Source organism: Hyperoodon ampullatus (assembly GCF_949752795.1).
Source record: "Hyperoodon ampullatus genome assembly, chromosome: 5".
NCBI lineage: Eukaryota > Metazoa > Chordata > Mammalia > Artiodactyla > Ziphiidae > Hyperoodon > Hyperoodon ampullatus.
The window spans coordinates 106,039,954-106,112,042 of record NC_136918.1 but is presented as its reverse complement, the minus strand read 5'-3'; the positions used below and the strand labels follow the sequence as shown (position 1 = coordinate 106,112,042).

Here is a 72,089-nt window from a genome sequence, read left to right as displayed (position 1 = left end):
GTCTTCTTTATGAGAACTATAATTGTGTCTTCCCAGTTCCCCATCTGTGTGAAATAGAACTATTTCTTTGTCTCAGGGAAAGTATTGAAATTATTTTACCACTTTTTCCTTATATCTTCAAAGAATACCTTATTTAATTCCAGAAGCTAAAGGTATTTTTATTGTTTTGCTGAAAGATATCCACCTAAAGTATCAAAGCAGGCATGTAATCAAAAACATTTTAAAAAGAACTGATAAACATTTTACCTTCTTTGTTTTATATATGAACACTCACTAAAGGCCATTTGGAGAGTGATTATGTATATGACAATTGTGTTGGTAGTGGCAGTTTTATTTGTTTTGCATAGAAACTGCATTTCAGTAAGGAGCAGGACATCAATAAGAACATGAAGGAAGCACTCTAGACTTCCTAGCTTTCCAAAAGTCTTAAATACACTAGAAAATGGATAAATTACTTTCTCTAGGAAGAATTCTGAAGTAGTATTCTCTTTATATAAATAATGGAAGGGTTTCAGTGAATTGAGGAAGTTATTGATGAGGCATTTATTACATTTCTTCCTTTAAAGTCTAACCAGTACCTCACAGTCCTGGCTACTTTCTCTACTTGTAGCTCCTAAGACATTTCTGAAATCATCTCCCCTTTCATAATTTACTTTCTCTGCAGAATGACTACTTTCTACCTTCGCTATTCCTTCATAGAGCCTGTTTGTCAAGTGCAAACATGAGAGACATTTCTAGGGAAGAATCAATAGGATCTAATGACTTATTTGATATTGAGGACAAGGGAGATGATGGCATTTTGATAAGGAGAATCTGAAGACTTTGATTACCAGCAGAAATGGAGGTAAGATATTTATTTATCCTTACAAGTGAGAATCATTAGCTATACTATCCCTTTACTGAAATGTTTGCTGCCAGCTTGAGTTCTGGGACATTTACCAAGGTTTATGCTACTTTCCCCCAACAATCAAGAAACTGAGAAATCAGAACTTTCTTAACCATCCATTCCAAGTTTTCATCTATTTTAGAGTGCTTCTTGTCTCTATTTGCCAAAACAGTGTAGATTTTTTCTCTCTCTGTGCTGTCTTACCTGAAAGTAGTTCTTTTCTTCCAGATCTTGACTATACATTTGAAACTGGAAACTTGAAAACTTTTCACTGGAAAATATATTTCCCTTTGAAATGTGCTTATGCCTAAAGTGTTAGAGGAAGTGGCATTTCTTGTCCCTGACTCTAATGAGCCTTATCTACTATGATGCCAGACATTGTATTAGTATCAAGGATTACAAGGCAACTGAGGAAACTTCCCCGATTCAAAAGCTTAAAATTCAAGCATGTAAAAAATAAATAAATGCCATACAATATGGCCAGTGTATTGTAAAAGGAAAGGGAGAAGAAGTCCAGGGGAATTAACACATTCTACCTAGGGAACGAGGCCTCACAAATAGCTTCATAAAGGGGATGTCTCTACTCACTTTTAAACAAGGAATAAGAGTTTGCCTTTCATGCAGAGAGAGCAGATGAGTATAGACACAGATGCAGTAAACAGACTGCTGTGTTCAGAGAATGCATAAAACCTTATGCATAAAACCACAGTGAAGACAAGCATTCCACAAAAGATAAAAACAGATAGACCAGCAGGTCAGTTTACAGAAGACCTGTGACATCTCTGGGACATAGTGATTGTCTGTCCTACACTCTATCTCCATTACATGGCCGCTATGTGAGTAAGATCACTCCACTCCAAGTTCAGGGGTGGACCATGATTGGTTTCAACCATCAAGATACTCCCACTCCCCTTGCCACAGTGGTTGGTTCAGTAAGAGACACTAACCAAGGCCTAAATGAATCAACGCACTGCAATTCCTTATCCAAAAGTATTTGTTCAAAGAAGACCCAATTAGCATGAAGCTACAGGCCTTTTTTAAATGGTTGTGAGAATTGATTGGAGGTGCCCTTCTGAGGAAGGAAGATCCTTATCCCATTTGCAACTGAACAAAGAGAATGAAGCTAATGAAGGGGTAGGGCGAGTTAAAAGAAAAGCAGGAAAATATGCATAAGGCTCACCCTGTATTTTAATGGAATGATCCAGTTAATTTACTTTACCATTGGGGCTTCCCTGGTGGCACAGTGGTTGAAAGTCTGCCTGCCGATGCAGGGGACACGGGTTCGTGCCCCGGTCCGGGAAGATCACACATGCCGTGGAGTGGCTGGGCCCGTGAGCCATGGCCGCTGAGCCTGCACGTCCAGAGCCTGTGCTCCACAACGGGAGAGGCCACAACAGTGAGAGGGACGCATACTGAAAAAAAAAAAAAAAAAAAAAAAAAAAATTTACTTTACCATTTAGACATAGTGTTAAATTTTCTTGTTTTTTAAATAGCAGCATTATTATTTTTTTATTGAAGTTGATATAGTTGATGTATAATACTATATATTACAGGTATATTATATAGAGATTCACAATTTTTAAAGATTATACTCCGTTTACAGTTATTATAAAATATTGACTATATTTCCCGTGTTGTACAATAATCCTTGTAGCTTATGTTTTTAATTTTTAATTTTTTTAATTAAAATTTTTTTATGTAGCTTATTTTATACCTAATAGTTTGTACCTCTTAATCCCCTACCCCTACACTGCCCCTCCCCCCTCCCTTCTCCCCACGGGTAACTACTAGTTTGTTCTCTATATCTGTGAGTCTGCTTCTTTTTTGTTATACTCACTAGTTTGTTGTATTTTTTAGATTCCACATATAAGTGATATAGTTTTTGTTCTTCTCTGTCTGATTTATTTCACTTAGCATAATGCCTCCCAAGTCCATCCATGTTATTGCTAATGGTAAAATTTCTTTCTTTTTAGAGCTGAGTAGTATTCCATTGGATATATATACATATACCACTTCTTTATCCATTCATCTGTTGATGGACACTTAGGTTGTTCCATATCTTGGCAGTTGTAAATTATGCTGCTATGAACATTGGGTTGCATGTATCTTTTTTAATTAGTGTTTTTGGTTTTTCTCAAATATATACCCAGGAGTGGAATTGCTGAGTCATATGGTAATTCTGTTTTTTGTTTTTTGAGAAACTTCCATACTGTTTTCCACAGTGGCTGCACCAATTTACATTCCCACCAACAGTGCCCAAGGGTTCCCTTTTCTCCACATCTTCGCCAACATTTGTTGTTTGTGTTCTTTTTGATGATAGCAATTCTGACAGGTGTCAAGTGTTATCTCATTATGGTTTTGATTTGCATTTCCCTGATGATTAGTGATGTTGAGCATCTTTTCATAGTGTTAAATTTTCTGATACAGCATCCTAAAGGAGTCATTGAACTATTTTAGTTAGAGATATAACATTACCAGTTTTATGCTTTAGAAAGTCCATTCAAGATACAGGTGTAGCAAGAATTCAAGAAGCACATGATTGAGGTCAGGGGACTCTTTAAAATCTACTTTGGTAGCCATGTGAGAAGCTATGATGGATTCAAGAGTCAGATATCAGACATAATAAGAAGATAGAACCCATAAGACTTAGTGATTTTTGGCCTGGGGAGAGGGGTCAGGAAAGAAGATGATTATTCACAGTGATTACTAGGTTTCTGGGTTGTGGATACACCAACTGTTATTATACAGGAAATTCTGGAGGTGGAATAATTCTTCAAGAAGATCTGAACATGTTGATTGGAGCAAATGTAGGAAATATAAACGGATGTGTCAAGTAATCCTTGGATATTCTCAAAGTAACTTTTTTGATAACAATATAAATTTGAGAACCACAACAGCTATAGGGGAATACATTTAGTGAGAAGAAGAAATATTAAAAGATAAAATTCAGAAAGAAGACTAATATTTAATATGTGATCCAATAAGGGAAGTACAGGAAATGCCCAGGAAAGTAATATGAGAATGGAGACAATGGTGTATCAGAAACCAAGGAGGACAAGAATGACCTGAAGAAAATGAGGAAGATGTTGAAAATATCACAGGAAGTAAGAAAAGATATCACTCTTTCATTCACAGGCATTTATCACCACTCTGACTTTGTGCCAGGTGAGGTTGTGCAGGTTGCGACAGGCAATGCAGGAGGCAGAAAGAGTGCATATCTCATGGAGCTTGCAATCTACATGGGCCGTTTCCCACTGTAGACAAGGCAGTTTCAGTGCAGCACTCAGAATAAAACCCAAATTACAAGTGTGGAGAAAGGAGTGGAATGAAAGGAAGTAAAGTCCTCAACTGTAGGCAGAAGTGTTCACTTCATGGTAGTGAAACTGGGAATAGTTGTAGAGTGGCCCATGACAAGCCATCTTTTATTTTTAAGATGCAGATGAGCATGTTTAGACTGTGAGAGAAAGAACATAGAAAGAAACATTTGAATATATAGATAAGAAAGGGAACAATAAATGTTGCTCGAAAGGTCCTAGAAGAGGTGGGGTAAGTTTGAATCAAGAGCACAAATGGATACGTGAGCCTTGAATAAGATAGAAGATGTGAAAGCAGGAAGGTGGTTGGCCATCCTTCCCCCCACCGCTCCCCTGATGGATTGAGGGACTCTGCTCCGTGATCTTGCAGAGCCATCCACCTACATCTATTTTCCTGGTGTGATTATTTTTAAGTGTTTTTCTCCCCCATAAACTATGAGTTCCGTACAACCAGCAGTGGTGTATATCATCTGTTTGTTCAGTGAGGACAGCAGTACCTAGAACATATCACATGCTTAACAAGTGTGTGTTAATAACAGAATGCTACCAGAGTAGAACTGAGCATTCCCGACTTAAAGGACTATATTCTAAAGGTAAAGGAACTTCCAAATAACTTCAATTAGCTCTCACTTTATTTCCATGAGTCCTCAGGCATCAGTAACATAAAACACTTCAAAGTTATAGTGGGGTTTTCTTTCCAGCTGTGATTGGATTTTCTTACCATGATAGCTATAAATAATATCTACAGACATCTCCATATGCCTTCAACCTACACCCATGACAATTGTCATATACTTTCACTGAATAAAGGCCCTCCAAATGATAACAGCTTATTTGCAGGTAAGTCTTTCAAAAATGTGGAAAATGCTCATGTTATGAGACCTCATAATTAACACTACTACTTAATGTTGTATACTACTAGTACCTCTAAAGCATAAATAAATATAGACATCTCATAGAGTTCTTTGTATTGCTAATAAAATCAAAACTTGTTTTTAGTTAAGCAAGCATTCCCTAATAACTCACATACCCAATATTCTCTATGAAGAAATGGGATTGAAAACACAAATTGGAACTTTCCTTTTATATGACAGCACATAATAGCAATCACTATGCTTGGCCTGTCTCTTTCTTCCCAAAATGTCTCTAATCTTATAAACAAAGTATCATAGTTCATGATTCAGTAAACAAGAATAAAATGGCTTTCTTTTGAAAATCCTATTTCAAAGAATCCTTCAATACCTTCAAAGTTCAAGTAAACTTTCTTTATCCCTAGTTGATAAACTTGTTTTTAGTTCTGGAGGAAGGGCTAGTTGGAAATAAAATGTTAATGTGTAGCCATCATCATTGATCTCTACAGAAGAGATTATACCTTCTATTAAGAATAAATTCTTGACATTTTGTACCATATTTCAAACCCAATTATAACCAAAAATTAATGTGATAATGATTTCCAAGCTCTTACCAATGACCCACTTAATTCGCATGAATGTTAGGAGTACAAAATTTGTTCTGTAAGTGTTGGCTTTAATTTATGTTACTCTGTTACATCCCTATTGATTCTTTTGTATATGTGCATCTACTAGGAATTTGTTCCACTGTAAGTGACAGATAACCCAATTTATAATGACTTACACTAATAGGGATTTATTTTTCTCACATAATGAGAAGTTTGAAGGTAGGAGGTGGCTATAGTCAGTTCAGTTGCTCAATAACATCGTCAAGGAATAGCTCTTTCTATCTTTCTGCTGCACCATCTTTAGTGTGTTAATTTGTTTCTCATGAAAACCAAATTATGCTCACAATATGTCTGCTGTAGGTCCAGATACCTGTCTTTTTTCAATGCAGAAAAAAATGAGAACAAATGATGCTGGCCACCATTGTTCTGTATTTCAAGAAAGGAAAAGCCTTCGCAGAAACCCTTCCATATACTATCATTTCGGTCTCACTGGCCACTCTTAGGTGCAAGAGAGATCAGAAAAGCAGAGGACAGGATTCTAGAGATTGGATTAAAACAAACAGTATGCATGGCCCAGGACTGTGCTACTTGTTGCTCCTAACAAAATAAGAGAACAATAATAGCAAAAAAGGGAGGAGATAGATTTTGGTAGACAACTAACAATGTCTGCCAGTGTACATAATAAAATCTCTCTTATCTAGATTGTTCACAGAATACAATTTTACTTTTTCTAGTTTAAAAAAAGGTATTAATAACTCTATTATAAACTCCTCAAGAGCAGCGACTATGATTTTTCATTACCGTGTTACAGCAGATACAATAACTGACATATAGCAGATATCCAATAAACATTTGTGGGTAGATGTATAAATAAATAAATGCATGAGTGAATACATAGGTCAATTACTGATTTTCAAAAACTTGAATGCCATAACATCATTCAGTACTAAAATTATATTGAATAACAGATGTTTTATGATATATCGTATAGTTGTGATCCTCTCATGTTTTTAACTTATTTTCTTTTTTAATTTTATTATTTTTTCCAGCTTTATTGAGTTGACATAAAACATTGTGTAAGCTTAAGGTATGCAACATGTTGATCTGATACACTTATATATGGCAAAATGTTTACCATTATAGTGTTAGCTCACACCTCCATAATGTCACATAACTACCATTTCTTTTTTGTGGGTAGAATATTTAAAGATCTACTCTCCTGGGCTTTCCTGGTGGCGCAGTGGTTGAGAGTCTGCCTGCCGATGCAGGGGACATGGGTTCGTGCCCCGGTCCGGGAAGATCCCACATGCCGCGGAGCGACTGGGCCCGTGAGCCATGGCCACTGAGCCTGCACGTCCAGAGCCTGTGCTCCAAAATGGGAGAGGCCACAACAGTGAGAGGCCCGCGTTCTGAAGAAAAAAAAAAAAAAAGGCAAAGGATACAAATGGATACTTATCCAAAAATATACAAATGGCCAATAAGCACATGAAAATATGCTCAGCACCATTAGTTACTAGGAAAATGCAAATCAAAACCCCAGTGAGGTCCCATGTCACACCCAACAGAATGGCTATAATCAAAAAAAAACAGATAATCACAAGGGTTGACAAGGATATGGAGAAATTGGAACCATTGTATTGAATGTAAATGCTGCAGACACTTAGAAGAACAATCTGCCAGTTCCTGAAAAAGTTAAATACAGAATTACCATATGACCAGCAATTCTACTCCTAGGTACAGAGAAATGAAGTAAACACATGACTATGCAAAAACGTATATATTAGTGCATGGCATCATTATTCATAAAAGTCAAAAACTGGAAACAACCCAAATGTCCTTCACTTGATGAATAGATAAAATGTGGTATATTTAATTCTACAGTCAAAAGGAATGAAGTATTGATATATGCTGTAACCTGGATGAACCTTGAAAACATGCTAAGTGAAAGAAGCCAGTCACAAAAGACGACATATGTTCCATTTACATTAAATGTCTAGAAGAGGCAAATCTATAGAGCTAGAAAGTAGATTAGTGTTTACCTAGGACAAGGGGATGGGGTGGCGGGAAATGAGAGTGAGTGCTAATGGGCATGGGGTTTCTTTGGGGGATGATAAAATATGTTCTAAGATTATGATGGCTGTTGCACAACTCTAAATGTACTAAAAACTGAATATTGTAAACTTTAAATGGGTGAATTTTATGGGATATGAATTGTATCTCAAGAAAGCTGTTAAACAAAAAAGTCTATAACTAGGGTATAAGATTGTTAGTGAAAGAGCAAAGAAGCAGGGAAAGGGTAGAAAGGAGAGAAGAAGCCTAGAGACAGGGCTGAATAACAAGGTACAGGCTAGAATTAGAGTTGGTAGGTTTATCCTAGAGATTGTATAAAAACACAAACTCAAACTTTAAAATACATACTATACAGGACCACACAACTACTATTAATAATACATTTGATTTTAAAATTAAAATCAATATACACAAGTGTTTTTTATTAATGGTGTTTTGGGAGGAAAAGCATACTTTGGAATTGGTCATAACATGAATTCAATCCAATATATGCCACTTACTAGCTGGTTAACCCTATGAAAGTTATTTAGCTTCCCTAAGCTCTGAGGCTTTCTCTATTTGTGAAATAGGGACACTGATATATTTCTCTTAGTCTCACAGTCCATGTGAGGTGTTTGTGCCTGACATGGTGTTGGACTCAAAACATGGTAGCTGTTAGTAGAAGTAAGAGTAAAAATCATTATCATTCAGTGATGATTACTACCAATTTGCCATATTCTACTGAAAGTTTTGCCAACAGGATAATCCAAATTTTGTTACTTAATAAAGTTTTGTCTCTAGATTCTACAACAGGTAACTAAAAAAATCTTTTTATTTCATTCATATCAAACAGCTATAGAATAGTAAATATTTTTCATTATATAGAAGAAAACATAAAGAAAAACGATAAGCATAAATAGCTGACCTGAAGCCCAACAGTATGTTATTACATAATAACATAACCCTCTCACTGTGGTATCACCACTTAGAAAAGAAAATTAAAGTAAAAGGTAAACAGAGCTACATGGATAGAAAATAGAAGACTAATAGAAATTGGAGTCTCAAAAAGAAGGGAAAGAGCAATAAAAGTATACATATGCAACTGAGGGCAAATAATTCTTTATTATTACTATTATTATTATTCTATCAACTTAAATGGACAGTTTCAGTTTTGACAACAACGTAGAAAAGGAAAAACGACATATAAATTTTGTATGTTGTAATATCATATTGTAACATAGCGTAGTATATAATAATATATAATAATTAGGGCCAAGCATTCATCTATTTTACAGAGATCCTCCTTTAACTTTGAAAGATTAGGTAAACATGTATTTGTGCATTTGTCCATAACACCCCTGCTAAAATGGTAGTTTAAAAATACAATGGCATTAAGCCACAAGGAATGAAACCACAGGAGAGCAGACATGAGATTTCCATATTTTACTAGGAGATGGGAAAACTGAAAGCAGATAGGTGAGTGGTAGCTGGCCCCACTACACCCAAGAGAGGCTCAGCACTGGCACAAGGCATCTTAAGTGCTGAGTGTAGCACAGTGCTGAAAACAGGTTATGGGTTAGAAGTCTTGTGTGTATAATGGAAAACTATGGCTAGGTCCTGTGACTATGCATTGTAGCCAGGCAGTAATTTCTCTATCCTCACCCCATGAAAAAGACTGGAGATTTATTCTCTAGGAAAATTGCACCAGAGATTTTCTGCACAGAAAACACCAGGCACAGAGGCACAGCATAGAAAGATTAAGTGAAATTTTGCATAATAAAGAGTGGAATCCTCTGTTACCTTATCCTGTACTACTCCCAGAATGCCTCCCGAAAAGAGACTGGAAGATTCTTCTCTGTACTAATTGAACAGTCCCAGATAATAGATTCATTCCAAGGAATCTGCAGTTCACTGACCCATCAATTTTAAGGCAGCCCACTCTTAGGTAGGTACAACTTGTCACACAGAGCTTCTGTACTCCACTTTTAAATGTTAATGAACATCCAAAGAACACCAGACATTTGAAGATACCTCCAACATGAAAAGCAGAGAGTAACAGTGAGGGAAGAGAAAGGAGGTGTATTTTATACAGCATCATCAGATGACACTGTAAAAGACATGGAATAATTTAATAAATACCTTTTTTTTTTTTAAAGATGATGTTGGGGGTAGGAGTTTATTAATTAATTAATTTTTTTTTTTTTCTGTGTGGGGTCTTCGTTTCTGTGCGAGGGCTTTCTCTAGTTGTGGCAAGTGGGGGCCACTCTTCTTCGCGGTGCGTGGGCCTCTCACTGTCGCGGCCTCTGTTGTTACGGAGCACAGGCTCCAGACGCGCAGGCTCAGTAGTTGTGGCTCACAGGCCTAGTTGCTCCGCGGCAGGTGGGATCCTCCCAGACCAGGGCTCGAACCTGTGTCCCCTGCATTAGCAGGCAGATTCTCAACCACTGCGCCACCAGGGAAGCCCAATAAATACCATTTTTGAAAGACAGAAGTTAATAAGTTTTATTTAATATAGAAGTTAAAGATATGCACCTAATATATTTTTCATGCATATGTTTAAAAAATTACTGAGTATCTTCCAATTTCTAGGCATGAAGCAAATTACCAAGGGTAAGAAAAGATGAATAAAACAGTTTCTTCTTGAAGTAGCTCAAAGAGAAGAGAAATACACAGACATGAAAGTAATTACAACAAAATGTGATAAATGATAAAAGAATAGGATGAACACAGTGTGAGGTATCATATAGGAACAATAATTAAATGTTTGGGAGAGTATGCTTCTGGAAGTATCATTAGGTTATACTTTAAAACAAACCCACCAATCCTATTACATGTGTAAATATGTGCTTATGTAATATAAGGAAAAATTTATAATTAAAAAATGTTGAGAAACTCTTTTCTCTTTGAAAACTGAAAACTTTATGGGTGAACCATATTTCAAAGAAACTGTCAACTTCATCCAATGTGCTCAGTAGGACTCCACTTACAATAGTGAGCCTACTCAAATTAATCAAGCACTGCACTGTGCTCTCTATTTTCAACTCTGGACTCTGACTATGATGGCACTTTAAATGGTTACAGAATTGGCATGGAGCTTGGAACAAATTGTATTAAAATCCTGTGGGAGGGACTTCCCTGGTGGTGCAGTGGTTAAGCATCCGCCTGCCAATGCAGGGGACATGGGTTCAAGCCCTGGTCCAGGAAGATCCCACATGCTGCGGAGGAACTAAGCCCGTGCGCCACCACTACTGAGCCTGCACTCTAGAGCCAGTGAGCCACAACTACTGAGCCTGCATGCCACAACTGCTGAAGCCCGCGCACCTAGACCCCCTGCTCCGCAACAAGAGAAGCCACCACAATGAGAAGCCCGCGCACTGCAAGGAAGAGTAGCACCCCCTCGCCGCAACTAGGGAAAGCCCCCGCGCAGTAACAAAGACCCAACACAGCCAAAACTAAATAAATAAATTTATTTTAAAAAAATTCCTGTGGGAATTGCACTTAATTAAGCAATAATAATTTATCTAAAGCTTTACTAAGCTGTTAGTCTCATTTCACATTCATAAGAAGAAACATATGTATAAAGATATAATAAACATATCATTTTATAAATAATCACAATTTGTTCTCCATCGAGGACACATATTAATCAATCTTTTAAATATTAATGTTTTGGGATAATTTTGTTCCATTATAACACTTGGAGTCTACTATTTTATCCTAGTAACTTTCCATTAACTACAGCCTGTTTTACATATATTATTAAGAACTGGCAATGATCCAGGTATAGGGTCTTAAGTTGATTTTTCAAAAGCATCCTTCTTTTCATTGACATTATCTCTATAACTACATCTATGTAGAAATAACCACACGACATAGGGCAAAAACCAAAGACCTGTTTATTTTAAGTACATACTGACTTTTTTATGTTCCCATTTGATACTACAATTGCTTGAGTACTCACTGGTATAAAGGCATGCAATGCCCCCTATCTGGATGTTCTGAAGTTGTTTAGTTGCAAATTACATTTATATGAAATATCTTTACTTTAAAATTTAGCTTGTATGTGTTGACAAGGTTCTGATCAAATGGTTAGCAAACTTGATGATACATCATTGTGTCAAAACCTGATGGTTTTGTTCTGATTTCCTTTCTAACTTTCTTCACATAAATTTGATCTTATATTGTGCATTTGTTTACCCTCTCTATGGAAGTTCATATAATATATACCCCAATATACGCAGGGTAACTGCTGGAGAAAGATTTGGCATTATTCCCATATGAAATTTTAGGAGGATGAAATTTGAAGAAATTAGATACCTTCTTTTAAGTCACCAAACTGGTTAATGGCTAGATGAAATTAAGAGTCGTTTGTTGAATTCTAATGCAAAGCTCCTTCATGATCTTTATGCCTAGTTTTCTCATGAATGCAAAAAAGATAACTGCAATTTTCCTGTTGCCTTACCAAATACAGAAAAAATGAGAAATTGTGAAATTGTATTGAAAATATTAAGACTAATATAAACAACAGCTGTAGGTAAAACACAAACAAAATAGCATCTAAATTATTAAGAAACATGAACTTATCGGTATTGATTATCTCTTGAGATAACTCAAGTTTTTAGCTAGAGTTTGATTATATAGTAGTTTAATGTTGTTAGTATCTCTTTAACTGAATTTGATCAACTGTTATTTTCCTTTCATACCATCATAGCAAACTTAGTAACTACCAGTTTTACACATCACATATTCTTCAACATTTTTGCTCAGCTATATTACACATTATAGTGTGCAAAACACCACGCTGCCATTCTTTCAGTTGTGGGAACAAAGAACAATATGGCAACAGATAAGAAAATCATTTAAGTGTTTGTGTGTATTTTGTTCACTACTCTTCAATCCAATTTTAGAGATGAACTAACTGTGTCCCAGTTCACAATCCCATAGTGACAGACCTGGAACATTGTAGTTAAGTGGTCTATCCACTCCATCATTTTGCACATGTTTGGAAATAACTCATGGATTTAGCTAGCTAGAATGGGAATTTTAATGATTTATATAGAAGAACGTATCTAAATTAGGAAACCAATTTTTCCGTTGGTATTTTAGTTATGATAGTATTCTCTAGAGACTAGCCTAGGCATATTTTCTACCTACAAGGAAATAATCGTTACTTTATAACAGGGATTATTTCCCAATCCAGTCTTCCCCCACATATTATGGAATTATTAAATTATATTTATTCAACCTCTTCATACCTTTCTATTTGACTTTCTTCCAAAAGAACTGAGCAATCATCTGATGAATTTAATGAATGAATAAAGTCAATCCAAATGATTACAAAAAAGTAAAGTGCTTCCCCATAAACTTAGGGAGAGGTGACTTATTTTATTGACTTAATTTGCATTAGGAATTTTCATTTTACTCTGAAGTATTTTTTACAAAGTAAACAAAAAAAGGTACTTAAAATAATGCTCTTAAAAAGTGACATTTTAATGTCATGGAATGAGTCAGTGGCTCTTACTTGTGAGGTTTATGAGGTCAGGTTAATCTTCTGTAGTTAGCCAAATAACTCAAGGAAAACATAGCCATTAAGAAAAGGTTACATTATTTAGGTCTGCACTTCTTGTATCCTTCTACATTACTTACATTCTTTTATAACTTCCCAGCTTTTCTGTTAATTTTGCACCTGACTTTTACAATTATCTTAGTGCAGTCAGTTTAATTGAAAGAAACAAGAGAACTTCAACTTCATCTTCACTAAGATCAATATTATTATCAAAATACTTCAATTTAATGAAAATGTCTTTCTGGCAAAAGATCAAGAAATAGACTATTAGTGTCTTGTCTATTAATACTTATAAATATCCCTGCATATTTAAGATTAAAAATAAACTAGACCTTTAAGCACTGACACTTTCTGGATCTTACATCTAAGCTTTTGAAAGAACTTGTCTGTGATGGCCTAATTCATTCAAAACAACTAAAAATCTGTGAACTTAAAAACTGACTGAGAATCTGGCCTCTTTCTCTCTGAGAATCAGGCTTTCAAAATGTAGTAAGATTTCAAAAGAAGCAGCCTAGTTATTCATCCTCTGCTTACTCAGAGTAGCCCTGGCTGAATGCTGTGACTCTGTCGTAACTGCTGGGTTAAGTATCTGTGTACTGAATAGCAAATGGAGTATCTCTAGGGCACAATGTCGTGTTGCATCATGCAAGGTGCATTTTCAGCACTGATACCTAAGCAAATTTGTTTGCTGCAGTAGCAATAGCAGAAGCATCTGAAAACCCCTTCACATCATAAGTGAGATCTTTCACACATCTTCAATTAATATATTCTACTCTCCCAGATGTACTATAGAATTATTAGCTCCAATTGCACAAATCCAAACATGGCATCTGGAAACATCCCTCTGTGTAGAGGGTAGATACATTCCTAATCTGTTTTTTGAGGTGGTATAAACTTGGAGTCTCTCCATGGCGGTCATCTACAAGATTTGTTACAAATTACTCTGGGAACAAGTGTAAAATCATGGTGGTCAATGTCATATCTTCTAGGGAAATTACAGTGTTCTATTAAGAAAGTTATAAATCTTGACTTCCTCTGGGATTATTTTCACTATGCTTTCCTAAATGTGTAGCCATAACCACATAGTCAGATATTTATAAGAGGTAAGGGCTGGAACCGTGCAAATTCTGGCACAGGGAATTGAGGTTTAAGAATTATGTGGGAGAATAAAAACATGAAGTAAATGCTAATGATAATCCAAAGTCATTACCCATAATAGTTCAGCTAACAGTTCTTGAGTACTAAATGCCAAGCATTATGTTTAGTATTTTATATACAAGATCTCATTTAAATATATGATGCCAGAGAACAAGGATGAGCTCACCAGCAGAAGAAAGATGGGCTGGAAAATACAAGTTTAGTCTGTAAGAAAGATTTATAGAAGATCATCTTTCGATGGCAGAAAGTTTTGTGCGGTGATAGAGCAGAAAGGAGCTTTCAATGACAGGAGTTCCTTTCTGGGAAAAGGACCTAGGACAGTCAGACTCAGGGTAAACTCAGTTCTGGGTGAGTCCATGTGTGCTCTGTACAAAATATCTGTCCCACCATCCCAGCATTGGAGACCTGTTCCAGTGCTGGAAAACTGCCACCTTCTGTTAGAACCAAATTTGGGTCCATGAACACACGTGCAGTAAAGCCAATCTACTACACTGGGTTGTGGTGAGGGAAAGTGCAGCATTTATTGCAGGGTACCAAGTAAGGAGTCCAGCTAATGCTCAAGAGACCAGAACACCTAGATGGCTTTCAGGGAAAGGTTTTTTACTTATTTTTCTTTTTTTTTTTTTTTTTTTGTTGCCATGGCTTGCAGCTTGCAGGATCTTAGTTCCCTGACCAGGGATTGAACCTGTGGCCACAGCAGTGAAAGCACCAAGTCCTAACCACTAGATCACCAGAGAAATCAGGGTGATCTTCCCTGAAGACAGGATGATTTTCCATAAAGACAGGGTGAAGGCAGGGGTTGTGGGGTGCTGTGATCCACTCATGGACTTTCTTCTGATTGGTTGGTGGTGAGGTAATCAGGAGTCAACATCACCAACCTTCTGGTACCAATTCGTCTGGGGTCTACCTGCTTGTGTGCAGCATATAATTAACTTCTTCCACCTGGTGAGGGTTTCAATATCTGCCAGACAGCTCAAAGGATATGGCTCAGAATATTATCTATAGCCTTGAGGAGGAACTAAAGGTCCGAAACTTTGTTTAATGGCTAAATTATTATTAATTTGCTTTGCTTTGCTTGACTGTTTTCCTTTCTTTCTGCATTTTCTCACTTCTCCAATTAAATTTTGTCTTTGGAACTCAAGGAAGGCCTAGGGGGCTAAAGTTTTTCTACAGACAAGAGGCAGGTGGAGGACATGGGAGAGTCTGTCCCAGGAAGGCCCCATAGTGTCCTGCTCTGTTACACTACCAAGAAGCACTCAAGTGTCTAGGGTCAGTCAAAGCAGGTCTTTGGAGTTCTGGTAGACTGCAGCTGAAGGGGGTCAGTCTACTGAGCTATAAAAACATTGGTTTAAAAAAGAGATTTAAGGCCAGGAACAGGAAGGTCAAGTATTTTCTCAAGGTCAAATCCAGGTCAAAACACTAGAGATGCTACCCTGGTGGTGCAACGGTTAAGAAACCGCCTGCCAATGCAGGTGACACGGGTTCGATCCCTGGTCCCGGAAGATCCCACGTGCTGCGGAGCAACAAAGCCCGCATGCCACAACTACTGAGCCTGCGCTCTAGAGCCTGCGTGCCACAACTATTGAAGCTGACGCACCGCAATGAAGAGCCCGTGCTCTGCAACAAGAGAAGCCACCACAATGAGAAGCCCACGAACCGCAATGAAGAGTAGCCCCGACTCGCCGCATCTAGAGAAAGCCCGCGCGCAGCAGCAAAGACGCAACGCAGCCAAAAATAAATAAATAAATATATTGAAAAAAAAAAAAAACCCACTAGAGATGTATTCTAACGCATCTAAGGAGTAAACCACTACAGATAGCTTGGAATAAAGCCTTAACTAAACCCTGGCCCCATTACCCTGCCTATCTCCCTTCTCCTCTCGCCCCTAACCTCAGTTATTCTTCAGGAAATGCCTGGTTCGTGAAGTTGTGGATAAAGAGATCTCTGGGCCCTCTCAGTAAATGGGTTTCAGTCCCTCTTCCGAGGACCGTTCCCTATTACTCCCTCTTCCCTTTCCGTATCTGACCTCTAGCCACGCAACACGATAAAAAGAACCACTGGGAAGAAGACGTAAAGAAGAAAAGGAAAAGTCGTTTTTATAACATTTTAGATGCTTTTAGAAAGGTTGTTCACGTCATTTCCAGATTCCATGAACAGATCATCAAGGTATCACTCAAGTTAAAGAGACAGGACTTTTTCCCGCCCCCTTCCCTTTTCCACGCATCAGTGGAAGGGGAGGGAGAAGGGAGAGAGAAGAGGGAGGAGGGGGAAAAGTGAGAGAAGCAAGATGAGAAAGGGGTGTTGAAGGAAGGGATGAGGGCGAGAAGAGAGGAGTGGTCGGGGTGGTAGGGAGCCCAGGGCGTCTGCCCACCTGCGCTCCGGACCCGCCCGGGAGCGACGCCCGCGTCTCGCAGCGCGCAGCCAATTCCGCGGCCCCGAGAGCAGCCGGGACGCGCTGCTCTCCGCCCGGCGGCGGCCGGCGCCCAGCACCGCCGCGCCCGCCCGCCCGCCCTTTCGCCCCCGGGCCGGGGAGCCACCTTTCCTGCTGCGGACTGCTGCGGGGAGTGCTCGCGGTGAGTGTGGGGCTCCGCGCCCGGCAAGGGAGAGCGCGCGGTGCCTGCAGCAGGCGCACAGGTGGGGAAGGGGCGCGGGGGAGCCCCGGGCAGCGCCTGCAGTGGGCAGGAGGGCCGGGAAGCCCTGCGGGGCTGGGGCCGAATTCCTTTCCTTCACTTCTTTGGGGGCGAACGTGCAGCTCTGGAATTCCAGAATCGCCCTTTCGCACTTCGCCCGTAACCTCTGCTCCCCAGGGCTGAAGTTGCGGGAAGCAGGCGTGGCCCAAGGCGGAGCAGGTGGTCCGGGCTGGGAGGCAGGGGTCCAGCCTCGTCTCTAGGGCGAGAGGTGGCGGTCCGAGCCGGCGACACCTTACTTCGGGGGTAGGCTCCCGGCGCTCACGCCTTGAGGAGCTGCTGTGGTGGAGAGAGAAGGGGCTCGGGACAGAATCCAGCCCTGGAAGCACAGGAGAGTCTTGACTCCCTCCGTCCCTCGGTGGGATCAGGGGAGGACTCTGGGGAAAGGGATTAGAGAAATGTGAGGAGCCAGGCGGAGGCGTAGACCGGGGGGAAAAAAAAAAAAAAGCAGTTTTCTAACTTGATTTCCCAAGGGTACGAACCCCTGAGGTAAAAGAGCAGGAGAGAGCTTCCACCTCGCGTTGGCAAAGTGCCTGGGCTGCTGTGGGTCCTGACCGTCGAAGGAAGGCGCCCTGTTATTTAGAGGCGTGGTTGAGCAAAGAAGGAAAGGGGATTGGAGTGAGGGTTCATCCTCAAGGCTCCTGTTCCTAGGGGAGCTGGGAGAGCCGCATCTGTGTGCCCAGAAAATTAAAGAATAAAATTGAGGAGATGAGGAGGAAGAACACATAAGGAGATTAGCATTTTGGGTGCCTCAAATGCTGGGCTTGGGTTTTGGGTTATTTCCATTTGCGTGAAAGAGGTGGCCCCTCATAAGGCACTGGGTGGGACAGAAGATGCGCTGCCACGCCCTTTGGAAGAAACCTTGAGAAAACTTCTGTTTCTTCATGTAAAGTACTTCCCAGGCACCTTGACGACTGTCATATAGTGAAGCTGATCGTTAAGTGAACATTTAAGATGACATAAGCAGGGAGCATCACCCACCCCTCCCCTCAGTTTTTCTGGAATATCTTTGTTATCATTGCAGTTTGATTAAATTTTAGGGGGTGTGCTATACCAAAAGCCAGTAAAATGGAACACATTCAAAATGGGTTTCTCCTGGTTCCATTTACATACAAGTCTTTGAAATTTGATTTGTTGATCAACAAGCTAATGACCTTTAAGTCTGAGTTGCCCTGATGTCTATGTGTTAGTTGAGGGAGGTGGCCTGGACTCTCAGCTGGCTTTCACTGAGGGAGTGGGAGTGTCAACAGCCAAACCTAAGCAAACCTAAGGAGGACTGTGCCATCTCTCTGAGCTCGCAGATGCTGTTCCTCCTCTTTCCCTTTCTCCCTCTTCAGACTCATAAGCAGGCTCAAGTGTTATCACTTTGTGTCTCCTCCCAGGAAAGTGTAGTTCTTGCGCCTCTCCGCCCCATTCTAATCTGTGACAAGGTCCATCTTGATAAGGAAAGTAGTCATTCACCATTTCCAATCAGAAGTGGTTTTCTGTGCTTTGGATAGATTGTTCATTAAATTCAGATGTTTGTCGAACAAATCTTATACTTATCTGTATTAGATTAGGAGTTCCCAGATATGAAAAATAACTTATTTTACTTATTTTGTCCAAGAAATTTTAGTACATTTTCCCACACCTCCTTTCATCAGTGTGAATCATTTGTCAAGCTTCACCCACTGAGGTTTATTACAAAGCTGATGAGCTTCAGGTGTATCAAGGGGTTGTTCTCTCTTAACAATATATAAAGTTCTCTGTTGGAATGAAGATTTAAAGAATAATGCAGTTTTTGCCACTTTACCTCGTTAGGCAAGTTTTATAGATGGCTGGGATTAAGCAATTGTAGCACATTTGTAAAGGAAGCTTTTTCATTGTTTTAAATACATAAATATATGACTGAGCTACTTTTATAAAGTTTTTAGGCATATTGTTCTTATGAAGACTTACATAAAGATGCTAATAAAAATAATACAACACACCCATATTTCTTAAGAAATTTTTAATTTAAAATTGGGTGCATGTCTCTTTTCAAAGACTTGCACAATTATAACTTAATTCTTAATTCCCAATGAGAGGAGTGATAGTTTGAATAGTTTGAGTTTTCTAATCTAGTAAATGTGGTCCTTTTGAATTTGATTAACTAATATTGAAATTATTTCAAAGATTTTTGAAGAGTACTTTCTGGCATATTAGTAATAAATGGTTACTATAAAACAACATGGACATGGTAAGATTTGAAAGGCCGCAGCAGGGTTCTCTTTTTTCAATATTAGTTTAAGAGGGGGGAAGGATGCTGTTTGAGGCAATGTAAACAAGATGAGGTATGTTGCTTCCTGATTGCTGTGAGCAAAAAACACTAATAACCCTTAGGTGATGGAGTCCTGAGACCCCCTAGGGAGGCTTCTGTAGTGATCTGATATAGAGTCACAGTCCTGTGCCCCACAGTGGGAAACCTGGCTTCCCACTCCCTCGCCTTAAATTAGACAGGCGAGAAATACTAATTTCTGTTCTAAAAGTGAAGCCCCATGAAGTGCAGTAGGGAAACTTGGAATTGGCATCTGTTACAGAAATTACTACTTCCACTTGAAAAAGTATAAAGAGAAATGTTTTAGAGCCTAGGAATGAACATAAATAGGCAAAGATCATATTAATGAGTACACACCAGTATTAAAGAGGAATGACAGTACTGACCTGATCATTTCTTCAGTTCCCCAGTGGTGTTTCCTTCTCTCAGAAGTAATATGTGGCCTGTGAGCCCATGGTGTGGAGTATCTATTTTCTTCTCTGTACAATGGGAAGCCATTAAAGAATTTCTGGTGGGAAACTGTTTTTTTTCTTTTTTTTCTTTTTCTTTTTTTTTTTTTTGGGTGGGGGGGAACTGTTTTACCAGAATCCTCTTGCTATTGTGTCAAGATCATCTCCTGAAAGACAAGAGGGGAAGCAAAGAGGCTGTTAAGAGGCTACTAGAATTTCTTAGCCTAGTCTTTAACCAGAGTAATAGCCGTGGAAATGATGAGAAATGGCAGGATTCTGGATATATTTGGAGGTAAAGGTGCCAAGACTTGGTGATGGATTAGATGTGGTTGCTGACAGAAGGAAAGAAATCAAGGCTCATGTCTAGATTTATGACCAGAGTAACTGGAAGAAAGCAGTTGTCACCAACTGATTCGGGAAAACTAAGGAGAAGCAGTTAAGTTTTGAGCAGCCTATTAGACATTCAGGTGCAGGCATCAGTGCATAAATGGTATTTAAAACAATAGGACTTTACAAAATGATTTAAGGAGAGAATGTATTTAAAGGATCAGACTGAGAATGATCAGACAGCTCAAAATATGGACACTGAAGAGAACAGGAGCCAGAAAAGGAAACTCAGAAGTAGCAATCAGTGAAATAGGGGGAAATCCAGAAGGATATAAGATCATGGAAGCCAGGAGAATAAAGTATTTAAGAAGGAGGAAGTGATGATTAGCTACGTCCAATGCTATGGAAGAGTTAAATTATGTGAGGACAAAGAATTACCTTGGAATTTTATCTGACCTTGATAAGAGCTATTTCAGTTGAAATGGTGGTGACAAAAGATTGACCAATAAGGATTGACTAAAGATTGGTGACCTAGTGATTCCAATCCTAGGAATTTATCTTACAGATATATTTTTACATTGGAAAAATAATATATGTTCACACCTATTCCCTGAAGCTTTTTATATTAGTAAACAATTGAAAACAATAAATACTTGTAAATAGAAAACAAGTAAAATAAACCATGTACATCCATTCAATGGAATATTATCTAGCTACTAAAATTATTAAGGCAGCATTTTGTATACTAATATGAAAAGATCTTCAAAGTATATTAAGGAGAAAAAATTACAATGCAGTGTGCATGAGTTATCATTTATTAAGGAACAAAAAATGAGCCTATTTATGAAAGTATATACCAAAAAATTGGATTACAGTGGTTACCTACAGGGAGGAAAAGTGAATGAATGGTAGGTTACTATAAAGGGAGGGAGATTAAGTCTTATATAGACTTTAAGTCTTATATAGACTTTAATACTTTGAGTTATGCACACATAGATTATCTATTTAAAATATTAAATAAAATCTATACATAAATCTGAAAAAAATATTTGTAATTTAAAATGATAATGATAAAAGAAGTAATGGGAAGTGAGGAAGTGAATGCTCTGTATAAAATAAGTCCTTCAAGAAGAGGATTAAAAGTAGCTGGAGGGCTTCCCTGGTGGCGCAGTGGTTGAGAGTCCGCCTGCCGATGCAGGGGACGCGCGGGTTCGTGCCCCGGTCCGGGAAGATCCCACATGCCGTGGAGCAGCTGGGCCCGTGAGCCGTGGCTGCTGAGCCTGCGCATCTGGAGCCTGTGCTCCGCAACGGGAGAGGCCACAACAGTGAGAGGCCCGTGTACCGCGCAAAAAAAAAAAAAAAAAAAAAAAGTAGCTGGAGCAGGGTATGGAGATTTGTTCTTAATATGGAAGCTTTAATGTTGGAATTAGACAAATGAGAATGAACTAGACAGAAGAAAACATTGGTTTTTAAAAAAGAGGACAACTATGGGAGCAAAACCCCTTAATAACTGGTAGAGATGGAATTCCAGAAACTAGTCAAGGATGGTACTAACATGACCGGGAAAAGGACCTTTTCCCACAGACCCCCAGATCTGGATCCATCCTCTGGTCAGCCTCCTACATTCCTAAAGCGCTGCCTGGGACATTGATATAAACTATTCTAATTGATACTGCTGTAGTCTTAGTTCTAATGTCATTTGGACACTCAACCTCTCATCATATCTTTTTTTTAACCTTTTTTGAGGGGTGGGCATCCTCTGTAGTTCTCTTCAGCAGCTGGAGCACAGCTTGCCACCCTTCTGAAAATTAACTCTGTCTCTGCCCCCTTCACTCTTAGGATAATTCTTCCCTGGGAATACAGAGACTCCCAGGAATGAAGCTCCCTCACCACTTCTAACTCCTGTGTATGTATCTGCTCACTTGCTCCCTTCCTTCCAATTCTGTAGTCCAGCTGACCTCCCTCTCTGCTCTGGATCCCACAACTGTCCCACTCCAATCGGAACCTGGCTTCATAAACCATTCTTTGTATCACTTGCAACTTTAACCTCTTGTTTAATGACTTCATCATTTAAGTATATTATTGAGATCATATCATTCCCATACTTAAAACAAGCAAACAGTAAGGCCTCTCATGATCCTGAGCGCCCCCTATATCTAGTCTCCTATTCACTCCTCCTTTACTCAGCCAGCTTCTAGGAAAAAAATGAACATAAGTACAAATGTTTGCAGATAATTTTTGTCAATTAAGAGACTCACTGAAGCCCATCCATGGGAGTAAGGAATCCTTCCTGGACCTTCTTATAAAATAATTTCATTAGCTACTATGGTTTCAGTTACCTCCAAATGACATGATGGTTCCTAGTTTTCCCAAATGTGAAGATGAATCTCAGTTCTAATATTGCCCATTAACAGTCCTCTTTTGCTGTAGCCAAGTCCTAACAATACATACTACCTTCATGATATTTTCTATACCTTCACATCATGTTATTTCTTATTTACATAATTTCTCTTTAAATTGAACCACATTTTAAAACAAATAAAAATAAAATTCTTATCACTGTTTTTAGTCGAAAAATCAATATTACTGCTACATGTAAGAGACAATGATATTAAAAAGGAATATAGCAAAATTGTGATGTTATTAAATTTTAATCAGATATTTATTGCCAGCTAAGAGCCTCGAGCCTAAGGCATATAAGGGAGATAGCAAAAGTTAAAAACAAATTTTCACTAAACTGGAACTCTCTCAAAGGGTTAATCCAAAGGGAAAGAAAATTGAAAAGGGAATCGATTCCTCTCTATGTGACACAGTGTTATTTAACGCCATGACTTAGAACAAGTAAAGCCATGTCGAGTATCACCAGTGGGACTTGCACTTGGGAAAATTATCCTGTCTTCTTCATATCGAGCCCAAACCTCCCCATTAAGCTACAGACCCTGGAGATCACCATATGGCCAGATAAATGACCCCCAGGCACAGTCAACAGGTTCATAATTAAATTCATCTTCTTTCTTCCCTGTTTAAGCCTGTTATAGTCCACATTCCATCAGAGTACCTCCCAGGTTTTTTATTTAAAATTTTTCTCCATACCCAGCCGAATTCAGTCAGTCTGATGGGTCTCTTGAATCTACTTTCCTGATCATCTATTAACTTACTTTAACTCAATATGCCTGGCCTGGATTCTCTCTTTTTTTTAAATAAATTTATTTATTTTCGGCTGCTTTGGTTCTTCGTCACTGTGTGCGGCTTTCTCTAGTTGTGGCGAGCAGGGACTACTCTTCCTTGTGGTGCGCGGGCTTCTCATTGCGGTGGCTTCTCTTGTTGCGGAGCACGGGCTCTAGGCACGCGGGCTTTAATAGTTATGGCACGTGGGCTAAGCAGTTGTGGCTCACGGGCTCTAGAGCGCAGGCTCAGTAGCTGTGGCACACGGGCTCTAGAGCGCAGGCTCAGTGATTGTGGTGCACAGGCTTAGTTGCTCCGCGGCATGTGGGATCTTCCCAGACCAGGGCCTCTAACCCATGTCCCCTTTTTTGGCAGGCAGATTCTTAACCACTGTGCCACCAGGGAAGCCCTGGCCTGTATTCTTTTAAAACCTTCAACCTCATCTCCCTGGACCTAGCCTTGCCTCCATGAATCATTTGTCCCACACTCTCACCAAATTAATTTTAGAGATTAGTTCTGTCCCATGCCTTAGTGACTCCCCTTTTCCTTCTGGGAACAAGCCAAGCCACGTACCTTACTTTCCCAGCCTCCTTTCTGTATTTCTGCTCCTGTTTACTTCCTGCCACTCCAAGTTGCCCACCTGCAGCTGTGCTTCAGCAATAGGGTATGACTCACACTTAACCTGATACATGTGGTTTTCTTCTCTGTTCACCACTTAGCTCTGAATATTCTTTCTTCCACCTGCCAAATTCTTAGTCGTTTGACCAAATGCAGGTTTATTTGTTTTCCTTTCCAGACCCCTTTCTTAGCCAAAAAGTAACCCACTCTTGTATGCTAGTCATGGCCCTTTTGCTAGCTTCCATGCTACAGTCACCATGCTGTTTGTATTTTATTTATTTGCATATATCTTCTCTCCATTAGACCAGTGAGTCCTTGGAAGCAAGAGTTGAGTCTTTTTAGTCTGTTTCTCCAGACTGAATGAATCATAGTACCTGGTACAAGAGGCACCAAAGGCAAACATCTCTGACTCGTGTTTCCTGGGGTAAGAGCACCTGTAAACAAGCTGTGACACCGAACTCTTCACAAATACCCTTGGATTGGAGTGATTTTCTAAAAATCACTTCAAAAATTTCTTTTTCTCTGTTCAGTGGTGGCTTTCTTTATGGCATTTCACTCTTTCAACTTGTCTCATAAAATTAAAATGCAAAAAAACTCAGAGAAGTTTCTTAACATAATCTTCTTTACTCCATGATCTCCAGATGGCTATTTTTCTTATATAATAAAATCTCAAGGGAAGAAAATTATATAACCTCACTCAATAACACACTTGAGTGTTCAACTACCTTAATTTTTATGCAATATGAATTGACACTGCTGTAGTCATTTCTATTCTTTTTTCTATTCTATTCCTTATATCAGTCTTTTCATCTATTTTAAGACAATGTCAACTAATATTGAACAAAAGTATCTCAATTAAATCAAGAGTTATTGATACTCATTCATCCTTTGCAAATGCTTAACTTTCAACCTTATCCAAGATATAGAGGTTTTGGCTCCAGTTTAACTTGAATCTTTCATCTCTTTTTGTGTTATTTATCCACTTATGAATTAATGTATATCAGTGTATTAACATACTCATAGTGAGAATTAATGGACTAAAATCTTTTTTGAGATAGTTGTTTTATATAAGTAGAAACCAGTATGTATGTTAAATCAGTCAAGGTTATATGCAAATCGCTAGCCATCGAAAGCTCTAATTTTATAATTATGTTTTTACCTTACAGTACTTTGCTTTTTGAGGCATTTGTGATATTTTTTAAAGTATACAAATATGATTTTGTTTTCTAATTACTGTAGCAAGCAAGATTCCTGACTGCTTCATTAATAGCTAAGATCATTTCAGGAAAAGACTAATTTGGCTCATCTTACAAGCAAGGATTACTTGGTAATGTGGTACAGGTAACAATGTATAGGTCAGTTGCATACTTTCATAGCTTCTTATTAAATAGTGCTTGAAACAATGAGTTCCAGATTTGGAAAGGGTCATTTCAACATTCTGTCTGCATATTATCCAGTGCAGCCACTGCAACACAGCACTAACAATTCAAGGCATCTTTTAGCTTTTCTTTAGAATCTTGGCAGCTGTGCTTGACAAGGCAAAGACCCTTCAATCTTTTTATTTCTAGTTGAAATAAAAGCACTGGAACTCTCTTTCCTTACCTTTCATAACTAAAGACTAGACTGTATGATTTGGAGCCTTTCTGTTTTGAGAAAAGGAACTTGGATTTCAAATGCTCAAAGTACCATTTTCTGTCAGATTCAACTGTAGGTCTTTTCCCCTGTTCCCTGATTAAGTTCAGTCAGCCATCATCAATCCTAGAAGGTATCAGAAGAGAGAAACTAATATTCTTCCCTTCATAGTCATAATCCTGGAAAGGGCTTTCAAATGAAAGGTTAAAATCCTGACAAACTTCATTTTTGTTCTTAATAAGTTTACCAAGAGTTAGCTCAAATCTATGTAAGTTTCCTTTCTATCCATATCCTCCCAAATACGCCCTTTCACTAAAAGTATTTGCAGTCTTTCATTGAACATCATTGCCACATCAGGACCGAAGTAGAGAAAAGCTGTAAAGAGTGTTGCACTTTCTTAAAAGTACATAAATACACCACATCGATGTAAAATTGTAGATGGACGATAATTCTGCAGTGACTAAGAAGGTTACATTAAAACCAGTGTCACATGTTGGAACATTCATTCAGAAAAACATCTGATTTGATGTAAGATATAGATATGTAGGCTTCATAGTGAAACAGTAGGGAGGTAAGAGTTTCCTGAGTGAATAAATTTATGATTATCTATAGCATACAAAAGTGTTACTGGACCTCACTAAATGAGAAGTAGAAGAAATACCCTGCCCTGGATACAAATTGAGTGAGGAAATAGAAGAATGATTAACAAAATTGAACTATACATAATTCCATGAGTACAATCATAATGGCTTGAGAACAAACTTTTTGATAGTTTTCACAGCTTCATTCCAGTGTATTACTACATTTCATCTTCACGTTTGGACAGGAATGATTATCCCCATTTTATGGAAGAGGAAAGTGATTCCCAATGGTTTGTCCTATAGACAGGGGCTCATAAGTGATAGAACTAGGGGGCACAAATCCAAATTTCAACTCGGTCCAGTCTTCTTCCAACTATAGAATATGTTGCTCTTCAACCATAAAATATTTGAGAAAAAACTGCATCCTCCTCTGGATTCAGTTTTAAGATGAATTTTACCATTTTCATTGTTAGGCTTAAAACAAAAATGAATTGCAAAATTTGCACTTAAAACTAAAAAGTATTTTCTTTCATATTACTCACTTAACAGATATTTACAAATATAAAAATGTGATTTTATTCTAATAACATTTTCCTCATTGTTGAAAACATGTATATATAAAATATTTAAAGAATAAAAATCTCCATAATTCTATCACAACATTCTCACAGGAATTAAGCCTTATATCAAATTTTAAGAATTTTTGTGGAATTGATAGCCAAAATTATATATCTCAGTTCTTATTAATATTTATATATTTTTCATTTGATTACCTAGAAGTTGAATATAATTTTTAAAATTTTGTGGTCATTCGAATTTCTCCTTTTTGAATTATCTGCCAGTGCTTTTTGCTCATATTACCATAGACATGTTTATGTTTTACAAAGCTTTGTCATATGTTCAAATTTTCCACTTTGTTAATGTCTTTGAACTTGTGATGGCATAGTCTTTGAACTTGTGATGGCATATAAGTTTAAATTTTATGTGATTAAACATTTTGATTTCTTTTTTTACTTTGGTTTTGGTTTCATGAAACCAGAGGTAAGCTTACAACTTTCCATCCCAAGATCAGTTGGATATTTGTTCATATTTTCCAATTTTAATGATCTTATTCATTTTATATGTAGCCTTTTGATCAAGCTGTAATTATTTTTATATATCATGTGTGATGAATTGCTGTCTTGATCTTTATCCTGAAGAGTTAGCATGTCGTAATACCATGACTTGAAAAGTTGTTCTGTCCTCACAAGTATGAAATATTAAATTTATCAACTACTAGGTGCTTCTGTTTGCAGTGATCAGTACTGCTTAATTTTTCTCTCTTGATAGTTGCAGCATATTTGCACTACTTTAAATTTTTATAAATTTTGTAACATTTTAACAACTGTAGGGCAAGTGTTTTTAAAATCACTCTTCTCCAAAATTCTGCTTATTCTTTCCTGTTTGTTTCCTCTCAGTGAACATGGACAATTTTGTGAGATATCAAAAAAGTTAAGATTTTTATTGGAACAACGTTTTGAGTAAAAATTAATGTGAAAGGCCTGACTGGATTTCCCATGGAGGAATATGATATCTCTTGATTTATTTAGGACTTATTTCATGTTTGTCAATAAAGTTTTATAATTGACTTCTTATGGGTTCCACACATTCTTATTTGGGTTTTTCCTTGGTATTTCATGTTATGGAATATTAATATGAGTGCTAATTATTTCTTATTACATCTCCTTGTGGTTATGGCTAGTTTACACAAAAGTCATTTATTTTTATTCGCTTGTCTTTAGTTTGCTTAATTCTTGTTAATACGAATAGATTTTTAGTTTATTCTGTTGGCCATTTAAAATGGAGAGTAACACATTCTGAATCTAAAATTTTCTCTATTTCATATTTTAAGCTAAACAAAAGTGTATAATTATATTTATAGAGCTGTTCCATTAGAATTACTATATATCATTCTCAATAGTACAAACCAAATAGTGTACCAATGAATTCTAATGTTCCTCTTTGATTTAACATTTATTTTGAAGAAGCTGTTATAAATGACAGGGTTTGGGGTTTTGTATTTAAATATTTTCAGTTGATGCTTATTTTTATTATTATATTGTGGCCAGAAAATATAGCCAGCATGATTTTTATTTGAGATGCTTTAGTAAGGTTTCCTTTTTGGTCTACATATGTTTAATTTCTGTAAAATATACTGCACAGTTGAAAAACAGTGAATTATGTGCTGTGTTCCACACTAAAATTCATCATTATATTCATCAATCTATATTCTTATGTTATTTTATATGATTGATCTATTATTGATTTATAGAGATCCATTAAAGTCTCCTTCTATAATCATATTTGTCTATTTCCCATTGGATATCCAACATAAGGTTATCTGTATATTGTGGTGTTTGATTATTGGTCACTTAAAGATATATGATCATCTAGTTTTCCTATGTGAAATTTATTTTATCTTTTTTTAAATTGTATTCATCTTGTCTTATATTAGCCTTATTATACTTCCTTTCTTTAGGTTTGCCTAAAGTTTGTTGGCTTGTGTCATTTTATATTTGGATTTTTCTTATAAGCAAAATGTTATTAGCTTTTATTTTTACCTAATCTGGATACTCAGTCTGGATAGTTTTCCCTTTTAATAGGTGAGTTTACTTAATTTTTTAATAGCTACTATAAATAGCAGGTTTCATTTTACCTGGACCAAACAGTTTTCAGTGCTTTTTCTTTTCTGTTTTGTCAATTCCTTTCTATTTTGTCATTGTCTTTTGACATTAATTGGTAATTTCTTGATTTATTTACTCTTTTTGGAATTATAGCCAAAGAGAGTTGACATCTGTTCTGTTAGAAATTGGTATTGGTCATCCTTTAAATTCCTTATCATTTCCAAGATTGTGTTTTCTGATAGAAGGTGAAGGGCACAAGTAGTCCCCAAAGAAACTTCTTTCATCAAAATGTTGTCTTTCATTTCATTTGGTGTTACTGTCCTTGCCACAATAAACTTCAGCAGTGCCCAGTCCATGATTGACCAGATCACGCGTTTCTGGATATTAGGATGACCCTCAGGGCTCCAAGCAGGCAGAAAATGTAGGAATAATACCTTCCATTCTCACCCAAACTTTCTTTTGCTGCTACTCTTTGACCCACATTTATGGTGTGGTAGGTTGCATCTGTCAGCTTTATTTTTACTTACTCCCACAAAAACAGCTTTTTTGAATAGGGCAAAATTAAAATTGTTAAATCTCCATTCTCCAAGATTTCAAATCAGATTGAGTCATACTATCTCAAAGAGAAATTCCTAAAATTTTGTCCAGGAAGATGTCAGGTATCACTAGTTTCTAACAATACCTCAGTCATTTCCCTCTTTACTGGTTTATAAATTATTTCAGTATGAACTCAAATGTGTGAGGAATAGTATGCAATCTTGTAAAGCTATTTCTTGAGTTGTGGCTTTTGACCCAGTTTATATACTATGTGAAGAAGGATAAATAATAACTTTGCATGGGAATTATTAATTTTAAGAAGGACTTGGCCAGATGTGTATATAACGAACTCTCTACCTGCAATAGATCTTCTGTCAGCTCCTATTGCTTGGGATATTAAAATTTTCTCTTATTTTCCCCTAAATAATATGACTCTCTTTTTAATGTACTCGTTGACCATAGACCAGGTATTAGTACGTAATCCTGATTTCAGGTAATTCATTGACGACTTCTTCTCATAGTTCAGAAAGACTACTCACTTCATACTTCTTAGACTCTCAGTTAGGAAATATTTTGAATCATATATGAACGATGGTCATAAAATTGGGAATTAGCCAATACTCTGGCTCACTGGCTTCTCTACATGATTACCTATATATCTTTCCTTGCGGTTCAATTATTTTCAGGACATTCAATTAAAGTTATGTCATGAAAAGAAGCATTTCCATAGACAAGCACTCAAACTACTTAAATGCGATAGTTCTTGGCACAACTACCCATTGAAACTGAAATTTTCAAAAGGGGCAAAAAGGAAAGACTATAGTAAATAAGGGGGAAAGGGAATTTGATGAGTTTTATTTCATAATAATGAGAAGTCATTGAAGTATAAAGACATGACAATGATATTTCAAAAGTCAATAGATGAAAACTCAACTCTGCAACGTATATAAGAGCAAAGGGAGAAGATTAATGTTATAATTATAAAAAGATGCTTTTGAAGATTTGGATGAAAGTGTTTTGACTAGTGGTGCTCTGGTAAATATTTAACAACCAGCTGGGGGAGAGAGCACTAGAGCCCAGATTTGTAAAGTTTGCCAATTTTCATAGCGTAAATACTCCCAACATGATCAATTTCAAACTACCAATGTGAAGTCACTGAACACAGAATTGGGAAGAAATGTGCCCCATGACCCTCATGAGCCAGTGGGAGCCAACTCCAGCGTACTGCTGGTATGGTTTCTGTAACATTAAAAAAAAATTGTTATCAGGCTATGTAAGATCTAATTAGTAAAAATTAAAAATACCTTGCCTTTCCAATGGTGACGACCTCCCCACAAGAACATGCCTCTCACAAAGGATCTCCTTCATCCCTCTCCAGAAGAGGAGAAGAGGAAACACAAGAAGAAGTGCCTGGTACAGAGCCCCAATTCCTATTTCATCGATGTGAAATGCCCAGGATGCTATAAAATCACCACCGTCTTTAGCCATGCACAAACAGTAGTTTTGTTGTGTTGGCTGCTCTACCGTCCTCTGCCAGCCTACAGAAGGAAAAGCAAGGCTTACAGAAGGGTGCTCTTTCAGACGGAAGCAGCACTAAAAGCCCGTGGAATCAAGATGAATGGGAAACCATCCCAGTAAACACATTTTAGATTAAAAAAAAAAAAAAAAAGAATACCTTGTACCTGATGGTATGCACTTTCACACTTAAAGTAGTGAATGAGGCAGTGGCCATTATCAAAAAATCTACAAACAATAAATGTTGGAGAGGGTGTGGAGAAAAGGGAACCCTCTTGCACTGTTGGTGGGAATGTAAATTGATACAGCCACTATATAGAACAGTATGGAGGTGCCTTAAAAAACTAAAAATAGAACTACCATATGACCCAGCACTCCCACTACTGGGCATATACCCTGAGAAAACCATAATTCAAAAAGAGACATGTACCACAATGTTCATTGCAACTCTATTTACAATAGCCAGGACATGGAAGCAACCTAAGTCTCCATCAACAGATGAATGCATAAAGAAGATGTGGCACATATATACAATGGAATATTACTCAGCCATAAAAAGAAATGAAACTGAGTTATTTGTAGTGAGTTGGATGGACCTAGAGTCTGTCATACAGAGTGAAGTAAGTCAGAAAGAGAAAAACAAATACCGTATGCTAACACATATATATGGAGTTAAAAAAAAAAAGGTTCTGAAGAACCTAAGGGCAGGACAGGAATAAAGACACAGACATAGAGAATGGACTTGAGGACACGGGGAGGGGAAAGGGTAAGCCTAGACGAAGTGAGAAAGTGGCATTGACATATACACTATCAAATGTAAAATAGATAGCTAGTAAGAAGCAGCTGCATAGCACAGGAAGATCAGCTCGGTGCTTTGTGACCACCTAGAGGGGTGGGATAAGGAGGGTGGGAGGGAGACGCAAGAGGAAGGAGATATGGGGATATATGTATATGTATAGCTGATTCACTTTGTTATAAAGCAGAAACTAACACACAATTGTAAAGCAATTATACTCCAATAAAGATGTTTAAAAAACAAAAAAACCCAAAATGATTGAGACCATAGGACCAGAAACTCGTGGGTTTGATTCTCAGCAACATCACTTAATGTGTGATTTTAGTATAATTGCCTACTTTAAACCTTAATATATTCATCTGTAAAATTCTGAATAATGAAAGCTATTTCACAGACATCTTGTGATGATTAAAAGGCACAAGAATGTAGTTGGTATATTAAATAGATATTAATGATTATTTTTCTTCATCTTCTGTAAGACTCATTTCCTACCTTCTGTCCTTATTCATTAGAAATTAGTAAAACGAGGTCAGAATTGATGTAGTGTATTTAGCAAAGACATGACCATGCCTCTAGTGTTGACACACCTGTATAGGTACCTGAAAATTGATCTTTTGTAGGAGGGAGAGTTGTTGAGAAATGCAGACACCAGAGGCAGAATTTGGGAATAATTACCTACATTTGTCTTCCTTTCCATCTTTGACATGTCAAAATAAGCACAAAACTTTGAAGAAGTTATGGGGCAGTGGCACACAGATAATCTTCATTACTCGATGTTGTTTCTTATCATTTTGTGACCTCTGTGATGAAAGAAAAGGAAGACAAGGAATATGGAAGGGACATTGAATTGGCCAACCTGTGGTATTTGCCACAAAAATACAATTTTAGAAACGGTAGAAATAACATGTCATGGGAATTCATGGAAGAAAATAACTTTGGGCTATAATAAACAGGGGAAACTTAAAAGCCTGACATTTAAAAGTAGTATGGAGGTTCCCTAAAAAAACAAAAATAGAGTGACCATATGATCCAACAATTGCACTCCTGGGCATATATCTAGAGAAAACTCTAATTCGAAAAAATACATGCACTGCATCATTCATAGCAGCACTATTTACAATGGCCAAGACAAGAAAGCAACCTAAATGTCCATTGATAAATGAATGGATACAGATGTGGTACATATATACAATGGAATACTACTCAGCCCTAAAAAAGAATGAAATAATGCCATTTGCAGCAACATGGATGGACCTAGAGATTATCATACTAAATGAAGTGAGTCAGACAGAGACAAATATTATGTGATATCACTTACACGTAGAATCTAAAATATGATACAAATGAACTTATTTACAAAATGGAAACAGACTCTCAGACATAGAAAACAAACTTGTGGTTACCAAAGGGGAAAGGGGGGAGGGATGAATTAGGAGTTTGGGATTACCAGATACAAGCTAATATATATAAAATAGATAAACAACAAGATCCTACTGTATATCACAGGAAACTATATTCAATATCTTGTCATAAACGATAATAAAAAAGAATACATAAAATTATGTATAACTGAATCACTTTGCTGTACACCAGAAACTAACACAATGTTGTAAATCAGCTATACTTCAGTTTTTAAAAAGCTCAAAAAAATGGTATTTTTCAGGAGTTTGATGAATAGAAATAGTCAGATTTAAGACATTTTTGGTGACTCTAAAAAAAGTGAGCCGACACAGAAGTTTAAGAAATTACTTTTTTTTTTTTTTTTTTTTTTTTTTTTTTGGTACACAGGCCTCTCACTGTTGTGGCCTCTCCCGTTGCGGAGCATAGGCTCCGGAAGCGCAGGCTCAGCAGCCATGGCTCACGGGCCCAGCCGCTCCACGGCACGTGGAATCTTCCCAGACCGGGGCACGAACCCGTGTCGCCTGCATCGGCAGGCAGACTCTCAACCACTGCGCCACCAGGGAAGCCCTGATAAGTCTTTTCTTAAATGCACGCTGATATGACAGCTGTCACATACAATCTAACAAAATTGTTTCGAATGAAGTTAAAGACAACTAAGTGCTACTAGAGCCATCTTATGGAAAAAACCAAACAAACCTTTTGGCCCACCCAATATATAACATAGTAAAAGAATATTAGCTAGTATAAAGCAAAATGTTTTACTATTTTATAAATTCTCCCAAATGATTCAATATTAGTTAATATTTCAACAGAAATTTACGCTTACTATTGACAAACTATAGATTTTAGTAAAATGAGGAAAAAATTAAATATTTAGTATGAACAGTTTAACTCAAACTTATTGACCTTGTTTTCAAGGATATTGCACTGATGTATAATTTTAATTTTTGATTCTAATATTTTGCTTTTTTACATTTTTATGTACATGTTTGAGTTTCTTTTTGAGCAGTAGAAATACTTTAACCCAAACTTTGAAAAATAGTAATAATGTGCAAGTCTAAATCCTAAAATATTATAGACAAAAGCAAAAGAAATACAGATGAGTAAAGATCTCAGTAACACTAGTTTCCTAGAATTATAAACCGTTTTAGTATGATTTATGCTCATACGCAGAGAATGGGATGTGTTGCATACTGCCATCCCCAAGATGTTGAGAAATATGCAATACAATGGCCACATACCATCAAAGATGCAATTTGATATTTGGAAATGTACTAATATAAGTCACTACTTAATAGCACTTCATAAAATGATTATATTTTTACATTCTTTAAATTCAAAAGGTAAATTTTAAGTAATAAATTTGAGAGTTAATAGTGGTACACTTGGTTAAAATCTGTCTCATAAATTTGTTTTTCATATTACTAGTTTTCTATCTTAAAAGGAAATGAAAGGAATGAGCCTAAAATTAAGTGACTAAGATTTGCAGATTTAACCTCAGTAGTAGTATTTTTACCCTAATTATGTTTTTAAAGTTTTGCATGACTATTTGAATATTAACAGGTAAATCAAATTTAAATTTTCTCTCAGGTGATACTAAATATGACTAAATAATAAGTCAGTGTAAGCATCCTTGAACGTGTCAACTAAACCAATTATTTTTCAGTTGAAGGTAATGTCCATTGATTTCCTGACTAACTGATTTAGACAAGTAATAATAGGATTGCTAATGGATAAACCAATCCTTTGGTAGTATTTACATTTTATACCAATAGTGCTTTATTCAACATTTTATTCCTGCCTAAAGATACTAAGTAATGAATGATATACACTTTTGGTGCACAGATATTGTTTAAGTTAAATTCTATGAAAAACATTATTTGGACTGTTAGATCCACAGGTTTTCTGCATTATGTTATTTTCTTGAAAGCCATCATAAAGAATTACAGGAACTCATAATGAGTTACATTTATATAATATTTATATTTCTCAAAGTACTTTCAAGTATATTGTCTCTTTTGATCCTCTTATCAACTCTGTGAAATAGGAGAGACCAATGTTATGGGTTCCTTTTTTTCGTGAGAAATTGACCCCAGGCTACATAGCCAGCAATCTTATGGCGTTCTACCCTTAATTCCACAAAGCATGGAATTCTATTAGCTTATTCTGTATTAAAATGTTAGCAACTTGATGTCCCACACCTGCTAGAAATAATCTTCCCATAAACCTCAAATCCCAAAGTATTCATGATTGCTTTTCAGTTATTGATGACACTAGTCTTGCTTCCCTGTGTAGAGTAAATAATGTCATAAGGAGCAGGTCAGTGAAACCACTGTCCCAAGTGTTGGAATTCAATTTACTTCCAGTTCTCTAATTGATTCTCTAATTAAATGTCTGGTAGATATTGAAAAATGTAAATTACAAAAAAAAAAAATAATAATAACTTGCCAAATATCTTCATTTGGTATGCATTTGATAACCCAGCTATTATAGTTTATCTACACACATACACACACAAGCCTTTTTATTTTCTTTGATTTCTAAACCTGATATTTCACTTTAAAAAGTGGCTGTTGGTGGGGGAGAGGAAGGAAGGAGGGACTATGGCTGTATCAATACATCAGAGCCAGGAAACATTTTGGAAGAATAGAAGAGAAATAACTTGTTTCACTCTCTTTTTTTAAAGGAGGTGCTAAGAAGAGAGCGTGAGATTAAAATGATTCTGAGCCTTTCACTAACTTCTCACAAGAGCAGGAACATGAAGAGATAGAGTGGTGATCAAAACCAATAATTCAGTGTATCACAAGTCTCAAATTTAAATGATGAAGAAAAAGAAGTTGAGCATTAGGGAGAAAATGGAAAAATAATGTGGTAAATCAAGGAACTAAAGCAGTGGTGACATGGGGGGGGCGGGGATGAAAGTCAGTATGAGTACTGTTTCCAGGAAAGGCCACCACCGTTGATTAATTGGTTTGCTAATGGCCAGGAGTGTTTAAAGATGAAAGGAAGGACAGGCCCAAGAACCTGCTGGAAGAAGACAGGGTAGAACCTTAGAAATGTCGCTAAGGGAATATTTGAGGGAGTGAACATGAATTAAGGATAAAGTGAATTAAGATAAATGTTTCTGGAAAAAGAAAATTAGACATAAAATATTATATCAGGAAGAAAACCTGCAGAATTTTAGATTTAACAGATAATCTTCATCATCATCATCATTTGACAAATGCAGTTTTTCTTTTTATTATTTGGAGAAATGAAAATTATCCCTGATGGAATGAGAAATTGGTCTTCGTTCTTATCTCACAATGTTTCTGAGGCTATTTGAAGTATAGTCAAAGTGAAGTATTATTTTAATCACAGCCACCGCTTGTGTTGCTCAGGCTGCTTACTGCCTAGTGTGAGGGCACTGTTCGTAGCTACCTATGCAGCGCACAACCTGCACAACCAACATACATGCCTCTGATTCTACGTGTAAAAAAGAAAACAAACTACATTAATAAATGATCTTGGAAGAGTGGTGGATTAGGAGGTATAACGTCCTTGTTCAGGTCATATATCTGCTAGCTCCTAGCTGGATGACATTATTCAAATTAATCAACCTCTTTGAATCCCAGTGTGCTTATTAGCAAAATGGTGATAATAATATTTACCTTCCAAATCTTACACAGTTATCTGAGTTAAAGAATGTTTCATAAAATTTCAATTTTTCTAGAAATGCACGTTATTATTTAAAAGATTAATGCAACCATAAAATAATTGTGTTTCCAAGTATTTGGACTTTAATATTTTTGAACAGACAGCATGGCATACTATATCATGTAAGCTACAGTACCACAACCTGAAGTATCTGTTTAATAATTGAACTATTTGTTTTTGTTAAACGGGTAGTCATAATGTTACCATCTGTGAAAAATATTTTTGTTTATGCTAATTTGTAATTCTAGATTTAGCAATCTCAGTGGTCCCCATTCTCCATAATATATCTTTTAGAAAATTTTTGTTTTCCCAGTGCATTGATTCTCAGTTATGATGGAGAATATCAACAGTTTATAATCTGTAGTGGGTTGCCAGTTTGAGATAGAGAGAAGTGACATAGAGAGCAGAGGTATTCTGCTTCAAGACCCTCTGGTCCATTCATAGTCTACCTTGCAGCTCATCCTCCTTTTCAGGACTTATAGATGTTGGAATGCTCTAGAGTCTCTCTTCAGCTCTTTTCACTTTACTATCCATTCTCAGGTTGTCTCAGCTATTCCCGTGGCTTTAAAAAATTTACATACAGTTTTCCAGATTTATAACCCCAGGGCTGAATTCCCCATGACCTAGACTTAGATCTCAAATAGCTCTGCCACGTCTTCCTTTGTATGTCTAATCTACATCCATCCACCTGTCTATCTATCATCTTCATATGTTCCATCTAAGCTTGTTCGTCTCTAGATCTTCCCTATTTTTCTTATGGTATCATAAACCCCTAGTTGCTTAAGGCCAAAACTGTGTCATTCTTGACCCTTTTTTTTCCCTCTCACCCCCATCCGACCCATCAGCCAGTCCTATTGGTTCTACTCTAACGTATATCCCTTATCATGCCCTGTAAAATGCTACATGATTGTATTCCTGGCCACTATTTCAAGCTCATTTATGTAAAACAGGCCTTTTCATTTATCACTCTTCATAGCACAAACGGCTCCTGGAAATTATATTTATCTGTTGATCTATTTATTGTCTCTCTCCCTTATTAGAGAAGGACTTTTTTGCAGTTTTAATCCCAGTTCTGTACCTAGAGTGCTACCTGGCACATTGTAGACACTCAATAGTACTTGTGAACGAATTAAATCATAGCCATAGTTTAAATCCATCAGTAGAAACAGGCTTGGAATTATGGGAATCAGATTGACAGCTGCACGTGACCATCAGTGTGTTAGGTGTGCTTTCATAAACACATTCTTCATTTGTGAAACACATTCTTGCCTTTCTTTTGAATACAGAGAGCCAAAAATGTCATATGGATTCAAATAAATAAATTGTACCTATTTTCAACTCAATATAATTCTATAAGAATGAAAGTTCTCAAAACAAGGCAAGGAATTTTTTTTTGTTTTTATTTGAACTGTCCATCTCTCCAACCATCCTTCCCTATCTCCTGAATTTTTATATTTAGGAACATATTTTGTCTTTCTTCCCATAGTCAAAAATGATGTTCAGACTTGAAGGTAGTGATCATAAGAAGTATTATTATGCCAAATCATTCCAAATTATGCAATAGCCAAAGCACATAAAAATATGTCATGGTAATAAATCTGTTTCCCTACTCTTCATAATGTCTTATTTGCCCTAAAAACTTTTCAGACCATTTATTATAGCATAATAAATGAACTTTCCAGTGTGATTTGCATATCTCTCACCATAAAAAGAGTGTCTGTTTCAAATCTTAAAGTTGTATTTGATATATTTATGTGATCTCAAATAATAATCTTCAGAGTTGTCCTGACCTGACTGATAATGAATTATATAGTCCACCATAGTGTTCATTTGCCTGGGTCTGCAATAAGTTAATTACCAGGAAATATAAGAAATGTGCTGTTGCAAAATCCCTGATTTCTCTCTTCTGAATTTATTTGAATAATTACTAAAGTATGTCTATTGTTTTCAGGCCACATTTGATCTCCTAATCATAGAGCTTGTACCTCTTCCTGTATTTTATATGTTGGTTGATTGGACCTTCTTTCATCCAGACACCCAAGCCGGAAGAGTCATTCCTTAATGCTCAGCTCCCCTTCAATTCATATATCAAATGGGTCACCATATCCTCTCAGTTCTGCTTATAAAATATCTCTGACATCTATTCCCTTTTCTCTAGTACTGTGACCTCTTTGAAAGATTAACCCATTCGAGCCTCACGGAGTTGTATTGACCTAGCTTCTGACTGCACCACCCCTTCCTCATAAAACCAGAGACGGGTCAGCTCAGAATCATGTCCTGAAAGGCACTAGGATTTGGGAATGGTTGGTCATCCTGTTACTATACACTCAATTTCAGAAATGCTACTTGAGGTAGGAGATTCTACAAAAAGAGTATCAATTGTGATACCAGACAGGCAGGGTTTCAGATTCTGTCTCTTCTTCCACCACTGCTATTATCTTGGGCAAGTTCACCTCTTTGGAACTTAGTTTAACCATATTTAACTTTGAGTTAATAAATAATTCATACTTCATAGGGTTGTTGTGAAAATGAAATAAGATTATGTATGCTAAATGATATTTCCTGGCATGTGTTGGAATGTCACCATATGTTAGTTCTTGTCTTGCATTCTCCTACCACTTGTAGGCATCATCATATGCTATCCAGAGCACACCTGCAGAAACCCTGCATGCTTTCTCGGCCCTCTTGTACTGATATCTTTTGGGTAGCAAGGATTTCTTTATTTCCCTCAGCCAGAATAAAGGAGCCTGAATGAGACTCTGTTCTGTATCAGGGAACCTGTTTTTATACTTCTGCAAATCCTCATTCTAGAATAGCTGGAAACTATTTCTCTTCCTATTGTTTTCTTATTTTAATATGTATCAATGACTGTCCCTAGGTTACAAGCAAAATTATAGATTTCTTAACCTATACTCTATCCCTGTATATTTTTACAAACTCCGCTCTGACACTTATACTTCTTAGCTGCTTAGTCAACCTTTGCCTCATCTCAGGAAGTCAGTTTTTTTCTGGCTTAGTGTTCCCATTACACTTTGATATGTCTCTATAAACATATATCCTGTCATATTGGTACTATTTGTATACTATTTCTCTTACCCACTATCATATAAATTCCTTGAATGGATGACAGTACCACAGCACCTAGAATGTGCTTGAAGGTCCATAGCTAATTAACAGATAATAGAAGGTGTTACTATCTTCATTTCTATTGCCCTTACCTATTTAAAGAATTTTCTTTTCCCAGATTTTCTTTGTCAAACCATGCTACATTTTGTATTCTGTATCATAAACAAGTATGATTTTTATGCAAACACTATTTTCATATAACTCTCAACACCAAGATTTTAAAACCTAAACTAATACTCCAATATGTGTGCTTCTCATTTACACAAAAATAGCATTCTGCAACTGAGATTTGAAAGCTGAGAAATTTCAAAGCCCTGTGTAAAAAAAAACTTAGAAAAATTAACCATATTTTAGTCAGTTTATTAAATAACTAAATTGGAAAGCAATGAAGCATAATTTCAACAACCTTCAAAATAAACACTCACCTTTTACTCCCAAAGTTCTTTCATATTGCACTTCAGTGCCAAAAAATACATCCCTGCCATGATAGCCCTGAGAGAAACACCTTATTTGGAAAAGAATGAGGAGGAGATGTAGGAATATCTGGCATCCAGTTATTGTACCATACTTAACCTCAGGGCAGCCATGCCAAAAGGGACCACACATTCCCGGGATCTATATCCCTCTCTCCTAAGGAAACTTAATGAACTTCTGCGGTTTCCTGCACAGGCTCTTCATCACTGAGGTGTAAATGTCAGAGAGAGGAGAGCATTTAACATCTAACCATTAAGCCTACTCTGCAGTAGATCTAGACCAGAAGTTATGAAGATTTCTATAATGCCATCTGGGAATGGGAATAGGAAGGTAACTGTACTGTCTCTTCCCATATTTGTGATATTTCATAGTATTATATTATTTTCAGATCCTTCTGTAAATTCTGTCTCATCTCTTAAGAAATCCAGTAGGTTGTCATATGTCTCTACATTCTTCAGTTTGTACATGAGAATTTAAAAAACCTACTTTGTAAAATAACTGACAAAGTGGGGAACTTGTACTCTCTGACATAACATGAGCTGAGAGTGTCATTTAAGTTCGATTAGTTAAGCATTAAAAAATATTAGTCTCATGCCTAGGGAAAGATAAGAATATTTTTAGGCCTTTTCATTACTTTAAAAGGAATTTTATAACAAATTCAGTTTAAGTATAAATACAACTCAATTATCTGTAACAATGGTAATGGAAAATTGAAATCTACAGATAATCCAAAATTTTATTTTAAAAGAGCAAAATAATCTTTGTTTCCAATGAGCTTCTTAATATTGTTCAGAACTGAGCATTAATTTATGTAGATTCTATCTTTTTTTATTTGACACCTCCCCCATGGAGGAGGGGCCAATCAGCAGTAAATTAGACACTAAGTAGAGAGCAAGGGAAATAGTGTGAAATCAAGACCAAAGGACGAATCAACCACAAAATTCGTATCTAATGCTTGAAAATTTTAAATTAAATAAATCTTCATTTTGGCTTTATAACAGACATAGACTTTCTGAGAACGAAATGCAAAATATTTTGAGTGTGTAGATTTTCATTTGAAAATACAGATTAATACTTTGATTCAACTTTCTGGATCAAACAGTGAAAATAATTACTTCATATTTTATCAAATCCATTTCTTCCCAAGCAACAAAAACAAACAAACAAGCAAACAAACTCTCTGTTTCCGTTCTGGATTTTTCAAGTGCTGTTCATCAACAGAAAACCATTTGCAGATGTGGTCCCGTTTCAAAGGTGGACAGATAATGGTTTTTATTTGTTGTCAAAATCAGCATGCAAAAAAATAAATAAATAAAAAGTCAATAAGATCTGTCCTGGTGCTGTCTTTCGTTCTGTCTCTCCGTTTGAAAAGGCTCACCATGCAACCTGCCAGTACAGTAGATCATACATAGCAGCAGCAGCAAGTGGATTCCTTTACAGCCCCATCAACACTTCCTTCTTCCTTCAGTTTTGTCTCCAAATGCTGATATTTTGGTTGGGTGACTTCATGAAAATTATTCACTATTTCTAAAAGGATTCATTTTTCACGCATTATTTTTTGAGGCTAAGTAACATTCTATATTTGTATATAACATGAAGAATCTGAAATGCAGCATTGAAATTGTCAAATGAAGCATATGATATGTTGGATGTGCCAAAAGAAATTGTCACCTTTCTTAATAAGCTTAAAATCTAAATCCTCCAAAGTTGGCCCAGGGCAAAATCCTCCATTCCTGAGAAGGAAGATGTGCCCTTACAATTGTACCCCTTATAGTTATTCTCTTGGGATTTCCTATTTCCTTAGGGATCTCTTGATTACATCCCCACCTCCACACTGGCTTGAGTGGGACAGAGAAATGCTACATCTAGGTTTGCACACTTGCCTTCTATTAACTAAGTAAGTGTGTAATTACCACTGTTTGTTGCTCCACGTAAACGAGCCACTCACGCAAGTCACACTGTTTTGCTCATGGAGGTAATATACAGGTCCTCCTTTGGAGAAATAATCATTTATTTAAAGTGTTTGTAAAAATAATGCTGGAGACCTCATTAATTAATCAAAAGTGTATACAATTTATAAATACTTAGGAGATTACTTATATCCTCAGTTAAAACCAATAATTAGTACTGGCAATAGAAGTGTAAATATGATCTCAATGAAACAACTAACCACTATTCCTTGTTTAAAATTTTTAACCCCGAAATAGTCTTTAGTCTGGCATATACAATTGTATTCCCCTAATTTAAGCAAACTTGACCTTTAGTCTTATTTACAAAATAGAGTCCCATTATTAAATTTGCAAACAAATTTTTCATTTTGAAAATAGTTTGGCAGAGCATAAAAACCCGTATTCTCGCTGGGCATTCAAATGTTTAATGTAGACATAAGTCTTCTGTAGTATATTTGTTACTCTAGAATACAATCCTAGAGGGTTTGTGAGCCCTTTGAAGTTATATGTAAAAATGTACGTCTTTGTATATATCATTTTGGGGGAAAAGGTAAAACAGCTTTCCTCAGAACCACAGCATAAAGTAAAATCCATTCATTGTGTGTAAGTTCATCTATATGTTTGGGTTTTTAGATAATGAAAAATACCCATGTGTATTGACTCAATGAAGTACAGTATGAAGAATATCAATGAGTCCATCAGCATATGCACATAAGTGTATTTTTAGAACAAGAATACTCTTGGTGATAACATAAATGATATGTATTACAATGATACAATTTTATTATTCACTAGCTCATTTTATGCTCTGGTTTATCATCATAATACTATTAATTTCTCATGATTTCTCTTCTTCACTTTATAGAAAATATTCTTTTATTGATAGAATAAATAAATGTCTTGAAATTAGTGTCAGCAAAATAGATTCAAGAAGATCTGTTTAGTGTGTATTTAGTGACATCTCACCGAATCTTGGTTACCTAAAAATACAGAAAAATATTTTGGATGTTTAAAAAAATGAATGTGCAGAAGTAGAAGAGCTGCAACTGGATGGACTTGCTCCAGATAATTTAAGTTGTGTAAAGAAGTTCCTGGGTCGGGGCTTCCCTGGTGGCGCAGTGGTTGAGAGTCCGCCTGCCGATCCAGGGGACACGGGTTCGTGCCCCGGTCTGGGAAGATCCCACATGCCGCCGAGCAACTGGGCCCGTGAGCCATGGCCGCTGGGCCCGCGCGGCCGGAGCCTGTTCTCCGCAACGGGAGAGGCCACAACAGTGAGAGGCGGCCTGCGTACCCCAAAAAAAAAAAAAAAAAAGTTCCTGGGTGAATGTTGGTATCACTTAACAAAAATGCTTTGCTGTGTGTTCTTTTTTGAATCAAAGCTAATGGCATATATATTGACATTTGAAATAGAAGTGAGTTTTAAATAAATATTACATATAAATAACTATTAGATACAGTTCCATGAAAGAAAGGACTGTATCCTATTCAGTGCAGTATTCTCAGAGTCTGACATTCAATCAATAATGGCTGAATGAGAAAATGATCAATTAATTAATCAATATTTGCTATAAATCCATAGATATCCTTCTGGTTCCTGCTACTAGTAAGAGCAGTGCGTGATCTCAGTATAGTCTAAAAAACTCTTTAGATGTTCTTATATATATGAAAAGAATTTACTAATATGATGGACAAGCATTATGATAAAGAAAAGTGATAACGTAATTGGGTGAACAAAATATTTTGACCTACAAAATACATAATGGTGATAAAAATATTTGTAACTAATTTTCATAGAGTCCTTGTACATTAAGTGTATTAAGAAAAATTGTTTAAAATATGTTAACAAGGCAAGGGTGAGTGCTTTTAATATCTAACCTGCCCATTCCAAATTATTTAATAATCTAGAGAATGTGCTTTGTTAAATTCGTTATTTGCTATTGATGAATAGTCCAGACTTCATGAAGTTACCTGTTAACTTATAGATTTCTTTTCTAACACAGATCGAAATAATTTCTATCCAGGAGAAAAATAAATCCAACTGTTATGGATTGGTGTCCCACGGGACATTAATCAGTTTTATATCTTATCTAGAAATCTTGTACTAATAATGTTTCAAAATGCCTATAGATACCCAGATCCTCAAAATCCTGTGAATTAGCCTTGCCATCTGGTTAGTTTATTCATTAATTAATGAGCTAAATAAAACCTTTGACACGTGTTTATTTTATATTTGTGTAAGAGTCATACTGTTAACTTTTTGAAAATTATACTTAATTAAACAATGTATTATTGTTATCTTCACAACCACATAAAGAAGGTACTAAAACCATCCCCGTGCACTATTATTATTACTAATAGTACAGTGAGTACTATTGTCATCCCTATAAGGAAACTGAGAATTGGGGAGGTTAAGTGACTTGTCCAAGGTCACACAGGTAGTAAGATTACAGACTCTGTAATATCACAAGCCTGTGCTCTTAACCACTGAACAGTGGCAGCTGCCTGGAGGCTAGAAGAAAACTCACATTGAATAAACTGAAGCTAAATGCCATGTCTTGCATGAGTCTTAAAAGCATTTTGAAAGGCAAAGTGAATTTATAAAAAGTACTTCCTTCATGAAGTGAATGTGAGCATAGTAACAAAATATATATTTTATGTATATGTATAATATGTATGATATATATATATGCACACACATACATACATATATATAAAGAAACACTCTTGTAAGAAATGTCATCATAGTGCATTTTTTGCAACTGAATTCATAATAAAGGCAAAAGCCTTTGACCCGTTCAGAGAATCAAGCTACATCTTTGTCAGCCCCAGGGTTTCACAGTTGACATTACCAAGAATTACTATTGCAGCAAAGTAATGATGTTTGAAAGTTATATTTGAGATAATTGAAACTTTTGTCAAGAGTCCCAGGAATGAAAAGCCTTCTGGATAGGGGATGAATAGAGAAAATATTTGCAAGCTTTTGTTTTCTTTGTTTCTTGTTTTGTTTGTTTTAGTCTTCAAACTGGTAAACTTCCAACTGGTGTAACAGGGTTTGTGTCTTAAAATTACCATTTCCTTACCTGAAGGTTTTTATTTAGTATGTGAGGGCCTGATCAACAACACCTTTTCTTCAGCTGTCAAGGAAGGGCCACAAATGAGAGATTTTGCATCTTGTTTAGACTTTTTAAGCTGCAAAGGGTAGCAGTCAGTTGGTCTTTGTCTGAAGTGTTCTTTATTCTGGCTCTAAACTGCTTGGGAAATTGCCAGTATTTCCATTGGTGGGCTCTGCTTCCTTTGAGAGTTGTTTTTAAATAAAGGCATATAGAGCAAATAGGCTTTTGCCTCTCTTAAGTGTCTAGAATGTTCCCAAACTGGAACTAGGGAAAAATTAAAAATAAAAGCCTTAACTGTTTTCCTCTTACAGTCATTTCCCAAGTGTTGTCTCTAAGCCTGCTCTATGAAAATAACCTCATCTACCTGTTTTTTAAAAAATGCATATATCTTGGCCTCATTCCTCATCTACTGGATCAGAAACTCTGATCTGGGATCAGGGAAACAGTATTTCAACAAGCAACTCTGATGACCCCTGCACCTTATAAAGCACTGTCTTTAAAAAGTCTTCTTTTTATTTTTATAAAACTTGGACTTTTACACAAATTCTTAACTTTTTACTCTGAAAAAAGCATCTATTTGCATTTTAACAAGTAATTTAGGAATCAGAGCTTACTTGTTAAATTCTGAGTAATTTTAAAGGAAAGTTATTTTGTTCTATTTTGAAAAATATATAGACTGGCTACTCAGGAGAATATTTTATGTATAGCAAGAAACTACTTAGTAGAATGAGTATCCTAACTGTTATAAATTATCTGATAGTCATGTTCCCAATTCGATGGTTGTATTTCTGGGACAGAGATGATATATTTGAATATAAAACCCAAATTAGGATTCCTCTAATCCATAAAGTACATGTGATATGTGATTACATTTCTAAATTAGAATTGTAAGATGTTGTGTGTGTGTGTGTCTGTGTATGGATGGATGGATGTATACATACACATAAGATATGCAAAATACATATGTGTGTATATGTGTATATATATATACACACACATATATACAAATTCTAATATAAATGTGAATATATTCACACATATCAAAAATTAAAACAACTTGGACTTAAAATCAGATATTATTTTAGGAAAGACATTTCCCTTTTTTCCAAAGCTGAGATATTTCTGATTAGTCTGTTATCATTTGTTTGTTCAGGCCTGGGAAAATCAACATGAGGTGATGCTTATGAACTTCAAGGTCTAAATCATACAGATCCAGGTTTGTATTCCATCTCTACTACTTAATAGCTGTGATGCTCTCAGCAAGTTAACTACTTTTTCTAGGTCTGTTTTCTCATCTAAGAAATAATGGTACTGATAGTGTCTACTAGATAGGGATACCAGGACTAAAATTGTACCTTGTTCCTAGCAAGCAGTGGAGATGCATCAAGCATACTTAACTATATGTAGAATTTTATTATTTCAGTGACTTATGGACAAATGACTTTTAATGAACATCTTTCCAAATGTACAGTATTCTTAACATTCTGTGAAGACCGAAAGCAAGTCTTTAATACACACTATTTTTTTCTATTTTAGATTGTAAGTGGAAATTTTTAATGTTGGTAAATCACAGACTTTATTACAATAATAGAAAAAATTAAACCATTTCTTTCAATGGCTTATAGAGCTGTTGGAAATTCAAATAACATATCAAGCTGCTTTACAAGAGTGCCCTTAAGAGGCTCAAGCAGTTTTCTGTAGTATTAGTAAAACCATTTTATAACCAACTTGAGAATGTGTGTGTGTGTGTGTGTGTGTGTGCACTTGCACAGACATGCGTTTTGGCAGGGAGAGTTATGTTTCATTAGCTAAAATGTCTTTGATTTTCAAAATTCATTTTAAAAAACCCATACCAGAATGAATAGTGTTATGCCAATGTTATCTTAGAGTCTTTACTCTTTTTATTTGTAGAGAATCTATGTTTCATGCTTTTTTTTTTTTTTTTTTTTTTTGTGGTACGCGGGCCTCTCACTGTTGTGGCCTCTCCCGTTGCAGAGCACAGGCTCCGGACGCGCAGGCTCAGCGGCCATGGCCCACGGGCCCAGCCGCTCTGCAGAATGTGGGATCCTCCCAGACCGGGGAACGAACCCGCTTCCCCTGCATTGGCAGGCAGACTCAACCACTGCGCCACCAGGGAAGCCCAGAATCTATGTTTAATAAATGTTAAATTTCTGGAGAAAATTAATAGACAAAAATAGACAATAATAGTTGTTAACACTTGTATAGTTCTTTATCCTTTACAAAGTAATTTCTATTTTCTTTTTATTTTAATTTCCTTCCTTCCTTCCTTTCTCTCTCTCTTTCTTCCTTGGGCCTTCATTCCTGTGCGCCGGCTTTCTCTAGTTGTGGTGAGCGGGGGCTACTCTTCGTTGCAGTGCACTGACTGCTCATCGCAGTGGCTTCTCTTCTTGCAGTGCACGGGCTCTAGGCGTGCGGGTTTCATAGTTGCAGCACGTGGGCTCAGTAGTTGCCGCACGCAGGCCCTAAAGCGTGCAAGCTTCAGTAGTTGTGGCTCGTGGGCTCTAGAGCGCAGGCTCAGTAGCTGAGGCTCTCGGGCTTAGTTGCTCTGCGGCATGTGGGATCTTCCCAGACCAGGGATCAAGCCCATGTCCCCTGCATTGGCAGGTGGATTCTTAACCACTGCACCACCAGGGAAGTCCCTCTATTTTCATATTTAACCTTCTTAGTAGATATTTCTGTTACTTTTCATGACAATAATAGTAACTAATAACATGTTGTTACCATCATCCTTATCCCTCCAATCTCACCTTCCTCCATACTACTCTATCACTTTGTACAGATTACAGTGTGCATTTATTATGTGGAATAGTAACTATTTGTTTAAGTGTCTCCTCCATGAGAATCCGGGCTCTTTGAGAAATGAAAACATGTCTTTTGATGCCTAATGCCTAGTAGAGTGATAAGCACATATCATTGAACAGTGTTCAATGAATGAATGAGTAAATAATGGCTTTAGACCAGGGGGTCTGCTAACTGTGGCCTGTAGGTCAAATCCATCATGCTACCTATTTTTGGATAGCCCAGGGACTAGAAATGTTTTTTTATAGTTTTAAATCGTTTTTAAAAGTCAAAAGTATATTTCAAGGCTTCCCTGGTGGCACAGTTGTTGAGAGTCCACCTGCCGATGCAGGGGACACGGGTTCGTGCCCCGGTCTGGGAAGATCCTACATGCTGCGGAGCGGCTAGGCCCGTGAGCCATGGCCGCTGAGCCTGCACGTCCGGAGCCTGTGCTCCGCAATGGGAGAGGCCAGTGAGAGGCCCACGTACCACACACACACAAAAAAAAAGAGGAATAGACAATTTTTTGGCGTCCAAAGCAGCAGGGGACAGGGAGTGAAGGCAGGACAACACAAGAACTGAGGCTCCAAGCCCCTGGCTCATGCTCCATTGTTGCACTGGACTTCACTCACAAAATATAAATTCAAAGATACAATTATTAAGCATCTCAAGACAGCAACCAAAGAGCATTAAACACTGGTGTGGGCTCTTTCTGAGTTCAGTCACACTGATTGTACTTCCAGAAAGCCAACTGTAACTCTGCTACATAACCAGACATGATGGCTTTGCTAGTTAAAGAATCTCTCTGTGCCCCAGTTTATACAGTGATGCAATGCGGTTATGGTATCAATCTCACAAAGTTTGGAAGTCAATAGACCAGGCATATAAAGCAGTTAGCAATGGTCTTAGCTATTTAGTTTTTAATTTCCTGTACTTCCTTCCAGGACTGAATCAAGCAGTATTATTACCATCATAAAGGACTAAATTATGCCATTTCATTATTCTTAAGTTGAAACCAAATTCCTTCCTATCATGAACTTCATCGATGACTAGATCATACATTCTCCTAAAAAGATGTCCACATTAGAAGTAAATTGAGCCATGAGTTAGAGCGATTTGGTCCCTTTGAATAAGTCTTTCCTGGGGTACTTGTTAGCTAGTCTATACCCTTTGGGTTTGCACTTGTAAAGCAAATGAGAAACATTCTTCAGGGCACTTTCAGACCTTTGCATTAGTTGTAGCATGCCAGGGCAAGGCTCCAGGCTTGATAAATTTATGGTCACACACATTAAACCTACAACAACACCTATGTTGCTTATCCTCATTATTCTTCAGGATTCTATCCAGCAGAAAAAGAAGTATCATCCATTCCCCTTACCATCAGTGGAGCAGTCAGCATGCACTTTTTTTGTCTGTTAGTGGATATACTGCCCTCTTGGTCAGATGGATTCCATACTGGTGGTGCTCAGCTGCTTTTGGGGGTCTTTGTGATTCTATGTAATCAACTCACAGCTTTAGGAAAGAATGCAATAATTCTATTCTGTTACCACAGAAAACTAAGATTGTGAATAAACTCAATGTCCTCATAAAAGTATCATTAGCAAGATTATCTCAACCATTGAGAAGTTGGTTGTTTTTAATTTGAGAAAGAATATTTCCTCCTTTAGCTTTTGCTTTTTGTGCTCAGGGTCACATAATAGTGTGTCCTAGTAAATAATAATTTCCCAGATTTTATTTGTTCTTCATATTGAGTCACACTCAACTTTTATTTGGAAAATAATTTATCCATAAGTGGTTTGTTTTTTCATAAAAGCTAGTCATTTGTTTTGAATAATAGAAGCATTCAGTAAGTGTTGAATTAAGGTGAAGCCACAGAATTCCTTAATATTTTAATTAGTTTGCAACTTATTAAGGAATAATATCTATTGGTATATTGTCCTCCATCAAATTGTAACTCCAAGTTGTATTTGTAATGCCCCCATTTCTGAGAAGCTTATAGCACTGTACAGAAGTAAGTCACTAATCCTTCAGATACTTTTGTACTCCAGTATCGACTCATTCTTATCCTTAGTTCTATAATTATAAATTAATGATGGTAACTTTGAACTTTGAGTTACTAATATAGTATCATTACAACAAAATAATACTTGGTTGATTATAAGAAGACCACTTTGTACTATCCGTATCAATATGTTATGGTAATTTTTGGTGATAAGAAGCATCAGTTTTTCACAGACTTATCATGTTTACAGAGAATTCAGAAGCATATGGATTCCTGAACATAGTTAGTCAATATTAATTCCCTAAATGTCATGAATATTCACTTTCAAGAGTATTAGATAGGATTTTTTTAGGTTACAATATCAGCAATCCACTCAAACTATCTTCTGTTAATAAAGAAAAAGTATTTGACTTATATCTGAACAGGCCAAGGGTGCAGGGTCTCACACAATGTCATAAAGGCTCAGTTTTTCTCCATATTCTCAGCTGTTTTCTTCTGTTAGCTTTATTATCAAGCCTTTGTTATCTTTATAGAAATAAGTCAGTCACAGCACCTCCAGGCTTATATTTTACTGGCTTTACAATGCCAACAGAACAGAAGATCTCTTTTCCAATAGTTCCAGAAAAAATCCTGGGATTGAGCATCATTGTAATTATTTTAGCCAATCTGAGGCATGTTGGCAGAAGCTGAGTATGTGGCCAGACTCACCTAAGTCATAGGAGAAAAGAATGAAGAGTAGTTCTCTAAGGAAAATCAGGATGCTCTTACTGGGAGAGAATAGATTCTCCAAAGGGAAAAGCAAGAAGTGTCCTCCATAGTTTAACAATAGAAATAGATGAATCTTAAAGACCCTGAATGTATCTTGGTAATTTGTTTTATTGATACATTATTTTGAAAGCATATTATATGTTGGTTGACAATCTTCTAAATTCTTGTCTCATATTGTCTTTTGTAAATATTACATATTTTTGAACTGAATGGTACTTAACCCATTACCCTAGATTAAATTACATTGAATGTGTTCAGCTCCTCCCTTCAGGGAGATAAAATGGTATTACTATGTCATAGTTATCCCTATTGAGGAATCTTTTATTGTATCTTTTACCTGAAATGAGTGTGTTGCATTTCTATTTACTTACTACTATTTTTTTAGAATTTATTTCATCTGTGAGAATACTATCTGGAAATGGTAACTGAGATTATTAACAATTTCTTTCAAAAAGTAAAAAGATTATTTATTTTAAGATCTCTGAAGAGAAAGCAGATTTAAGTTTCAAAAACCCACTCAAAAAATCTTAATGATACAAGAATTGCTAATAGAAACTGTCAATTAGGGAGAAAGACTGTTAAGGGCTGAGTTAGCTGGAGTAAATGATGGAGGAAGCAACTACTAATCAAAACACCATCCCTACTATTTTCTCTCCTCTCAGTGGAAGAGGGACCCCTCTAGTGCCAGGATAAACATTTTCTCCTTGCTCTGAATTCCATCCCTTCCAGCCACTTCAGGGACCTTGATCCACTAACTATCCCCCATGACTATCTTTAGACTCTCCCCATGATCCTTTCTCTTCCATTCATAAGATCTCTCTCACTCTATATATCTTTTTCTATCTACTGCCCATCTCTCTCCTTTCCTTGGGATCTGTAATCCTGAGAATGATGTCATGTGATATTTTCCACTTTTTCATGTTTCATTTATTCATCAACTATGACCACCACTAAACTCAAGTTGCTTTCATCTGAATTACAATGGCCATGCATTTGCCAATTCCAGCAGATGCTGTGGATTTTCATACAATTTTTTCATCCTTGTTTTCCATAAACAAGGATTTTACAATACCTCTGACTCCGATCTTTTTTTTTTCTCTCTTGACTCAGTCCAATTCCAAGTGGCTTTTAACATATCACTTTTTTGTAACTGGTGGAGCAACAGCCAGAGTTGAACATAGTTCTGCTGGTCTAATCCCCATGCTGTTTCAGTTATAAACCCTGTAGAAAATATAATATTGCATTCATCATTTTAAATCCTCAGTTTATTTAGGGGTTTTAAAACAGAAGATGTATTGCCATCACCCTTTTAACTAAGTAAGACACAAAGGAAGTTAGAAGTCTGCACAGAAAACCTCAGTAAAAATCCAAGAAACTGCTTCAATTCTTTTCTTCCTTCTCACCCTGGCACTTCCTACATCATTTTGGCTGGTGCATTTATTAGAATCAGTTTTCTTGAATTCTGATTCTTACCTTTACATTTTGAAATTTTTAATTTGTTACTAAAATATAATATGCAGGGGAGGTGACTGAACACAAAAGACATATTTTATGAAAGACAGACTTCAAGACTTCAAACTTGGGTTTATTTGGTATCTCTAATATATGACAGAATATTTTTAAAAAGTATATTAAGTTAAAAATTAAATTCACAGGCAAAAGTTTCAAGTGATTAAAAGACCATGATTATTTGGTAATAATAATGGTCCTTTTTAATTTTTTGAAATAATTAATAGATACACAGGAACTTGCCAAATAGTACATAGAGGTTGCAGGTACCCTTCACCCATTACCCTGATAGTTACATTTTACATAACTTTAATATTTTATGAAAACCAGGAAATTAGCTTTGGTAAAATGTGCTTGCATATTTCTATGCCATTTTCTCAAATGTGTAAGTTTGTCTGACTACCACAACAAGTAAGATACAGAATTGTTCTATCACCACAAATATCCTTCTTATGCTACCCGCACACTCTCTCCCACAACCCTGAGCCCCTGGTAATCACTGCTCTGTTTTCCATCTGTATAATTTTATCATTTTGAGAAAGTTATATAAATGGAATCATATAGTATAGGAAATTTTGAGATTGGCTTTTTTCACTCAGCATAGTGCTCTTGAGATACATCCAAGTTATGTATGTATCAATAGTTGGTTCTTTTTTATTGCTATGATTGCTTTTTGTTGCTTTGTAGTGAAGCATTTTACATTCAGATTGTTGCAATATCACTCAGTAATGGACTCAAATGAAAACCAGTTGAACTGTACACGTGCATTATAGCAACAATAGATAAGAAAATGAAATAGAATTGGTATAAGTCTGCCTTCCTAAAATCTAAGTTTCTTTCATGGGAAATTCTAGAAAGGACTTAACCTGTTCCTTAGTAGAATGTGTGGCTTTCTGCCTGCTATAATCTGAGTGGGTCTAAAAGCTCCCTTCCTAAAAAAACTGCTCTAGGTTTGCCTTAGTCCTTGAAATTCCCATCATTAATCAATAATAACTGTCAATGAAAACTCTTCTTTACTTAAAGTTGCATTATATGTTTGAAAGGGCATGGAAGAAATAAAGTATTAATCCATTATCCCACTAATTGTAATAGCAAATATGAGGGTGAAAGGGGAGTTGATATATATTATTTGAAATTCTGGACTTCTGTGAAACTTAATAACCTAAAATAAAATAAAATAAAATAAATCTCATACTTTTGAAAATATCCCAAGAACTACTGCTTGTGCCTCACTTATGGTCATTTTTTCCCCTCTCCTCCTAAAATTAGAAATTGATTAGATTGGGGAAGATTATCTTCATTCACATTAAGGTTACATTGGGGCCTCCCTGGTGGCGCAGTGGTTGAGAGTCCGCCTGCCGATGCAGGGGATACGGGTTCGTGCCCCGGTCTGGGAGGATCCCATATGCCGCGGAGCGGCTGGGCCTGTGGGCCATGGCTGCTGGGCCTGCGCGTCCGGAGCCTGTGCTCCGCAGCGGGAGAGGCCACAACAGTGAGAGGCCCGCGTACCACAAAAAAAAAAAAAAAAAAAAAAAAAAAAAAAAGGTTACATTGTATACTCACTCTTCTGGAAATTAAAGAATATTTGAATATTAACAATTCAACAACCCAACACAATAGGTTTTGTAAGAGACTCAAAATTTTGAAATAGGTTATAAAACATCACTTGAGATATAAAATAATTTTAAATATCTAGGATTTTGTTTCAGTAAAGTGGTTTCCTGGAAAACAAACTCTAAAATAATGGCAAGTACTAAGTTATTAAAGTCAGAGAAATCATGTGATTGTTCTAAAATCCTTAGAGTAAAATGGTACCTACATCTTTCTGGAGGAAGAACAAGAGGCTGGAAATCTCTACAGACTACAAATCAGGAAACGCTGTAACACTTAGACTCCTTACAAAACAAACCCTTCACACTTAGTCTCTGGTGTACCAGGATGTCTGCCCCAGGAAGAAATAGATTTTCCTCTATAGTCAAGTAATTTTTAAAAGCTGAAAAATTCCTCTAAGAACCACAAAACAACAGCCACACATTCAACTATAGGAATGAAAAGACATGCTCTGTGGGTGCTATAGTTGGATCTTAGTAAAGCTAAGTGTCATGATCAAGGTTTCCAAATTCAGACAAGGTTTTATGAGCCTTTACCTCCAAAACATGACTGGCAGACTCCATTATTCAGGTGGATCTGTATAATTTAAGCCCCTGAGTTTTTATCTCCATCTGTGTATCTAGAATTATGCCAGAAGTTTCTACAAGTAGTTATAATTTATATTTACTAAAGAACAATCTCAGAAATAAAAGTATTAATGAAAGTAAAAGTGAAGATAATTTGTAAAATCTGTTTGTGTTAGTGGTCTCAATAATATAGGCTAAAATTATTTTAACTTCTTAAGGTAACATTAATATGTTAGTTTAGATACTGTTTATGGCATTATTTCTTTAATATTTTATATTTTTCATTTTAACATTTTAAATATGAATTTTCTTTCTGAGGGTACTTTATAATTATGTTTTTATATGTATATCATATATCTTGTTTTGAAGTTCTTGGTGCTTTAAATGCAATAAATTTCTTGCCATGGATATCACTTCTGCATATTGCTGGTCCTTCACTATTTCTTTTTCAAACAAGGCAAGGCATGACATAAGTTCTATTTAGAAAAAAAAAAATTTTAATCTATTTCTGTGCATTGTTTAAGTTCTCATTTTTTGAGTTAATATATTTTTCAAATACTTTGGACATTTTATATTTATATTTCCACTTTTAATTACTGATTTCTTAATTGGAGATGGACTGTATTCTCTTCTCTGAAGAGAGTTATTTGGTAGCTTAGAAATTCATCCAATGGATTGTAAATCCCATACGAGCATGGGTTTTACTCATCATCAAGTGCCTAGCACTTAGCACACAACAAGCAGCCAATTCTTTTGACATTTTTTAATGGAGCACTCACTACATGCTAGCCTTCTTCTTGGCATTAGGGATAAGCAGTAAACCAAAATTCTCTCTCTTGTGGAGCTAAAATTCCAGTGGGGAGGAGACAAACAGTAAACACATAAATAAACATGTAAATGACTTAATAAAGGTGATATGAAGACAAAGTAGGATAAGTGAGAGTGAATGCCAACTTTATACAGCTTTGTAATTTAATGAATGAGAAAAATAAGGCTTATAAAAGGTCAAATGACATTTCCAAATCACTCAGCTAGATAGCAACATAGTCAGCACTTGTTTTCTTGAACTCCAAATCCAATGTTATTTCCACGATTGAGTACTGGCTTTTAATGTTGTAAATGGGAGAAGACACTATTCTATAATATTACAGCTCCTTCTTTTGAGCATGAAGTTTGAATGAACATCTTCCTGTTTAAATACAAATTCTCCAAGGATAATAATTGTATCTTAATTACATAAGACAATTTATTGCTTTTGAAACAGAAATTCCAAGTTTTTCACACTGGAGTGGAATTTTATAGGAAACAGTGAAATGTCATTTTGTGGCTAATTACCCTAATAATTTGCTTTAATTAAAATGAAAATAATCTTATGATAAGTTTATTCAGAAATGTTATTTTTTCCAAATAAGTGTATTGTTCTTTTTTAAGGTATGTAATACACACACACGCACACACACACACACACACACACTATCCAAATACAAAATGGGAAGAAACATGAATATAAAATTTATAAAATTAAATATACAAATGATCATTTAATGTATCCAGAAAAGAGGGGATATGTTTATACATATAACTGATTAACTTTGCTGTACAGCAGAAAGTAACACAACATTGTAAAGCAACTATACTCCTATAAAAAGTAATAAAAAAGAGAAAAATATACAACTTCACTCAAAATCAAAGACATGCACATTAAAAATTAATGAAACCCTTTTCTTTCTTTTTTTTTTTTTTTTTGGTTTAGCCTTTCAAATTAACAAAGATTTGTAACTAATAATAATGATTTGAGGGAGACACTTTCATCTTACACTTCTGGCAGGAGGGTTAATGACACAAATTTACTAGAGTTCTATTTAACAATAAGTAGCAAGTACTTTAAAAATTCTGTAGTTTAGACAGAAGAATTTCACTTCCAGAAATTTATTCTTAGAAAAAAATCATGAAAAAAATTTTTGTGATTCACTGCAATGTGTTGAGTCCTTTTATTTTTTGTTTTAGGATTTTTAATAGTTAGTATGCAAAGATTCCTCGTTTTCCAGAAGAGAGAGTCCTAAATGGGAATAGATTATTCCCCAATCTAGTCAACTTCTAATTTTAAGAGAAGAGGGAAAAAAGTGACCATGAATGAGGCATGACCAGCAGTTCTTGGGAAATCTTCAAAGGATAAAATTTATTTTATTAGTTTTTGTAAGGTATTGAGCATCATAGAAGTCTGGAATTTCAAGTAATATACTGAGAATACATTTTTTAAAGAGCAGATATTAGGTACAAGATGTTTAGAATAACAAAAAAAATATTCTAAATGTTTTGAAATGAGAAAATGCTATAACAAATCAATAAATTAGATATATTTTAAAAATTTTATATTATGTCAATATGAGAAATATTTTCAAAGATTACTTAATGATATAGAAAATCTCCCAGTATTTTATCAATCAAAATATCATAAAGAAAAATATATACACCAAAAAAATGCAAAATAGGATATATAAATTTTTTATACACATTTAATTCTATACAGGAACAGGAAAAAAAAGCCTAGAAAAAGTTAACCAAAAATGATGCTAACAGTAGGTATTTTTGTATTCTGGAATTAAGTGATTGTTGTTCTCTTCATCATAATTTTCTATTTACCTAGATTTTCTGTAGTTGCCTGTAATATGTATGCACTACCTTTCTAAAATTTCTAACATTTGTCTTTGTTTGATTGTTTTGTAAGAAGTGAAACAAAATAGTTACGTTTGAATGCAAAGTTAACCATTTCTACCTGCCTGTCAATGTCCCGACTCTGCTCTCATCCCACTGAAGTGAAAATATTAAGAAGTCTTGGGTGTATCTTTCCACATATTTCTCATAGTTGATACAAACCTATACATTTTTTAATGTTTGTTTTTAATTTCTGTTTTACCAAAACAAAACTGTCATGCTCACTATTTTGCAGCTCTTTTTCACTTAGTATATCATGATCGTCTGATGAACAGATCTGCTGTTCAGATTTCTTTATGCATGTATCATTTACATAAGTATGATGGTACTGAAATGATAGATTTCATGTGGATTTTTTATTACGACGCTTTTTAACTTTCTCTTTATTCTATAACTCCATGCATTCATTTTCACTCCCAGATAGTAATCTGTCAAAATTTACTTATGTAATTACCCACATGTACATAGTTTTATTTGCTTTTTAAAAATATAATATTGTATACACTTATTTGCATCTTACTATTATTGCTTAATACAATTTTAGTAGAATCTTAAAGTCAACCATGCTAATTAAGTCTTTTTAGTGACAGCCTAAATATTCCATGCTGTTGATGTGCCATAATTAATCCAATTATTCATCTATAGCATTTTTTTTACAATGATACAGTCAACATCCCTGATCATCTAACCTAATGAATTGGTGCTTTAATTGCTATGGGATAGATATTCAGGAGTGGGATTGCCAGGTCTAAGGATAGGTATCCTTTAAATTGAAGTAGATAGTGATAGATTCCTCTCCCATACCCCAAAATGCTATAACAATATACATTTCTACAAGCAATAGATGAGAATATGTTTTTCCCAAGATTTCCACTAGCAATAAATCTTATTTCCAGTCTGATAGGTATGAATGGTATTTTATTGTTGGTTTCACATGTATTCCCCTAATCCTATTTCACCATATTTTTATGTTTATTAGCCTTTGAATTTTCTCTAGTGTGAACTGATTATCCATAATTTCTTTTGCAGTTCAAGTTTCTATTGCATTTTGTCTTCTTGTCAGTTTAACAATTTTTTTGTGGGATTTTATCCTTTAATCTACCATTCTCATTACAAATTTTGTAGAGAAATTCTATCTATATTTCTTTACAGTTTATGCATTTCTGTTCTTGTTTAAAAGGTCTCCCTCTTAACTTTTACATGTGGCCTCCAAAGTTTACTTCTAAAATTACTATTCCTTAATCCATCTGGAATTTGTTTTGCACATGATATGAAGTAGGAGTCCAACCTGGTTTCATTCTGAAATAATACACAGATGTTCCTACAATTCCACTCCTGGGTATTTATCTAAAGAAAATGTAAACACTAATTTGAAAAAAATATATGCACCCCCAGGTTCATAGCAGCACTATTTATAAGAGCTGAAATATGGAATCAACTAAGTACTCACTGGCAGATGAATGGATAAAGAAGATGTGATATATATTTATATATGAATGAAATCTTGCCATTTGTGACAACATGGTTGGACCTGGAGGGTATTAGGTAAAATAAGTCAGACAGAGAAAGACAAATATTGTATGCTTTCACTTACATGTGGAATCTAAAAGACGAAACAAATGAATAAATATAACAAAGCAGAAACAGACTCACAGATACAGAGAACAAACTACTGATTACCAGAGGAGAGGGGGTCAGCGGAGGGGCTAAATAGGTGAAGGGGATTAAGAGGTACAAACTACAGTTTTAAAATAAATTAGTCACAGGAATGTAATGTATAGCACAGGGACTATAGTCAATATTTTATAATAACTTTGTATGGTATGTAATCTATAAAAATATTGAATCACTATGTTGTATACCTGAAATTAGTATAATATTGTAAGTCAACTATACTTCAATAAAAATAAATAAATATCAGCAAAAAATTAATAATACTACCCAGTTATGTTTATTGAATAAACCACATTCTCCCCCACTGAATTGATACTGCCTATGTCATACATTAAATTTTCATATGTTCTGCAAAAAAATTTGTAGAATCTTTATTCTACTACACTGAACTGTTTTCATTCTTATAAGACAACCATATGATAACATCTTTATTGGAGTATAATTGCTTTACAATGATGTGTTAGTTTCTGCTTTATAACAAAATGCATCAGTTATATGCATACGTATATCCCCATATCCCCCCCTTGCGTCTCCCTCCCACCCTCCCTATCCCACCCCACTAGATGGTCACAAAGCATGGAGCTGATCTCCCTGTGCTATGCGGCTGCTTCCCACTAGCTATTTTACGTTTGGTAGTGTATATATGTCCATGCCACTCTCTCACTTCGTCCCAGTTTACCCTTCCCCCTCCCGTTGTCCTCAAGTCCATTCTCTACGTCTGCTAATCTATTTTTAATACGGACTATTTGCTAAAGCACATTCCTCCATAGTAATCTTTTTTATATTCACTTAGCTCTTCTTAGACATTTATTCTTTCTTGAGAAATTTATGTTTGTCCTAGGTGCTTTAAACTAATCCCCATTGAGATTCTAATTGCAATTCTTTTCCCACTAAACATGGTATTTCATTGTTAATATTTTTATGTCCTTCAATAAAGTTTTATAGTTTATCCATAATCTGACATAGTTTAAATAATATTTTGATGCCTACTTTTAAAAGCTAGTAAAATTTAGCTGTGAATCCATCTTATCTTGGTGCCTTTTTTTTTTTTTTTTTTTTTGCGGTACGTGGGCCAATCACTGTTGTGGCCTCTCCCATTGCGGAGCACAGGCTCTGGACGCACAGGCCCAGCGGCCATGGCTCACGGGCCTAGCCGCTCCGCAGCATGTGGGATCTTCCCGCACTGGGGCGCGAACCCGTGTCCCCTGCATCGGCAGGCGGACTCTCAACCACTGCGCCACCAGAGAAGCCCCCTTGGTGTCTTTTTAATGTCATTTTAAAATCTTTGCATTTATTTCTATAGTAACTGATCCATTCTTATGTTAATCTTAGTCATTAATATTTTTCTGGAAATCATTTTATCTAAGATTTAGAATCTAATTCCAAAATATTACATGTAGTGTTCTCTAATGATTCTTATAGTTTTTCAACAAAAAACTATAGTTTTGATGGTTTCTTTTTTATTCTTATATTTGTCATTTCTATTTTCTCAAATTGTTTAGAGTTATAAGAATCAAATTTGAGATTCATTTCTAAGTTCTAAGATTTCTATTTTCTAATTAATTGATTTTAGCTTTTGTCTTTCTTGATCACTTTTTTGTTTATTTTTGTTCTTTTTTCTAAATATCTATTATTTTTCTTTAATAATTAGAACCACCAAGGTTATATATTTATTTCTTAAAATAGCTTTTGTTAGTTTCCATTCATTTTGGAAGGGTTAAACTTTTCATTAATTTCTTAAAAATTTAATACCAGCCTTGATTTCCTTTTCTTATCTGAGTTATTTCAATGACACATCTTAATTTCTTAGTAGTAAAGATTTGGAGAAATAGTTTTAGTACATATGTTTATTGTTATTGTTTATAATCAGGAAAAATACATTTATTTGCAATAGGTAAAATCAAATCTGCTTATTATACACTCTTGTATTTTTGTTGTGTGGTTTGAGATATTTTTCCTCTTGAAATTTCAGAGCACTAATTTAAAGACTTGACCTTGACATCCAATCTAATTTTTTAATGTTTAAAAATTGTGTGATTGTAGTTCTAGAAATAAGGTATTTTTTCATTCCTGAATGTTTTAAGTATTTTTTGTTGTGGTGGTGATTGTGGTTATGGTTGTGGTTGTTTGGCCAGGTTGTTTATTTGTTTTTGTCTCCTCGAGCAGCTCTATTTCCTTAGGGCATCTGTCCTAATTGTTCTCTCTCTCTCTGCCTCCCCTCCATAGATTCATTGTTAACATTCTTTATGTATTTAATGGAATTCTATTGCATTTGCTGAGATTCCTGCAATACTAGGAGCTCAGACAATCAGTAATGGACGGTGCTACAGTCTCTTCTCTTGTAGGTAGTGATGAATTACCAGTCAGCTTGTCGGTTTCCCAAGGCATCTGGAGGCAGTGCTTCACTCCATGTTTCCTTGTGCTCTCCGAGGAACTGTTACCATAACTTTTTTTGACTGCGTTGGGTCTTCTTTGCTGAGCATGGGCTTTCTCTAGTTGTGGCGAGTGGGGGCTACTCTTCCTTGTGGTGCATGGGCTTCTCACTGTGGTGGCTTCTCTTGTTGCGGAGCACGGGCTCTAGGCATGCAGACTTCAGTAGTTGTAGCACGCAGGCTCAGTAGTTGTGGCTCGTGGGCTTTAGAGCACAAACTCAGTTGTGGCACATGGGCTTAGTTGCTCTGTGGCATGTGGGATCTTCCCGGACCAGGGATCGAACCCATGTCCCCTGCATTGGCAGGTAGATTCTTAACCACTGCACCACCAGGGAAGTCCCACTATAAATCTTGATCTTCTCCTTTTCCTGATATTCCAGAGATCTCCATGGATCAAGGTCTACCTAGAATCAGCTTTGTTCAGATTTTCACCCCAGAGACTTCCCAAAGCTGTCTTTCAGGCATTTCTCCAAAACTGATGGTTAAAGACTACAGTGGCTTTTTCTCCAAATATCCTTAGTCAGTCTGAATGGCAGAATCATAAAAGAGAAGGAATTTGTTTGATATCGGAAGTAAAAGAAAAGAGGGTCGCATTTAGTTGCCACATTTCCAGAATCCTCTTTTCCACCCATTGTATTACCTATACCAGAATAAACTAACGTGGTAAAATTAGGTATGGGCGGCAGGGAGTATATGTAAAATCTCTACCTTCCACTCAGTTTTTCTGTGAATCTGAAACTGCTCTAAAAAATAAAGTATGTTTTCTGTTTGTTTGTTTGTTTGTTTGTTTGTGTTACGCGGGCCTCTCACTGTTGTGGCCTCTCCTGTTGCGGAGCACAGGCTCCAGATGCGCAGGCTCAGTGGCCATGGCTCACGGGTCCAGCTGCTCCGCGGCATGTGGGACATTCCCGGACTGGGTCACGAACCCATGTCCCCTGCATCGGCAGGTGGACTCTCAACCACTGCGCCACCAGGGAAGCCCAAAGTATGTTTTTAAAAAAAAAAAAAAAATATATATATATATATATATATATATGTAAATATATTTGAACGTGATTTAAAAGTTTAAAGTATCCAAAGGGACAGCCTATACTTGTATAACATAGATTTGACATTTATACCTGTTCTTTGTGGTATACACAAAATGAAACTGCTTTCTGCAAAGAAATTCTACCAACACTACAGAGGAAGACAAACCTCCAATCAATTGCCACTAATAGTTATTAAACCAAAAAGGTTACATTTTAAAAATTGCAGCATATGCACCTAACCAGTTTTCTCCTCCATATATGCCAATGTAAAGATGTGCATTTAGATAAATGCAATATAGAAAATAGTGCAGCCTGTGTCATACCTCTAAGAATGGAATAAAAGGCTTGTGAACTCCTCTTATAAAATTCAGTCTGTATGTCCTCACATTAAGTTTTAACCCTCTGAGGATCTCAGAACAGTCCTTGGAACATTTATTAGTACAAATGATACGCATCAGCTTCCCTGATTCTGGTGATGCTTTCACAGAGTTACAGCCTGTGTTACCCTTTTATTGTTCCAGACTCGTTAGGGTTTTTTATGTCTTCCTTCCTTCCTTTATAACATTGCTCTACCTAGGACTATTGTGTGAAATGAAGAAATTATTTTATCGTGTTCATTTTTTCTGCTCGAAGAGCACAATGAGGCAGAATGGAGATAAGCTGGAGAAAGTTATCTCTGTGTTTTCAGAAATACAACTTGGCAAATATTTTAATGTACCAACTTAAAATATTTTCCAACAGAGAGAAAATTCTAGGCAAACTTGTCTAGTTCTGGTAGAAAATGAATACAGATTATTAAATCATAATTTATATTCTGTAAGCAGACTATGATGAACAGGACGAATACCAAATATATAATCCATGTTTTTAAAATTAATTTTCCTATCTAAAGCCAGCTGTGTACAGATTTATAACATGACAAATACCTTCCAAAAGAAAGGATGATCCTAGTGATTTTTTTCCATAATAAATAGACCCAAAATAGAAAAATAGAGGATAACTAATTTTGAAGATGATATTTTAAATGTCCATGATCTTAATCTCATTCAGAAGAAGGCAGGATCCCTTAAACCCTTCCAAAATTGTTCAACAGAATAAGCTATCTTTGATTATGGACTTACAAACTTGTTTACAAATCCTGACTCTCAGTAGCTCTATACTTTGTCAATTTCTCACCCTCTATTCCACTATCATTGGAATAATATTCCTTAGGGTTCTGTCACAGGCACTCTTCTTATTCCTTGGTGTACTCTCACCTTATTAGTCAACGAGTTTCAAATATGTTTCTTAAACACAGGCCTGTCTTCTGAATTCCAGATCCACATATCTAATAACTCATATTCTTACTTGTATGTCTCAAAGGCATCTCAAACACAAGATGTCCAACAGAACTCATAATTTTTCTTCTCAAACAAACATCTCCTGGAACATTGTCTTTCACAGTGGATGGCTCCATGCCCCCTATTTTTGATGCCAGAATTTTTTTTTTTTTTTTGCGGTACGTGGACCTCTTGCTGTTGTGGCCTCTCCCGTTGAGGAGCACAGGCTCCGGATGCGCAGGCTCAGTAGTTGTGGCTCACGGGCCTAGTTGCTCCGCAGCATGTGGGATCTTCCCAGACCAGGGCTCAAACCCATGTCCCCTGCATTAGCAGGCAGATTCTCAACCACTGCGCCACCAGGGAAGCCCCTGATGCCAGAATTTTGAAACTATTGTTTATCTCCAAATACCCCATGCCAAATAAAGCCCATGTTAATCCTAAATATTTCTTGAATGTATCAGTGTCTCAACCCTCATTTCTGTCACCCTTCCCTGATCTGCCAGGACAGCCTTTCAGTTGTTCTGGGAGTCCCCAAACTGTCTCCCTTCCAATCCATTTATTCTCTTGCAACTGGAGGAATACTTTAAAATCTGAACCTTTTTGAGACACATTTGCTTAAAATCCTTCCATCATTTTTCATTGTTCTTAAGATCCAGGGACCACTGTGTTCTGACCTCTTCAGCCTCACCCTCCACCACTTCTTCCCTTCCTTCAGTCATTCTGTACTTGTTTCAGTTTCTGAAATACTATAAACTTGACTTTATCTGTAGACATTCCTATGTGGTATAGCATTTTCCCAAGAAAGTTTTTTCCCTACCCAGCTTCCCTTGCTTCATCTAACTTATTCCATCCTACATCTCATCTAAGACATGGTATCTTCAGAGAAGTCTTCCCTGACTTCCTGGGCCCTGTTGCCAAAACTCAGCTTCTGTTCACCCGTGCCGAATAGAAATGTGGAGACAGAGTTTTGGGTGAAGTAGAAAAGAGTAGCTTTTATTGCTTTACCAGGCAAAGGGGGCCACAGCCAGCTAATACCCTCAAGACCGTGTGACCCACCCTGGAAGGGGTAATGAGGAGTTTTATAGTGTTCAAGGAGCAGGGCAAGATCAGCTCGTGGACAGTTCTTGGATTGGTTGGCAGCAAGGTGAAGTTTCAAGCATCATCAACCTTCTGGTTTCAACTAGTCTAGGGTCTATGTGCTGTGATCAGCAGTTTTCATCTGGAGGGGGTCTGCTTCCTGTACAAACAATGTAGGAGTGTGTGTCAGGCCTGTATCTGTATCTTCAGGGAACTGGGAGTTCGGCAATTCTGCGATGTGGCAGCATTGTAGTCTAAATTTTTACCAGTTCCCCATCTTCACATTTCCCATCATTAAGTCATGAGTCAGCACTTTACTTCAAAAGACAAGGACACAGGGGCTTGTACACTGTTTCACTCCCATTGATGGTCTTTCTGTTCTACAGCCTAACAGCACTCTGATTTTTCCTTTGTATCATCCATCACACTTTTACTTACATGTTCAATGCCTTTCTTTTTTAGCAGAATGTAAGGGCAATGGGGGTGGAGGGGGGGAATTACATCAGTCTCATTTTTTTTACCACTATGTCCTAGCACTTAATACATCATTTTAAATATTATAGATTATTAATACTTTTATAGAATATATACATTATAGTATATATATAATATATAAGTGAGTGAATAAAAGCTAGGCAAATTAACTTATGTTTATTCACCTTTAAATTGGAGATATTAATACATATCTTCTTCGGTCATTGTAAAAGTTCAGTGGAAAGGGTAAAACAATTTTGTAAACAGTATCCGTTTCTGTTCTTCTTGTCAGACTTGATATATGCAGACAAAGTGTGTATTTGTTTTTAATTGCTGCTGTAATAAATTACCACAAACTTAGCAGCCTAAACAACACAAATTGATTATTTTACAGTTTGGTAAGTGAGAGGTCCAATACGAGCCACACTAAGCAAAAATGAGTGTTGGCAGAGCTCCGTTCCATCTGAAGACTCTAGGGAAGAATATGTTTTCTTGCCTTTTCCAGCTTCTAGAGGCCACCCGTATTTCTTGGTACATGCCCCTCTGCCTCTGTCTTCAAAGCCAGCAACAACAGGCTGAGTCTTTCTCATGTTTCAACTTTCTCCTTCTTTTCCTGTTTCATCTTTCTGACCCAGCTAGAAATGTTTCTCATATTATTAGATTGGATCCACCCAGATAATCCAGGATAATATTCCCACCTTAAGATCTGTACCCTTAATCACATCTGCAGATCTCTTGCCATCATATAAGGTAACATTTGCAGGATCTGGGGATTAGAGCATGGATATATTTGGGGGTTATTATTTCGCTTACCATAACATGTGATGATATCACTATTATTTTTAGTATCAAACTAAAATGTTCTAATGCCATAAAGTAAAAAAAAAAAAAAGAAAGAAAGAAAAAAAATGGTAAAGTGTACCATTACTGTCTTTCTCCTTTGGTAAGGAACGCAGTAGTAAAAGGAGAAAGGGAATCATAACTTACTCTCCACTCCCCCAACTTAAACTCAGGTCCTTGTCTAATTACTTTCAGTATACCTCAAATTGCTTTTTGTGGGCAAAGGAGTTCAAGGCTTGATAAAATGCTTGACAACATGTAGAGTGTGAGTCTACAGCTTTCACTGAGTGAAGTCATGTACAGAGCACTGTAAAAATTTGTTTACCTCAGGCATGTGCCCAAGTCTGAATAGGCCTAGCTCATTGTGACTTGTGGTCTCCCATGAACATATGCTCAGTCTTAACTATCTGTATTGGAATTGGTTCTATAAAAACTTCACCCTCAGCCTGCATGTTGCCTTGATTGGCATAGGAAGACAACTGTATCCTTTGTGCTTTGCTACCTCTCAGGCTTATCTTTCTATCAACATGAAGCAGACTCCATATCAATTCACCTTTTTGCCTATCCATATTTTACTTATTAAAGAAGTATTTTAATTTCTTGAATGTTTTTTAAAGAACTACTTTATTTATTTATTAAATTTTTTTTTTTTAATTTTGGCCGTGCTGCGTGGGTTGCGGGATCTTAGTTCCCTGACCAGAGATTGAACCCAGGCCCTCGGCAGGGAGAGCATGGAGTCCTAACCACTGGACTGCCAGGGAATTACCTACTTTCTTGAATGTTATTATCTATATTTTGGAATCCTGAAGTACCATACTCATGGATTAGGTTTCTATTCTTTCAAATACCTGCAATCACCTGTAAAATTAATTTTGTCTGAGAAAGATGGATACTCTTTGTTTTATACAACAAAGGGACATTTTGTGAATACTTCCCCCTTTTACTAAAACCAAGGATGATATGTTTACTGAGAATGATAGAGAGATCCTTTACCATAAAAGTTAGCACATTATAATGGGTCAAACCACTTCTAGTTCTTCTGCAAATCCTGGATTCAAAAATCACAGATTTGAGACAAGTGGTTACCACACAGACTTCTGTGAACTTCTGTCAACTACAGTGCATTTCCTTCACTGAATTTAAAAAGTTCTGTCACAATAACTTATTACTGCTGTCCATTGCTGTAGCCCCTTAGTCTCACATAAATGGTCAGTCAGTCTAAAAAAAAAAAAAATACTACTTACTACCTAATTGGCCTGACTTGGGTTTCAAGAAATTGGCCAGGCAGATCAGCTGGGTTTTGGGTTTTTTGTTTTTTTTTTTGAGGTTGTAATTGACATACAACATTATAGTAGTATCAGGTGGAAAACATAATGATTTGATGTTTGTATATGTTGAAAAACAATCACCAGAATAAGTCTAGTTAACATCCATCACCACATGTAGTTACAAAAATGTTTTTTCTTATGATGAGAACTTTTAAAATTTATTTGCTTGGCAACTTTCAAATATGCAATACAGTATTATTAACTATAGTCACCATGTGGTACATTACATCATCATGACTTATTTATTTTGTAACTGGAATTCTGTGCCTTTTGACTCACTTCACATATTTCCCCCACCTTCCACTCCCTTGCCTCTGGCAACCACCAATCTTTACTCTGTATCTCTGAGCTTGGTTTTGGGAGAGGAACCAAGGGGTAGGGGAGGTTGATTTTGGTTTTTATAGGTTCCACATATAAGTGAGATCATATTTATATGTATGTAATTATAAGTATTTGTCTTTATCTGTCTGACTTATTTCACTTAACATAATGCCCTCACAGTCCATCCATGTTGTTGCAAATGGCAAGATTTCATTCTTTTTTATGGCTGAGTAATATTCCATTGTATACATACACCACATCTTCTGTATTCATTCATCCATTGGTGGACACTTGGTCATTGTAAATACCTTGGCTATTGTAAATAATGCTACTATGAACATGGGGGTGCATATATGTTTTCAAATTAGTGTACTTTTTCTTTGCATAAATACCTAGATGTGGAATTGCTGAATAATAGGTAGTTCTGTTTTTAATTTTGGAGGAAGCTTTATACTGTTTTCTATAATGGCTGCACCAATTTACAATTGCAACAGTGCACAAGGGTTCCCTTTTCTCCACATCCTTGCCAACACTTGTTATTTCTTATCTCTTTGATACTAGCCATCCTAACATGTATAATGTGATATCTCATTGTGGGTTTTTGTTTTTGTTTTTGTTTTGCGGTACGTGGGCCTCTCACTGTTGTGGCTGCTCCCGTTACGGAGCACAGGCTCCAGACGCGCAGGCTCAGCGGCCATGGCTCATGGGCCCAGCCGCTCCGTGGCATGTGGGATCTTCCCAGACCAGGGCACGAACCTGTTTCCCCTGCATCGGTAGGCAGACGCTCAACCACTGCGCCACCAGGGAAGCCCTGATGACTTTCTTTAGTGGTATACTTAGATTCCTTTCTCACTACCTTTTGTGTATCTACTATAGATTTCTGCTTTGCAATCACTGTGAGGCTTAAAACAACTTATATTTGTGGTATTAGTGAATTGTATCATTTATTACTCTTATATTTACTCCTAAAGGGTGTGTTCCTGCCTCTAAAAAGTCATTATTAATATATGAGACAGCTACATAAATCTATCTTCTGTGGATAAGATGGGCTAGAGAGAGGCTGAGATGTATTATAAATTGCTCTGAAGTATGGTCTGGTGGACCCAACACCATTGGCATTACCTGGAAGCTTGTTAGACATGTAGAACCTTAACCCCCAACCCAGTCCTGCTAAATCAGAATCTGAATTATAACAAGATCCCCAGGAGGGTGGTTCAGCACATTAAAATTTGACAAGCAGTACTCTAGAAAGTAGTTCTACCATGTATGTAGTTCTATCAGAGAAACCAGGCCTTTCTTCACTTTGCATTTGTTTTACTGCTGCCCAAATCAATGAGTGCTTTAACATGAAGGATTCCCCTCTTTCTCTAAACTCCTGTAATTATTTTCTGCACAATTAATTTTGCAAGTAAATTACATGCTGTTCTATTGTTTCTACTGATTTCATTTGTATGTGCTGGTAGTATACAAAGTAGCATCTCATATACATTTGATTAGGTTGATTAATACATGCAATTGACATGGTTGCCTTATATATAGTTAAATTTATCCTGATTTTTAAATTCTGTTATAACTAGTGGCTTAATACTACCTTGTATAACAGTTCTCATTGGTTTTGGAAGCTACTAGAAGATAGATTATATCACCTTATCTTTGAATACCTCTGCCTGCTTTGCCTATAATAAGGCACTTAATATTTATCAAATCAAATTTTAGACAAAGAACCACACAATGAAAGCATATTAACTAAACTATAACCATCTCAGGAAATGCACTTATATTACTTTTGTGTCCTTGGAGCAACCTAGCATACTGCCTGTGGTTCAGCAGTGCTCAATGAACTAAAAAAGCTGCTGAAGATGTGACATCCAGCATGGCAAGCATACAAGAAGCACAGGGTTTCTAGATACTAGAGCATGTTTAATACCTGCCATGGCTCTACCTCTCTTTTGTTGTATTTATATAAGCATGCACCACCAAGTTTTAACTTATTCCATTCAGCATAGGCCTTATTCTGATGAAAGCAACAAATGCTGAATTATGGTTAAGATATGCTCAATTTCCATTCTTTTTTTTAAATTATTTTTTTGATTCCAGCTCTGGTCCTCAATATAACTGAGAAAAAAATAGTTATCTTGCTCTGTGTTTTATCATCTAGAGACCAAAATCATGAATATTTTTAATTCCTTGGCCCAAATTGATAACTCATTAGAAAGCCAATAGACTCCAAACCAAACATGAAAACAACAAAAACAGAAAGATATGAACATTTAATTTTCCCTAAAAATGTAGTTCTTAAGGATGCAATCTTTCAGATGTGACCACTTATACAGAGTTGCATTTGACATTGAAGACAACTTAGAATATTTCAAAATGCACTGTGTAGATATAGAATTTTGCTGAGAAATCTGTATCATAATTAATCTGAATATATAATCTTGCATTAATAACATTTTAGGTAACATGCATTTTTAAAGTGAAAAAATGGAAAAAAATTTATGAAATATAGGTAGCTGTGAAATCAACTTTCGTGTCTAGATTGAAACCAATAACTGTACCTTTTAACTTAACTATACCAATTGATAAGTACCAGGGTACTTCCATAGTATGTAAATACATGAGTGCCATTGAAACACTGGGTGATAGTGTTTGTTATTTAATTGAGGCATAACATACATTGGGTTTTAATTTTTAGAGAATATTAGGTTGAATTAGGAATTCTTTCACTGTCCTTTCTCTATGGAACTCTAACATCAGGCCACATCTGTACTCAGACATACCTCCTTCTTTGGCATTCACCTTCCCCCACCCCATCAATTATTATTATTTCCTAAATTCAGAGTCATTCTTGGTTACTGTAATTGAATTTTATATTAAACTTTCCCTTCTAAGCATCACTGATGTAATAAATACACATAGTGAGATGTCCATTTTTTTTTTCAGTTTTGTTAAGATCCAGGCTTAGAATCATAACAGAATGTGGAGTTTATCTCTGTCACAGTTCAGCAGTAGTTTATGTGCATAAGGACATGGCATAATAATAGGAATAGTTCAATGTTGTGCTCAGAAACCTCTGAACTCATAAAAATGTGAGAAGTTGAATAAATAACTGCAGAAGAGAATGCCAGAGTGACTAACTTTGACTTACATATAAAATACTATCATCAGTTCAGAACCCATTGTACCTAAGAAAGTATGAAATTTTGGCTTTTGCTTGTAGGCAAAACATTGAGAATGCGTTCCACTTATTTTACTAGGATTTTGGTTCACCTATTAAGAAGAACATTTTTTCACTCTTATCACTGTGAATACTATATCTATTTTGAATGAAGCCAGAATAATTACACTTAAAAGAAGAGCTCCAAAAGTTAGGATGAAGAATTTATTTATTTATTTATTTACTTATTTACTTTTTTTTTTTTTTTTTGCTGTACGCGGCCCTCTCACTTTTGTGGCCTTTCCCGTTGCGAGCACAGGCTCCGGACATGCAGGCTCAGCGGCCATGGCTTATTGGCCCAGCCGCTCCACGGCATGTGGGATCTTCCCGGACCGGGGCTCGAACCCGTGTCCCCTGCATCGGCAGGCGGACTCTCAACCACTGCGCCACCAGGGAAGCCCTAGGATGAAGAATTTTACCTCTTAGAAATGACATTTCTTTAATCTCCAGTTAGAAGAAAAAATTAAAATGATTGCCTTTATAAAGGGCTACCTTTCCATTAATATAGCAACAATCATTATTGACTTTAACCTATATAGGTACACAAACCATTTTCTGCCCTTATATAGGGTAACAATATTCAACATGTCTTACAGTCTTTATTATACGAGGTTTAAATTTCTCTTGCTAAAATTTAAGGCCATAGAGCTCATAAATATTTTAGAAAACACAAAAATAACTCTTTCCTATTGCACTGCGAAAATTAGATGGCGAATCCCTTTGTATAGCTCTTCTAGTTACATAAATTTGTGTTTTCCTAAACCTTTGTTGATATTCATTTATATCTGCTGTATTTTTAGGTATACTTTGAATTTTTTTACTTTGAATTATTTTTAGATGGGAGCTCTAGGAATTACATGCTTAACTTTTCACCTTCTAGTTGGAGTTAATATAGTACCTCTGCAGATAAAAATATCAAACCATGTACCATATAGGTTCATTTAGTCCC

General features: G+C 36.3%; 1 pseudogene across 1 annotated transcript; it reads left to right on the top strand.

Moving 5' to 3' along the window:
* Window positions 1–30,728: 30,728 nt before the first annotated feature.
* Window positions 30,729–30,984, top strand: LOC307053559 (small ribosomal subunit protein eS27-like; annotated as a pseudogene). Its single transcript has one exon. The product of its transcript is annotated as a small ribosomal subunit protein eS27-like (transcript).
* The last annotated feature ends 41,105 nt before the right edge of the window (window positions 30,985–72,089 follow it).